We start from the raw sequence: 72,089 nt of genomic DNA, 5'->3' as shown, positions 1-72,089 counted from the left end.
AATTTTACCCCTCAACAACTTTCACGCAAAACAAGAAATTTTTTTATGTAACCAAGTAATCCAAAGTTCTAAACACTATTTTGGGATTACTTTATCTTTTATGATTTGTTTCCTTACTTAGTTAGGAGTCTAGTATTATTATAAATAATAGTATATTTGTCTTCCGCATTTTCCTTCAGTTGAATCTAACTCAAAGACCACATAAGCTCTTCAAACATAAGTTTTTCTATTCGAAAGGTTCTATTCTCTAAGATAGCTACCAAGTCCACAACCCTACCCTTCAAACACCTAAATGACCCACCCGAACCCCTTTATCAGAACATGGGGTATAATGCCTCAGAAAAGAATCCTTCGAATGACCTACTCCAACCCAAAAATCCACCTAAAGCCTAGTATGTCTCTCATCCCCCACTTGTTTTTTAAAACCCCCTGAATGTTCCCCCTATCACCAACTGACCCTCCCATCACCCTCTTCAAATCCCTCCACCAAAGAGACTTTGAAGACCTACCTAAATCATCCTCACTTCAATTTGAAGAAATCTGAACACCATATTTGGAGCCCAAAACTTTAGACCAAAGTGACTCGCTCTCATATAACAACCTCCACCTTCATTTACCAAGGAGGGCAAGATTGAAAGACTCAATATCCTTGATTCCCAGACAATCCCTATCGCAATCCTTAAAAACTGAATCCCATTTGACCAAGGGAATTTTCCTATGAGCACCAACATCGCCCCATACAAATCACTATGAATTTTAATCATCTCCTTTATAACATACTGAGGGGCTCTGTAGAAAGATAGAAGATAGACATGCAACGTATTAAGCACTACATTAATTAGCACCACACAACCACTGAAAGAGAAGAAGCAACCTTCCCACAAAGCTAACCTGTTAGACATGTTGGAAAACATCTCTTTCCATACCTCATTTCTCCTATAATTAGCACCACCAGAATCCCCAAAAATTTTATAGGCCAAGACCCCTTTTTACATTATAATTACTCAACCATACCATCTAAAAAACTTGAATGAATGTTAACACTAGATAAACTACAATTGTTGAAGTTAACCTTAAGACCAAAACAAACTTCAAAAAGTCTTAGAATATACTTCATAGCAATCACATTTTGCACAGAAGAATTCCCAATAATGATCGCATCATTCACATATTGAAGCAGGTTAACCTCAATTTTCTCCCTACCAACCTCATATTCATCTAACTTATGATGCGAAACCGCCTACTTCATAAGCCCAGTAAGGCCCTCTACAACAATCGGGAATAAAAAAGGGATAAGAGGTCACCTTGTCTAATGCCACGCGACATTTTGATTTGCCTCGTAGGACTACCATTATCCATAACTGAGAAATTTTTTGAAGAAACACACTCCGCCATCTATTGTCTCCACTGACTATAGAAGCCCATATTATCCATCATTTATCAAGGAAGCTCCACCTGACTGAATCATATGCCTTAGCGAAGTCTATTTTAAAAATACTACACTTCTTCTTATTTCTCCTTGTGTCATCAACAATCTCGTTAAGGACCAACACTCCATTTAGAATTTGTCTTCGTTTGATGAAATTCGACTAGTTGTCACAGATCACACTATCCATCACCCTCTTAAGGCGATTAGCAAGAACCTTAGAGATAATCTTGTATATGCACCTTATCAAAGAGTTCGGTCTATACTCTTCCAAAAACAAAGGATTCACCTTCTTCAGAATAAGGCACACAAAAGACTTGTTCACACTAGCCACAATTCTACTATTCTTATGAAAGTCCTTGAAAATACCAAGAATGTCTTCTCGCAACAGGTCCCAAAATTCCTTGATAAATGTAAAGTTGTAACCACATAGTCCTGGACTTTTATTATTGCCACAGTCCCAAACAACCTCCTTGACTTCTGCTTCTGAGAAAATCGAGCTAAGAAACTCATTCCCGGATTCGGAAATCCTTTTAAACTAAATCCCACCAATAAAGGTCGTTGTCAACTATCTTTAGAAAAAGAACTCTAATAATGTCATCTAATACCCTCCTTCACCTCTAAAACATCCTCAACCCAAGAACCATTAAGTCATTAAGGGAGTTCATATTCCTCATAGATTTCAAAATACTATGAAAGTATTTAGAATTAGAATCCCCTTCTTGAATCCACTTATATCTAGATTTTTGGAAAGTGGTCATGTCTCTCAAGTGAGCAAATCTCCAAAAACCTAAAAGGTTTTGGACCCCAATCTTGAATGCGACATTCTAGAGTGATAGGACAATGATCAAAAATCGAACGCTGAAGACTCTTTTGAGTAAGGCTCGACCATTTATCTCTCCACTCCTTAGAGAAAAGAAATCTATCCAATCTACTCATTGTATTTCTACCAGGCATATACCAAGTATACCTTCACTCACAAAGAAGAATGTCAACCACTTCCATGTAAGATATGAAGGATTGGAAGTCAAGAATTTCCTTACCCAACCATGGCTGCTTGAACCTTTCCTTTCAACACAACTTATGACTACATTAAAATCACCTACTAGACACAACGTGTTATTCTGAATAGAATTCTTCCAATGCACCAACTTCCGCTAGAGTTGAGACTTGACATTATTATAGCAAGGAGCATAAATGATAACAATATGACAAGGAATCACATCGTTAACCCAAACACCAGATACGCCCAAGAAGCCCGAACCACCAAACGAACTCACAAAAGAAAATTCTTCAGATCTCCAAATACTAATAACCATGTCTGAAATACCCACTGAAGATTGAAAACTCCAATCAAAATCAGAGTCAACCCAAAGGCACTTACACAAATCTCGAGTAACAATCTCCATCTTTAATTATTGAATATACAAAAAGTCGACCTTCTTTTTAATCAAATTCCTAATCTCCTTCTTTTTCACCAACTCCACAATCCTCTCATATTAATCTAGAGAATTTTCCTGATAATGCTTCTGAATTTCTCCTACTAACCTTGCACTTTCTTGCTAACGCTTGTCTAGTTACCAATTCCATACAGGGAAGATGTTTGATAGTGTTGTCAATACCACTGGGAGCCACCACACCAATTTCAGAGCCAAACTTCCAAATTTCATGTGCTTTTCAAGAGATGATTGTCACAATTGATATTAATTTGAAAATCAACAATGTTCCCACCCTTAAAAATATTTTAAGTCTCTCCTTTTCTCAAGCAAATACTTTTTAGTCTCATTTTTTAACCTTTATGTTTCCTACACTTTGTATCTATGCCTCAAGAACCTTAGTCTGTTCGGGCTGGTCACAAACTTCCAATATCTCTTTCTGAACCTCCCCAGCCAATTCACCCACGGACTCCCCACCTAAATTAGAATTACGCACAAAACTAAAAAGTGGTTGAAGCAATGTTATCGAACCCTCCTGCTTTCCCTACCTCTTCCTCGCTTGTGATATTCAATTCTAAAGTTTAAATTCAGTGATGTGATAACAACCCGGTAGAACCATTCGGATTTGAAAACAGCTCTGGTTTGTAATCTTAATTGGATAAGGCGTTTGATCGCTTTGAACCGGAGAAATTTTGGTTCAACTATGTTAAATTCGGTTGAATCGCAATAACCAGATAAGTTAATCGAATGATTCACTTAAAATTTCAATACAATAGAACACTACTCTAATGTTTTGTTTTGTTTTACTCCAAACCAAAAAAGATGAAAATATATTATTTCAATATAATTATTAATTATATAAAAATTTGTATTTATATATAACTATATATTTTATAGATAAAAATGATAAATGATATAATGTCCGACTTGGGTTTTACGAAAGTTTAAACATGTAGATTACATTCTATAGATGAATATTTTTACAAACCTGATGCCATGACCAGGGCCACATATAACTTGGCTAACTTTCAAGAATTGTGTGCCACCCTTGATAGCTATGCAATCGTCACCTGTACATGTCATACAATTATTCATGCAACCCATTGATCAAAATCGTATAATCTAAGTTAGATGGAAATTAAATAAAAGTAATTTTAATGTTTGTGTAAAGTTTACCAGTTGCAATAATAGAGTCATGGATGTTAACCCTAACTGAATTTGAGATGTCAATTCCATCAGTGTTAAGACTGTGTTCAGGTGATTTTATGTTAACATGTGAGATAGTAACATCTTTGCTATGCACTACAAAAATATGTGATCCTGGACCATTTATATGGGTGAGTCCACTTATTTGAAGACCATCACATCTTTCAAATAAAAGTGCCTGCAAATTAAATCCAATGGAGAATATAACATTGTTTATTATTAGGGGAAAGTTGAAAAACATCTATTCCCTAATTTGTATTTTGTACAACTTAATACTTAATTTAAAAAAGTGTATATAGGATATAAACTCTAATTTGGATGTGAAATGGTTCATCTCATAAATTGAGTTTGATGTGTGATTTAGTCCCTAGATTTCAACATTACAATATAGAAAAAAGATCATAGTTTTTGCTTTGAACATGATATTTTAACTCCAAATTTCAACATTTTATACACTGAAGAACCACCTCACATTAGTTCATGTCTTTTTTACACATTTTTTAATTTTAATAAATTAATCCGTATATCATGCAAAATTATATGGACTTTTCTCTTCATTTATCCAAATAAATTCATGCTCCACAATTGTACATGTTATTATCATTTACTTTTATTTTTAATGAGAACTTTTTTTGTAAATGAAAGGGAAAATTTTCTAACCGTTGGTATTCCAGTGCATCCTTGAGTAAGCTGCAAGTTTGAAAATCAAGTAAAGTTAGATGCTTAATCTTACAGATATTTAAGCACAACACCAAGAATTAAATTGCTAATAAAAATGTTTAGGAAATAACTAACAAATATTTCATTATTTGATGTAAGTACAACACATTATGTAAATATTTATGTTATTACATTTTTCCACCAAGCTTTTCCTTCACCATTTATCACTCCAGATCCATCAATTGTCATGCTACTTATGCCTAGGAAATGAAGCCATCGTCTTGAACATACTCTCCACTCATTTCTCTCCGGAGCATGTAGGTTTCCCAAAATCTGCATCCACAAAGCAATTGAAGTTACTCTCGTATCAAAAGTAATTAAGCCTATAATAAAGTGTGTTTGGTTCCATTTTTTTAGTGTAGGGTATTTGTCACACCGTAGATATGGAATTAATTGTTTTCGAGTATTGATTGTCTTTTCTAATAAGTTTGTTTCTATGAACCAAATAATTTATTATTGATTTAATAGATACTTGAGGATTTCGTGTGGAACTTTAATTTATATTATTAGACCAACTATTACTACTATATTTAAAGCTTTTAAAATCATATTAGAAAACTTAAATTTAGTTTGAAAATATTTTTTGACAATTTTATAACAAAATATATTTTAGATTAAAATCTTGCTATGCCCAAAAATGTGATCAAATGTAACTTTTGTATAAGTTTACTTACCAATTTTACAATCAAATTTCTTACAAACTTAATTTTAGAATAGAACTATTTCAATATAAATCATTTCACTTTAAAGTCAAGGCAAATGAATTATGTAAAATTAAGATAATTCAAAATCATGGTTTTCAAACACCACTCCATTGACATAGATGTATCAAGTATGCACCCAAAACATACGAGTATATTTACTTTGAGATAAAATATCTCCATTAATTCATCTTATTAATTGGTCATATGCAAATTGGAGTATTAATATGGATAGGAATGACAATCCGTACCCATCATATCAGGTCGGCTTGGATTTTTGGACTAATGAGTAATTGAGATTAAAGATTTGAAACTCATTGATGAACGGGTTCGGATTTGGGTAATGTGTGCCCAAAAGCATAGATTCATGGAGTCACAATTCCTTCCTAAATTATTATATATATATATATATATATAGTAACATAATTATAGTGGTATCCTAATTATAATGATGTTATATTATTAACTCATAACTTTAATATTTTACTAATTCATAATTGTGATTATAATATTAAACAGTGTTGTTATGTTATTAAAGAATTATTATTAAAAATTGGTTTTTATGTTTGTTTCAATAAGAAGAGTTGTGTTGAATAATGTTTTATATTTTTTTTGTTTTTTATTGTCTATATAATATATAGGGTTATTAGAAAAGACAAATAATTGCATAAGTTATTCACAATTATTTTTAATATTTTCTAAATTTCTAGGTACTAAAGGATTTGTTGGATACTCAAGAACTCACGGAAAACAAACCCAAGAGTATCTATATGGGTTCAGGGCATATCCATGTCTAAAAATGATTAACAATGTAGGTCCAAGTAATCCACTACCTAACCTAGACCCTAAATATGGAGGACCTAATTGTATTCTGGATTTTATTAACATTGGTCCTAGAAATCAAGGATAAGAAGTTAAAATATACATTGGAAACTAAATTCACTTAAATTCCTTGTATTATCAAGTTAACTTTGTAATAATTTCCACAAAAGTTCCAGTACAAGAAAGAGGGTACATAATCAAAAGGTGTCTGGTTCAAAATAAAAATCTCATGAATTTAAATGTTTTAATTTGTACCTGAATATGCACTTGGTTTGATTGGCAGGGACCCTTGAATCTTATTTGACGCACAAAAAATGTATACCCAGCTGGTACCACAAGCTTTGGTATAGTGTCTTTTTGAGTTGCTCCACATAAAGCTTTCCATGCTTTCATAAAAGCCTATTCAAAATATGTAATATTTATGTTAACTTAAGTTTCTTAAACATAATAAAAGATAAATTAGTTGAAAAATTAAACCAAAAAATGGAAAGACAAATAATTGGAGTTTACAAGAGGCCTCATGGTTAAAAAACCAGTCGCAATTGTGCCCAAAAATTAATCTCACAAACAGCAATCTCTACTACACCAGACAAGAGATATAATGAATAGGGAGGCATAAGGGTTTAAGAAATTGAATAAGTTGTGAGTTCGAGTCTCATCATAACAGTTACTAACATACTAAGATTGTCGACAAGAAAAGAGATATATAGAATAAATAGACCTTATATTCTTGTGACCATGTGGCAACCAAATAATGATCAAATAGTTGAAATTACAAATATTGTATTTAAACTACTAAATTCACCTGTAGCCCGAAAGAAAAAATGTTGATTTCAAGAGGATGTTGTTTGAGTAATACAAGATCCTACTAGATTCACATAATGACTAAAATGTTAAAGTTTTGATTCTTAAGAACGACATTTATTAAGATACAATCAAATATCTCGAAATGGATACTTGATTAATGGTGAAGATAGAAGACTTAAGGACTGGAGTGCAGGAGGTTGTGGTGGGTTTGAGTTCCACTATCAACAAAAAATTGGAGTTATAAGGTGGTTTGATGGTTAGGGTGAAGGAGATTGAAGGTGGAGTCTCATCCACAACGAAATACTAACAACTAACATTCTAACAATTGTCGATAAAAAAAGTATTAGTTCTTTATCTTATTGGAAACTATTCGTAATACAAAAAAAAGAAATAAAACAAAACAACGGAGAATTATTGGGCCAGCATAAAAAATAGTAATTTAGATGACAAATTTAATAATTTTGTAAATGAAAAATGAATGAAATAAAGTTAGAAAGAAAGAGGAAAAAAAAAGGAAAAACATATACTTGGGTATCATCAGATTGGTCATCTCCTTTGGCACCATAAGCAAGCACATCAAAACTACTCTCCCCATTTCCAACCCACAAGTTGCATGTGATAGTAGAACATATCAGCAAACCAATTATAAGCAAAATCTACATAATAAAGATACCATAAGTTAATTTAGCTATGAAGATTAAAAAAATAGAAATAAAAAAATTTATTTGCAAACAAAAGAATATTAGCATAGGAGAACTTTGTGAGCAAAAGGTTGGATCTTTGATGGGTGGAAGATAGGGGCGGTCCGCGGTGGTGCAGGCCACATGTGACGGTGGAGTGCACGGTGGGGAGATTCGGAGACAGGAAGCTGGCTGCGGTGGTTCTGAAGCCGTTGGTGGCAGTTTGTGGTAGTTGACTCAGGAGAATGATGGTTGTGTTGTAAGGCTTCTTCTCCTATTTATTTCTCAGTTGATGAAGAAAGGGTGTTAAGATCAAAACTTTATGTCATTACATGTCTCAAGGTGTGAGGATTAGTCCAAAATCTATAATAGTGTAATACATTGATTCCAATTGGACCAATTACCATAGAAAGTGTAAGAAAACATTTTTCGAACAGTAATATATCATATACTATTGTAGGTGCAACAAAAGCAATTATTACCACTACAAGCAATCGAACAAAGTGCTAAGAATAAGTAGAAAATAATAAGGTAATTGAATTTATTAATGGAGTTCAGTCAATTGTATCTATATTTTTAATAACATTGATGAGCAACTATCAATATAGTATTAGAGATTAAGAATATTATAAGCTCAAAGGTATCTATAAGTACAAATATCATGTAGTATTTTTAATTGGTGCATGTTATAACAGGAAACTTGAGTACAATATAAATGACAATAATGTCCTGAAGTTTCTAGACAATATATGTTATATCTATCTTAATATAATCACACAAACTAATTAAATATTACGTAGTGTCACGTTTCAACAGTAACTCCTCTTTCATGCTCAAATTTCATTTACTCGTGCTTTGTCTATTTTACCTATATTCGTTATTAATTTTGACTCTGCAGACAATGTATCTCATGCATCTTGATTCACGAGATTTTGTCTTATATGATTGGTTGCTTATGCATGCATGGCATATTTCAGTTTTGTTTGTTTATTTCTTTTTTCCTTTCATGGATTTTTTATCAAGATTAATGGTTTTGGTCTTTCATCAGTATCTCACATCACATGCATAATCATGGAACTAACTCCCACATCAGAGGTAATAATGTACTCAAATCATGTTAGATGACGAGATTGAGATCTTATGTAAGATTGGAAGGGATAGATAAAAATGTAAAGTATATGATTGTAATACGGATCGTAAAATCCTACTAAATATTAGTTTTTGTAGACATACATATACACAAAATAATAAAAACTTCAGTTTTAAAACTTGAATTTCCAACATCAAAATATATGCATACAAAAGTATTAGGTCTCACATAATTGCAAAACTAACATGTTAACACAATCAACTAAAGTGTTTGATAGCAAACAACAACAACAAGTATGAAAGCCTAATATTATATTACATACATATAATATATAGTATAATATGTATGTAAAAATATCATGCAGCTACACCTTGTTTTATGTGGAAATATCATGTTTTATGTAGGCTACAAGTATATTATAATAGTATGTATATCGAAAGTGGAACAAAAGTAAATTTGAGGGCTGATTGTGACTTGTACAAAACAAAATTTAACAAAAGCATAACACAACAAAGGCACATAAAAAGAAGAGAGAGAACATAACAAAGGCAAACACGGTGAATACCATTTTTCTCGCATTAAACATTATAACATAAAAGAGAGAAAGAACATCAATTTAGAGAGAATAAGGAAAGCAAATATGTTGAAGATGAAGATGATAATAAGGAAACTTGAAAATGAAATCTTGTGAGCTTTTGGTTGTAGTTGTAGCGTCTATTTCTACTTTTATTTTGGTTATGATATGTTTGTTATCTTGCAATTTTGGGTTTAGAAGAATTTTGGGTAGCTCAAATGATTTTGGGTCATGGGTTTCCCCTTCTATATGGGTTTAGAAGATGGAAATTTTGTAATTAAGGATTTTTGGCATAAAAACAGAAAATCACAACAAGACAATAATTTTACAATCCTACGATCTTCCTCAGCGATCTCATCGGCGTTGGTGAGATTGTACTCAGAGTGGGCACGCTACTCGCTACCTCTTGGAAACTCGTAAGATCTACTAATCCTATGAGTTAAATTGCGATCTTAACTACTATCATGTCGACTATCTAGCATAATCAGAAACCTAAACTAGGTCATCTACCTACAACGTCCACGTAGATAACTAGTTAACTTAAAGGAATAAGGATTCTCAATTCAATCACAATTTTATCATCCCATTATAGTGTGTGACTTCACTTCAAAGTTTCTAAAACCTAAGTTGTAAATATGCTTGAATTCACATCATGTTAAACAAGCCTGAAATTCAGAAAAAGAAAGCAAATATTAGACATAGAAAATGCAGAAAAACCAGAAACATAACATTACCTCAGCAAGGTTGGCTCTCACTGAGGTTTTGTGTCTTCTGGAGCACAAATTGCTCATTCTCCACTTTCTTTCTCACTTTCTGCTACATTTCTCATATGGCTATCAATACCTCTTCAAATCAACATATAGAACTAACATAGGATTCATCTTCACATTTCTACGTTTGTCCTTCAAAAGGCCCTACTACCATCATACAAATATTCTAATTGCATTGATAATTGGTAAAATGTTAGTAATTCTCGTTGAAACGAAGTGAGGATACATAACTTGGTAGAGAAGCTATACAAGCAAATTCAAAGCTTGCTTGAGAAGACACACGAGGCAAATCCAGGCCAAGGAAGTTAGTGAAAATTAGTTAGATTGTAGAAAACAGTTAGAGAACTGATATCTACATTTAAGAACATTCATTCAATGAAGAATGAAGTGAATATTCTCTCGAGAAAAATGTTCACTTTCCCTTGTATCTTCAAACCTTGAAGATCATAATAATGTAATTGGAAGTGACACAAATCACAAAGTATGACAGTGAAGACATGCAGTGGAGCATTCTTGGTGTTTATGGTTGAACAACATTTACTAGAACTTGTTTTTTGAAAAGGTTACGCTTATTTAGTAGGAGTTAATGAAAGAGTGGGAATAAATTGAAAATCGTATATAAAAACGAGTGATCGCGCCAGGTAGGGGTCGAACCTACGACTTTCTGCTTAGGAAACAGACGCTCTATCCACTGAGCTACAGGCGCTGCTTGTTATTGTTCCTTAGGTGTATATGATAATTTATTATTATTCTGAATGTGTTATAGATAAAACTAGTGTGAAAAAACATATTTCCATATATTTTACATCTCAAATATATTAATTTAGGAGAAAAAATGTATTCACTGTTGTATGAGTTTTATATACTATCATTATATTATTCATTATTGATATTTAATTAGTATTAGCTCTTCAAAAAAGTAATTTAAATAAATGATAAATGATATAGTGATTGTTTATAAATGTTGACACTCACATATATTACATATTTAATTTCTAATTTTTAGTCATGAAATAGACCTCCTTGATGTAAATCACTTTCTAGTTCTTATTAAAATATGTTGTAACTAAGTTATATGTATCAATAAAAAGTAGTTATTTTTCTTCATATTGGAAAAATTATTATAAGATTACAATTTTACCCTCATTTTATGTTACTTATTCTTATATTGTGATCCACTTATTTCAAGAATAAGTTTAAAAAACTTACTTCATATCTAAGCCATCAATTCTAGAAAAATCTAATGGTTTCGATCTACACATTGCGTTAATACTAACCAATATATGTGTCACACCTTGCATCTCTACTAGTGCATGTGTTACACCTTGCATCCAAGCCAATGCCCGTTTTACACCCTGCATCAAAGTTAGTCAACACCTTTTTACTTTTGTAGATCTGCTAACAATTAATATTATTCACTATGACATTGCAGAAACGTCATTAAGATATTTCACTTCTCATCTCAAATGAGATCATTCTCTTAACATCAAGAGAGATATTGTTAGCGTCTGACTCAAAACCTGTATCTATATCTCTATCTTCGTCTCAATCATGTCATGTTTCATTCTCCTTCTATTCATCTACTTTATCCTTGTGCACTACCTTTGATAGACCTTATCCAACCAACATGTCTTCACCCTCTTAAGCCATAATTTGGCACCTAGGTTAAAATTCATCTATCATTTGGCTCTGATACTAATTGTTAGTATAGCGGAAGCAGTCGTTCTGCATCATTGGCCACAAACAATCAAATAAAATGTATAAAATAAATAGAAAATAAGAAGACAAGAGAATTTGGTAACAGAGTCGACCAATTGTATCTACATCCCCGAAAGTGTTAAGCAATGACCAAGATATTATTAGAAATAAGGATTATAAGCTCTAGCACACTCATGGGCTCAAGTGCACATGAGGTATTTTTATTTGGTACACATTATAATAAATAACTTGAATCCAGTATATAACATTGATTACTCTATCTATTTCTATACTAAGCAATGTAAGATTAATATAATAACATATTTTAAGCATTCACGGATCCAAAATCACTAGTTGCCTTTATTGAAGTGATGTTGCTGAATTTTGTAATTCTAGAATCTGATAAAACTATGACAGCTATAACTAAATATTTATTCAACTAGGTGAGAACGATTATATGGATCGAATGATATCACAAATCCTAGGAAACTATGAAATTTGGAATTTTTGTTGATTTGTTGTCTCCACTTTTAGGAATAAGCTAAGGTAGATTGTACTACTTTTTTTAATCATGTTTTGAAATCTTTGTTTTGACTTTGGCTTAGTTTCTAGGCAAGCATAAGATCTGCTGAACTGGGTTACTTTATGTGGCTTTATTCTTTGTCAATCTTTTATTGGATTCTTTGAAACTTGATGAAAAGGAATTAGAATTTCATTAAAATCACTCAATATAAGTCATGGAATAGACACAAAACTTCGAATGTTCACTAGATGCTCCCATAAAGATTCTCGCACAAGAAAGGTAGGATTTGCATAGACAACACTACTCCTAGAGGCACCAATAACCCACATACTTCTTGGATGGCCACTCGCTTAAACAATGGCATAATCTTCCAAACCGAGATTATTCAAAAAAAAAAAAAACATTTCTGACGAGACCATCCTTATTAAGAATACCTCTAACATTCTATCAGAGAATACTAAAATTCTTGAATTCAATTATTACAAAACACTGGTAAGGTGTTTGTCAAGTAGTGTAAGGCTTCAATAGAGAACAAGTGAACTCTAAATCCACACAAGTCTAAAGATCATATTTGCTTATTCCTTTTAACCACCTTCCATCCTTGTTTCGGCTTCAATAAGAAATACCTCAGAGTGTTGAATAAAATTATTCTGAGGTTCACTTTCTCTCTCATTATCTGAACGTTACTTTGATTTATCTCCTCATCGGGTAACATAGACCAGAAATCATAGAAATTAGTTTTTTAAAGGTAGGAATTAGAGTACCTTTTCATGAACAAATATTAGTTATTTATAAGCTTATCTTCATTTTCTGTTCCAACCAATTAAAAAATGTCATTTAAATAAATAAAAAAAATTAAAAATTAAAACTAATATTTTAAAATTAATTAATCAAATCTCATTCACTAATGATATGATGACATGGTCTTTTATGTTATCGGTTCTGATTGATCATAAAAATAGTTAATTATTAATTTTTAACTTAAATATATTTTGTTAACTAATCACAACTTAATGATACATACAGTCACATAATTTATAGGATGTTCTTTAGCTTTGGAAACCTCAGAAGGTGCTGTTCATGAATCCTTAAAAGTCAAAATTTCTGAAAAATAATTACACATACTTATAGAAGTCCATAGTTTAAATAATAAATAGAAAATATACATACTTACGAACTGGTGGATGAGATGACGGCACGATGGTTATGCAAAATAACGTTGTTATGCTTTGTTTTTATATGTTGATTTGTTAGTATGTCTCTTTCATATATCAAGTTATGTGTTTAGGGAGCACATCTACTATCTTATAATTTATATTGTTTTACAAATTATTAATTGTGGTTAGTTAAAGAAAATATATTTAATTTAAAAATTTATTTTTTAAGCATTCTTTTTTTGCCAATTGCATTTGATGCTACATGAAATAACATAAATTGTGAGATTAAAATATGTTTGTATATGTTTATGAAGGAAAAATCAGATGTGTCACATTATATTAATAGCACCCCTTATCTAAATTGATTCCCTTTGATTTATGGGGTGAAAACTATAACACAAAAAGTGGTTTTATGGCAAAAAAAAACTCTCACTTGTAGGTACTTGTAGGTAAAACCCATATAGGCACGAGTATATTTCACAAACGAGTATCCATGGGTTTACAAATGGATTTCTAAAAATACATGTAGTACATACGGATGAGTATGAGTATTATGATACTCGTGTCTGCGTGTATCCATTATTTATATGATTAATATATTATATTTAATTAAAATAAAAAGTATATTATCCTAACATTCATTACACTATGTACCTATTTTCTTTTTACTTTGTTTACATTTTTTACTTTGTTTACATCTTTTATTGAATTTGTGGTGAAACAACTTACAAATATTATTACATGTGTAAAAATACACATGTTTTGCAAAGAAAATATATATTTTTTGTTAAGGAAATGAGAACAACAAATCACACAAATAGCAAATACCAATAAATTTAGCATTCTTGCCAAATATTCAATCAAAAGATATAAAAATAATTAAATTACATCTCATTTGAAACATAATAGAAGTAGAAAATTAAAAAATTCATTTATAATATAGAAAATTCGTGGCTACCTGTTATACCACAGGCACTCAAAAATACCCACAAATACCTTTATATGAGTATCCACACAGATACGGACGGATATGAGTAATACTCTCCTATTTTAAAACAGATAACGAGCAGTTACTATATGCTCCCACCCGTGCCCGTTGTCATCCCTACTTTATCCTTCCTATTAGATTTTGAGTCGTCATGAGGCCACATAATGGTTCTTACATAGATTTTCGGATAAGGTAAATTATGTAAGGTTCCAAATGTTAAAGCAATTATTTAATTTTTTTTCTCGTAAAATGAAATTACAAGAACACAGACTAGAAATTAATGTTTTGAACTGCGTGATTGGTGAGAGGCATTTTTATGGAAATAAAAGACAAAGGGTGACAAGATAAGGATATGAAAAGGAACCCCTTGTATCTCAAATAGTATTTTGAAATGAAAAATATTCTTAATAGTATGAAAAAAATAGTATTCCGAACTCTGTCTTAAAACAATGAAAATATGTCATATTAATTAAAAAATTAAATATTTGTTATTTTTTTTGTTTTGCTTCAATATGATTGATCCGAGATATGGTTCAGAATATCATTTAGGACAACAGATGTTTGTCGTGCTTCACCTACCTTTAGTGAAAAATTTACGTGGATAGTGTAGTTTGACTATACTATTACACGTTTGGTATATGTTTCAAAATATTTACGAAAGTAATATAGTTTTTAGGAAACTCGTGGATTAGATCCACGAGATTGGGGAACTCATAGACCAGTAAAGTGACTTCCCTATAATCTCGTGCATGTGAGGAATGAAACTCTTACACGTTCTCTCTCCTCCATGGAAGTCGTGATTCCCATGCATGAATTCCACTTTTTTGAGAATTTGTGTTCAATTAATAATAAAAATACTCTCTAACCTAGTGATTCTTAGTTTATATGGTAATCTAAAGGTTTATGATTCAACACTCATGAAAAACAAACAAAAAAAACAATAATGGGGATTGTTACCTCTAGATTACTATATAAACTTTTATTATTAATTTACAATGAAAATCATATTTAAGGAACACAACTTCTAAAAAAATTGAAACTCGTGCATAGGAAGCACGACTTCCATGGAGGAGATAGAACGTGCAAGAGTCTTGTGCCTCAGAAGCACGAGTTCATAGGGAAGTCGGAATGCTGGTCCACGACTTCTTCAAATTCGTGGATCTGATCCACAGGTTACCTAAAAACTACATTACTTCCGTCAATATTTTAAAACATATACCGAATATGTGATAGTGTACTATAGTATTTATAAACAATATAAATGAGTTCTTAGATGCAACTCTTTGTATTGCAAGCTTTTCTTTAACAACAAGCATGTTAGAAAATATAATATTTTTTAACGAAACTTATTTACTAGTCTCTTTGAATATACATAGTCCCTTCTCTCATATTTATCAATCATTTATAAAAATAATAAGAAAAATCACATCTTAATATATATTATGAAACATCACAATACACTGACTTCTCCAAATGCGCTCAATACAAGGAAGGGTAACAAGGAAGCAAATATCATATTCTCCTCATCCAAATACACACATTTATTTAGAGGATTTTCTTAAACTCACCTTTTAGGATTGATGATAAAGAATAAAAGTAGATAATTTTTCTTGAAAAATAAAAACATAAGACCTGTAGTTTTTGAAAATATAATTTTCAAATATACATGTCTATTTAAGATTCTTTATTCCCAATTGGTGAGTTTAAGAATACCTTTATTTATTCCATCGCATAATATTATACTAGTAACTAATCCCATTATTTTTTATTTTTTATAATCTTCTTCACAACTTTTGATGTTATGCCTTGAGAAGATTAGCATCAATATCCCTTGAAAACTTGGTTAGATATTCCGCATAGCCATGTGGAGGTTCAGCAACACTAGCATCTTTTTTTTCATACTCAATAGTAAAATTAACATAAGCACTACCATCCTCCTTTTCAATTACACTAAAGATGAGCTTGAAGTCATTATAATATGGAGTGAAATTATCTCCATCAAAAAGGACGTATCTAATTGTCTTCTTCTCTTCATCATATGACTCAATTTTCTCCTTGCATGTCACAACCTTACCATCTGTTTTGCAAATGCAATTAAGAACAATAAACATAAATTGTTAAGAGAATTCTACCGATATATATATAGGGGCCGACTCAAGAGAGAACAATTCTCATATAAAAACTGTGAAAACAATAAATCTAAATCTTACAACCAATCATGGATTATTATGATTAAAAGTTTGTTATTGGTCACATAATGGTTATGTACATGTATCTTTTAATTTTGTACGTCCCAATAAGATCTAATGATCCACTCCCAATATATATATATGATCCCTTGTCTATTATAACTTAGTTTTCTCTACTTTATTTTCACCTCATTAATAATCTTTCAAATTTTCACTTTTTATTGTTGACATTATTTTAATAAGATGAGAGAGTGCAATTGATGAGTTTTGGATTTAACTGTTCACAATTAATATCACACAGATTCACCAATTGAGCTTATTCATAAGGACGAAATATTAATATGAGTAAGTGTTCTTGAAAAATAAAAGGGGTGGAACAAAATGGTGTCCAAGTTAATATCACTCAAATAAATATTAGTCTTAAATAATTAAGAGCATATAATAATTTACCTATTTCATAAGTCCAGTGCTTAATGGTATCATTGTGGTGCCAATCCTCTCCTTCATGCAACTTGGTTTGATGCACTCTTTCAGCATGATGCTGAACATCATGAAGTTGTTTAGCAAAGAGTTCGAACCATTTGGAAGGAGGTGCTTGAATTGGAATTTCAGTACTGATTTTACCAGTGAGAGCCATTTCTAAGAAAACAAACACAAAATATGAAGTTGGAAATTCAACAAACAATGATGAGAAATGGTGAAGAACATGAACCCTTGTAGATCTTAAATAGAAGGATAACTCCCCACTACTACCACCTACATCTTTCAATAAATTTCTAACGTGCCCAACTAAATTATTGGATCATCACAATAGCCCTTTTCTACACGAGTTTAGCATTATATTAAAATATTAATATTCATACTTTCTAAAAGTTATTTACCTTTTTGAAATGGATTATCATTTTGTACCTGATTTTTAGAAAGAATAATATTTGAAATACTGTAACATCCCATAGTAGCAGAACCTAACCCTACTTGCTCACTTGACATAAACTAAGTTATGATTGAGTCTGAATATAACCCAGTTCAACCCATCCTATGAACACTCATTCATTCATTATGTTTATAGAATTTGTATGTGTGTCTATTCATTTATCTACGTAATAATAACATTAGCCATAAACATAATTGATTCTCTACTTTTTCCTCAATATATACATTACTAACAAAACAAATACATATATGCCAAAATTTCACATGTATAATAACAAGTAATATTTAGAGACTTTATCTAATATGGATATGAATTATGTTTAATCGGGTCTAAGATGAGATTCAGATTCAAAAGTTGAACTCGTCAACATTTAAGATCCAATTAGCTTCAAATCTAAGGTCAATTTTGGGATAAAAAATTAACTCAATCAACATTTAGAATCAGGTAAAAATCCTTAAAAAAAACTATCATTTTCAAGAATAAATCATCATTGAGATCCGTGGAAGATTTAAAGTCCAATCAATTTAAACCTTAAAGTATTATGTCAATTTGTCTCTCTTCTCTCTCCTCTCTTTCCTGCTGGTGAAGGTTTCACTCGTTAAAGTAACCTCAACCGGTTGGATGAGGATCACCTGTTTTAGTGGGTGTTCTATTTAGTGTCCCCATCTAATTAGAAAATTTTATATAATTAAAAATAAAATTTATAATAACATAAATTAATATTTGTACGCTATTCTATGATATTTAATTGACTTAGTATATGGGGATAATATTTTTTTGCAACAGAGGATCCTTGTCCCAACCAGTTACCATGTCCATCAAGTCTCAAGTCTCTTCCTTCATAGTGAATAGGGAAGCTCATAATGATGAGGTTGTGGAAAAAAACCAAAAAAGGCTCCGCCATTTATGGTTGTACCACGTTACAACTATTACTGAATTAACTAAAGGAGCAGAACGAAAGATAAACTTGGAAAATTTGTTGGCCATAAATATTTGAGAGGTTAAATTTGTTGAGTTGATTTAGTTGGTGGAGATTATTTTTCAGAGGTTAAATTTGTTGGTCACAAATTTTTCAGGTACCCAAATGAAATTTCACTATAAATTTAATTGTATATTAATACCAAATATAAGTAAAATGAAACAAATAATTCAATAAGGATAGAATAAACTTTACATATTTTTAAGATAATTTTTCATCGATTTAACCAATTATAAATATACCGTAACATTATTTCCTTTACGCATAATGTTAAAGATATTATTGGTTAAGAGAGAATATATATATATATATATATATATATATATATATATATATATATATATATATATATATATATATATTCTTAATTACTCGGGAAATGTAGAGATCTGTACTTCTTCCCGACAAACCAATAAAATTTAAATCAAGTAGAACTATCATAAATTCCATCAGTTATTTGAGAGAGATTTTCTGTACTAAAAATTGTATTATTTAATATGTTATTATTTGTGATTGATCAAAAAATATTTAATTATTAATTTTTTAATTTAAATATATTTTTTTCAATAAATCATAAGTCTACGGTACATGACGTCGTGGTACATTTGATGGACAAAAAATATGTTGTCTTACCATTACAATTTCAATGATTCCAAGCCAAAACCTCTCATTCAAATTATCCCAAGTCGTATTTAATGTATCATTTATTAAACAACTCATAAGTGTTGGAAAGTAAATTTCATTATATAAAATTTAAATATAAGTTGTATTCATACTCTCATTCATAATATATTATCGAATGCAACTTTTATGTAAAGAGTAAATCAAAGTGTAAAGTATTTGTGCCTATAGTGGCATCAAAGTTACTCTGACTATTTCCAATTCCCAATGAATTGCACCTAAATAGGGTTGGAAAGACGCAAGACAAATTCGGAGGTACTTATTATTTCAAATGTAATATTATCATTCTTCTTTTATAAACAGATCATGTTTTAGCTTTTCAAAAAGTATATTTACCTTAAAAAAACCAGATTTTAGGTTATATAAAAATAAAATATCTATTAAATCTTACAGCCAACCTATTTACGTATATTATATATATATATTAATATTTATATTATATTTTAATAATATAACTAATATTATTATATATGAAATTTTAATATAAATAATATACATAAAATAAAATATAATTTAATTATAGTTTTAGATGGAAGGAACAATCAACAAATAATGTTCCTAATTGTTGTCCTTACACAATTAAAAATATTCACTTTAGTGAGCAATGTTGAATCTTTAAATCATATGTTCAATAACATTCAATAAAATAAGTCATGTTGAATAATATCTAACTATCACATTTAACCATGTTTGTTTTATCGAATGTTGTTGATTTCCTTCCACCTATTATTTAATAGTATCTTACACAAAAACACTATTTAATAAAGCTCGCTCATACACATCCAAAGTGTTAGAAACTTTATGCATATTTAAATATATATGAAATAGTTTAATATTTATTAACTTATAAATATAATTTTTTATATCCTTAATACATTAATTATGTGTTATCATCTTTTTATCACATTTTTCATGGGGCTAATGATATTTTGTTGTCAGAAACAGCGACAAATCAAACCCATCAACCATTCCCCCAATTGAAATTAATATGTTTCCTATTTAATAAATTAAATGTCTGCCCCTTCCACTACGGCAAATTCATCACCTACCTCCTCCAGTGTTATGAACCACTCCAACAATTAGTGTCTTTCCCTTTCCACAAATCAAATACATGCAACAACCACATTATTGAATGGTTCAGTCATATTGTTTCAGCGATTTAACCAATTTTTTACTAATTAATTCACATATAAAAGTTTGGTTCAGTTCAGTTTTAGGTATAATTTAGTGATTAAACCGAACACAAATATATGATTTGGTTCCCCTTAATTAAACACAAATTTTATTATAAAAACTAAATCTAACAAAACCGCTCATAAATGATTTGGTTCGGTTCAGTTCTACAATTTTTATGTTTTTTTTTTTGCATAAACTCAAAGTTCAAATTTATTACAAGATATATTGTTTACCCATAAAAGAAAAAACACTACTATTACTATTATTAGTAAAAAATCGAAACTCAAATTTCTGGTAGTAACATATATAATAATACAATTCATGACTAGTAACATACAAAAAAAAATTAATAATATATATATATATAATATCGATTAATAAATATATAATATTATAATTCACAATTACTAACATATATATATATATATAACATTACATGTATAATAATTTATGATATTTATTAATTTCAAATGCAGTACCATGAAAGTTAGAAGATATATTACAAATCATCATGGCATTAGAAAATTATCATATATATATATATATATATATATATAACAATTTGGTAAGGAGTAATATATATAATAGTAACCTAATAACAATTTAGTAACGAATATAATACTATAATTCACACAAGTTGATAATTTAAGTCATAAAATTGGTTAAAATATTCTCTAGTATTTATTTTTAATATGGGGTTCGGTTCCAATTGTTCCTAAATTTCTAAAACCATGAACCAAACCGAACATAAATAGTTCCTTAAAAAATAACATAATCAAACCGCAAAATCAAATCGAATCGTATTTTTTAGTTTCACCCGGCTCAATTTCATCGATTTCATAGTTTAAATTGTAACCGCTTACACCCCTAACTTACATGTAAGGTAAACCTAGTACAATTTATCTTTCCAAGTTTGAATACATATAAAAAATACTTAAATTTATAGTATATTGAAAAAATCAAAATTTCAGGAAAATAAATAAATATTCTTTAGCAAGTCCATAGTTTAAATTCCTTACTACATCCCTAGAAAAATCAAAAGGTCAATTGTTCGATTCTTGAAAGCGATATTTATTGGGAGATGTAGTTATAAATCTTAAAAAAAATTAGTTGATTGCCTAAAATATAAAAGAATATCCATAATAATACCAAAAAAAATCCACAATTTAAATTATAAAGATATAACACACATATGTAGGAAGATTTGGATGGGATGACAGAGTGATGATGGTAGCCTTCCCGATTGAAGAGAGGACGGAAGATGAGTGTGGGTATAGATTGAAGATGAGGATCAAATTGCATTGTAACACTTTAATCTCTACCGTTTATTTTTATCAACAAATCAGCCTTTATGATTCAATTTTTCTACTTGGTGCATGAGTAGGAGCGTTAAAGAGGTTGCTATGAAGCAAATATTACGTAGTCTTCCTTTTTTGTATATATATTTTTATAAAATATGAACTAATATTTCTTAACTCGTTTCTTTTCACTTATGGTTGGAATTTGAATAATTTTAAATGCATATTGATGTGACCATAAATGAGGACTTTTGGGGGTATGCAATAGAAAAATTCTCAAGTCCTATATTGGATGGAGGAATTAATTTGAAAGGCTGCATAAACCTTAAGTGCCAACCTCGGGGTTAAAGTGTTAAAACAATTATTTAATTTTTTCTCCAAATGGAAATATTTAATTATTCAATATTTTGAAGGTAGTGAGAGGTATTTATATGAAAATAAAAGACATGGAATAGAGAGTAAGTAAATGAATCATTCATTTTAATTTTTATTTACTCTTTAAGAAAAATAATGCAAACGAAAAATAAATAATATATTGAATGTGCATAATTTTTTACATAGATAGTGCATAGATATTACTCTTCTAAATTATTACATCATCAGAGTAGTGTCCTTCACCGACCTTTAGCTAGCTAGTGCTCGTGCACGTGCGTATCACATGAAGAATGGTATTTATAAATAATATAAAGGAGTTCTTTGATGAAACTGTTTTGCAAACTTTTCTTTAACAGCAAGTCTCTTAGAAGAAAAAAAATATTTTTTAATGAAATTTATAAAATTTACTTTTAATGTGTGTGTATATAACTATATATATACATTCCATCCTCTCATATTTATCAATCACCTTTTAGATGTTTTATTTGATTTTTTTGTTCCATATTCTATACTTTCTGATTAATAAAATTTTCCCCTAAGTTGCCCCATTAGGTTTTGCTCGATTAATTTAATGTAATAAAGTGTAGCAGAAATGATATGAGTGAATTGCTGAAATTAATGAGTGATTAATATGTTTAGAAAATTAAAAGGGAGAAAATGCTAATGTTGTTGTATATCAATGAAATACATAAGTTTAAATACATATATTGGTCGGTGTAATTCGGTTAAAACAACTTATAAATAGGGCAAATAAGACTATTTAAAGTAAATATTCACTAATTATCTTTTTGGTATATATATATATTAATATTCTTAATATAATCAATGATAATATTATAAGAAAATCACTTATATATTAATATATAATAAACACGCTTCACAATATATTGACTTCTCCAAGTTCACTCAATACAAATTAAGAAGGGTAGCAAAAACAAAAACACCATATTCTCTTAAACCAAATACACACATTTATTTAGAGGATTTTCTTAAACTCGGCTATCAAAGATAAGGATAAGGAATAAAAAATAGATATTTTTTCTTGAAAAATAAAAACATAAAACTTAAAAGTTTTGAAAACATCTTTTTCAAAAAAACATATCTATTTACGAATCCTTATTCCCAAGACCCTATAGAAGAGTTTAAGAAAGTCTTTATTTATACAATGACTCAAACTTATGGGAGTCCCATTATTTTTTATTTTTTATTTTTTATAACCTTGTTCATAACTTTTGATATTATGCCTTGAGAAGATTTGCATCAATATCCCTTGAACACTTGGTTAGATATTCCAAGTGGCCATAAGGAGGTTCAACACTATCATCATTCTTTTCATATTCAATAGTCCAATTAACAGCAGCACTACCATCATCGTTTTCAATTATGTGAATGATGAACTTGAAGTTCTTATAACTTGGACTGATATCTCCATCAAAAAGGACATATGTGATTCTCTTATTCTCCTCATCATGTGATTCAATTCTCTCCTTGCATGTCACAACCTTACCATCTGTTTTGTAAAAGCAATTAAGGACAAGAAAATTAAATTGTTAAGAGAATTAGACCAAGATATATATAATTGACCCTTGGATGATGCTAACTTAGTTTTCTCTACTACTTCATTTTCAACATCTTTAATAATCTTTCAACTTTTCACTTATTATTGTTAATTATTTTGTGTATAGGTGAATGATGCTAACTTAGTTTTCTCTCGTACTGGGAAATATTAATAAGAGTAAATGCTCTTGAAAAATAATGTGGGATTGGGATGGAACAAATGGTGTTAGTACTCAAATGAATATTAGTCTTAAAACAGGTGATATCATGATGCAACTTGAATATCAAGGAACAATATGTAATAAAGGAATAAACATATTCTCTCCCAAAAAAAAATATAACAACATATGTATCAGTACTTTTGTAATTAATCAAGAAAATATTTAATTATTAAATTTTAAACATAAATACATTTTTTTTAACCAACCGTTAAACATTAAGTAACACAATTTTATGGGACATCATAAGTACTCTATGTAATTAGATGAATAAGTTTTGTGACTTAAATTAATGAAATACAAAGGAATGAATTGTTTGACAACTAAAAGTTAATTACCAAATAAAGAAAGATTAAAAGTACAATAATTAAACCAAATAATTAATTAGGAGAATATAATAATTTACCTATTTCATAAGTCCAATGCTTAATGGTATCATTGTGATGCCAATCCTCTCCTTCGTGCAACTTGGTATGATGCACTCTTTCAGCATGATGCTGAACATCATGAAGTTGTTTGGCAAAGAGTTCGAACCATTTGGAAGGAGGTGCTTGAATTGGAATTTCAGTACTGAGTTTACCAGTGAGAGCCATTTCTAAGAAAATAAACACAAAATATGAAGTTGGAAATTCAACAAACAATGATGAGAAATGGTGAAGAACATGAACCCTTGTAGATCTTAAATAGAAGGATAACTCCCCACTACTACCACCTCATTTTTTAATAATTTTTTTACCTGCCCAATTAAATTATTGGATTATCGCACTAGCCCTCTTCTACACGAGTTTAGCATTGTATTAAAATATCAATATGAATACTTTCAAAAAGTTATTTACCTTTTTGAATAGACTAATGTATGAAATACTCCATCGGTTTGGCTCAATTATGATCAGACCCAAATATGGTAGGACTTAATTGACTATAAGATTGAATTTAAATTTAAAAATTAGACACAATTAATATTTAGAGTTAGTGAGGACATATATAAGCCAACCCGGCCCGATACATGATCACTCATTGATCGTGTTTGTATATATATTTATTCAATTGTCTATATAGTAATAATATATTTTTCTCCCTAAGTATTATTTATTCTCTAAGTTTTCCCCATAAATATATGATAATAAAATATATATATTATATCTCATTTCATATGTCAAATTACATATCTAAAATAATAAGTAATATTGAGATAATTTTATCTAAAATAGACACCCATTATATTTAATTGGGTCTAGGTCAAAATGGGGTTTAGCTTCAAAACCTAAGCGGATTGACATTTGGAGTCCAATTAATTTCAGATGTAGAATCAGATTCAATATAAAAAAGTAATCAAGCAAACATAGCAATATCATACTCATACTCACGCAATTAAGGGAGAAAAATTTGAAGGAAAAAGCTATGAGATCCCTGAAAGATTTGGGGCCAACTAATTTAATCCTTAAAATATTATGTCCAACAATTAATTCCCTAAAAAAGTCAAATTCCTTTAATCTGTTTTAAATCCTTGAATCCCTAATGGAAGAGAATAGTCTCTCTTCTCTCTCATGTCTTTCTTCCTGGTGAAGGTTTCACTTGTCAAAGTAACCTCAACCAATTACCATGTCCATCAACTCTCTTCCTTCATAGTGAATTGGGAAGCTCATAGTGATGTGGTTGTGGAAGAAAACCAAAAAACGCTCAACCATTAGTGAGTTGACTAAAAGAGTAAAACGAAAGATAAACGTGGAAAATTTGTTGCCACAAATATTTGGTAGGTTAAATTTGTTGAGTTGATTTAGTTGGTGGAGATTATTTTTGAGAGGTTTGGTTTGTTGGTCACAAATTTTCATATACCCAAATAAAATTTCACTATAAATTTAATTATATACTAATACCAAATAAAAGTAAAATGAAACAAAAAACTCGATAAAGATAAAATAAAATTTATTTTCATCTTTTTAAGATAATTTTTTATCGATTTATTCAATTATAAATATATCGTAAAACATAATGCGAAAGATATTATTGGTTAACACAGAATAGATATATATATTATCAAGTAATATATTTAATTTACCACAATATTCTTAATTAATCAGGAAATGTAGATAACTATACTCCTTCCCGCAAAGCAATAAAGTTTAAATTAAGTAGACCTTTAATGAATTCCACGAGTTATTTAAGACGATTGCAAATTCAATGATTACAAGCCAAAACCTCCCATTTAAGTAGATTTAATGTATCATTTATTTATCACGAAAATGATAAATCCTACTACTAAATTTTCATATTAATCTTCTTACTTACAAGAAAATAATATATTTCACATAAGATCATATTGTATTTATTAATAATTAATTTCATAAGTTATTTATGTCACTTTCTTATCTTTAAGAAAATTAGTATGATAACATAACATTACTCATTTTACATTTATGAAAATTTAAATATAAGTTGAATTACACCTATAATGAAAGATTAGTAATATATTATCAAATGCAACTTTAGGTAAAGAATAAATCAAAGTGTAAAGTATTTGTGCCTGTAGTACCATCAAAGTTACACAGCTGTGAGTATTTCCAATTTCCAATGTATTACACCTAAATAGAGTTGGAAAGAGGGGAGACCAATTAGCAGGTACCTCCTACTTGACATATAACATATCAAGACTTCTTTTGTAAATAAATCATTCTTTCGCTTTTAAATAAATCAAGACATACTACATTGTACATATATATATATATATATATATATATATATATGTATGTATGTATATATATATGTATGTATGTATATATATATGTATGTATGTATATATATATGTATGTATATATAGTATATATATATATGTGTATATATATATATGTATATATATATATAGTTTAATAATATATACTATTTAATAATATAACTAATATTATTATATATGAAGTTTTATTGTAGAAAATATATAAAAATATAATTTTATTATTAGTTTTAGATATACCTATTTAAAATGTCATGGTTTAAACTATTTAAAGTAGTCATATTGGCCTATTTAAAGTCCTTATAACATAATAGACTTTTATATAACATTAAACACTTAAATAGACTAGACCTAAGCTTTACATTTTTTGAAATGAGTAAAACTGAAATTGATATATGTTATATAGGTTCAACCTATTTAACACAAAACCTTATGTGAATGGGTTTTCTTATCTATTAAGGTGTTTAATATTTTATAATAAAAAGGTCATGTTTGTACGATGTTTTGTATCATTGCAGGCAATACTGACAACTAGGGTTGCCCTACCCACCTTACCTATGATCATGCAATGCTCACTTAAGTTAGAGCGGATAAGGGCATACCCATTTTTAATAGGGCATGAAATATTATGTCATGCTTATTCTAAACATGGGCAGAGCGGGCTTGCGGGCCGCCCTAAATAAAATTGCAAAATACATTTACAAATATATAAATCTATATACAATAGTCATGCAAAATAAATAATATATAGTTTGCATACAAATATATTTATCATAAATAGTCATACAAATGGAATAATATATACAAAATACAAATGTATATATATAATACTTAGTACAAAAGGAACTATACATATATATAATATACAAAATACAAATATATATATATAATAAGAAAATAATGGTACTTTGTTACATTTGATTGACAAATTTATATAACAAACGAAACATACTTTCTCACCTTTGACAATATATATATATACATTTACATATTTGATGTTTATTATTTTCTCCAATAATTCATGTAGTCCATCTGTTCTGCCCATTTGAAATGCCCATTGGCAAATAGGGCATTTGGACGAGCATTTTATGAATGGACACATTTTTCAAACTTTGCCCGCAAAACAAGTACGAGTGGACGGGTCTCATAGATTTTGCCCAAATTGCCAATAATAATTGTAGGTAAAAGAAAAACACATGACATATTCTCTTATGATTTACTAAAGAACCATTTGGATTAATTGATAATATTATTTGATTATTGGATGGTAAAAGATTCCTTTGGAGTAAAAGCTTTCATTAACTCTTGATGTTAGAATTTCTTTATGACTGGGGATTACCAATCCTCTAAGAGTCTTGAATTGCATAATTCTCACATATAATAAAATAAAGATATATACACATACTTGAATCCATGTTCACAAATCTACTCTTTTCGAATGCCCATAAGAGTTTTGGCATGATAATCTTCCTCAACCAAATCTTGAGTTCCTTAAGCGACCTTTTGCTTTCTCTATGATGGAGAGAACATAAAATTGTTTTGTGATTTTGTATGTTGGAGACCATAACCATTCCTAATGTGTTAACATATATCCTTCTCATTACTCCATATGAGCCAATTTGGATATTCACTCATTAAACTTATATCAATTATAAAAGTCATACAGATTATCAACATTAGACCATTTATTTTGTTGATCTCTTAAATAAATAGCAAATATAATTATATTAAATATACGATTTCAAACATTAAATAGAAATTATAAATTTCTAATAATTTCTTACTTAGGCTTTATATTTTCCTGAGACAATTATATCACATGATCGTTAGGCACACATTTGCATGCTATTTGCAATTAGATTTTTCCTTAATACAATCTCATCCATCTTATATATCAATTATGGAACCATCGTGACCTTCATCCCAATCAAGCATGACTGGATCACGCTGATCACCAAATTAATATACTTAATGACATAAATCAATATAGATGAGTGATATGGAAATTTCATTCAATATGATCTCAAACAAGTCTATTTCCAACTTGTCATGCTTTAGTCTTTAGTGAGAGCAATCAATAATCTTTAAATGTAACACAATAGTTACAAACAAAAAATATATAAGTAAAATTCAAAATAGAACAAAAAATCATCAACTTTAATTTATTATGCATACAACTATATAAGACGGAAAAAATAAACTATATAAAATAGTCTCACTCAACTAAGGTATCAGAAGGAAAAACATCCATATGAGCAATGTACTAATGAAAGACCTTAGGTGTCGGACGTGTAGTCAACAGATCAACTAGCATAAAATTTGTCTCTATATGTTATATAAAAATTTATCAATTTTGAACACTTTCTTTAACAACAAAAAACTTGATGTCAATAAATTTTGACTATGTACAACTCCTAATATTGTTGGAGTAAAGAACATTAGATTTATTTCTGCAATAAATTTTCAATGGTTTTTAATGTCATTGACCATATGTAAGCTAGTAGCAAATTCCATAACCATATCTCATGGACCAATGTCTCTAAACATGCCATGAACTTTGTAGGCATGACTGAAGGAGTTGTGAGTGTATGCTTACTAGACTTCCAATAGATATCACCTCTAACCAACATAAAGACATACCCAGTTCTGGAGTGTTTGCTTTTTCAACATCTAACAAAATCGGAGTCATAGTAACCAATGATCTCTAAACTGTCAGATTTCTTAGAAGTGAGAATGTACTCCTTTTTCGAGATGTGTGCAAACATGAGCATGTGTTAAACTTCCTACTACAGTTGCATAAATAATCATTTGCATCTCGTATCTTTCAAGGTAATTTTTTGGGCACTTTTCAGTACTAAACTTGTCTCCCTTAGCTATGTGGGTATATTGTGACTTACTATCTTTCATGTTAAATCTATCTAGGACTTTATCAATATAGTACTCTTATGATAACTTTAGGATACATTGATAGCAATCTCTTAATATATAAATACCTAACACAAAAGAAATTTCTCCAAGATCTTTCATTTCAAAGTTCTTCATCAGAAGTCTCTAGATCTTATGAAATAGTCCAATATCATTGTTGACTGGTAGTATATCGATGACATATAATTCCAAAATATAAATTTTCTTCCATTTAACCTATGTGCATATAATCATCAACTCTATTTGCCTCAAAACCATAAGAGGTAATAACTTAACATAACTTCTGATACCATTTACGAGAAACTTGTTTAAGATCATAGATGAATTTCTATAATTTACATACCATAGACTTTAAGTTAATTGACACAAAGTTTTCTAATTACACCCTATAGATCATTTCTTCAATGTCACTATTTAGAAACGCAACATTAACATTCATCTGATGGAGTTCTAAATCGAAATAAGCTACCAATACATATATTATTCAAAAATAATCATTCGAAGATACTAGAGAGAAAGTTTATTTATAGTGAATACCTTCTTTTTGAGTTAGCCTTTAACAACTATATGAGTTTTATATCTATCAATATTACCCTTTGAGTCATTATTGGTTTTAAATATTCATTTGCAACTAATAGATTTCACACCTTCAGGTAATTCGACAAGATCTCAAACATCATTATCATGTATAGACTTCAACTCATCATTAATGGCGTCAATTCACTTTTGAGAGTTAGAACTTTTTATAGCTTGATAGACGTTGAATGGATAGTCCTATGTTAAATCGGTGTTTTCCTCGTATTTTTGGATAATTACAATATAATCATGAGGGAATGTATTTCTCCTCTCTCTAGTGAATTGCCTTATTGACACTTTCGCTTCTTGAGATTGTTGAATATGCTCTATATGTAATTGAGGGGTAACCTAATGGTTGTCTTGTTCTGGAATATTGTCAAGAATAATATTTTGAATATTATCTTATGTTACTGAAGTTGTTCCTTGAATGGTAATATACACAAAAACTTGTTCATTGTTAGTGACATGTTCTTCCTCAAAGACAACATTTCTTATTTTATTTTCTTTCGCAAACTCAATTTCCTCAAAAAATTTCACATTTCAAAGAAATATCTTGAATTGAGATCATAAAATTTATAGCTCTAATAATTTTCAGTATAACCAACAAAATAATAACTATTTGTTTTTAAATCCATTTTCTTTCATGTGATCTATAAGGTCATGCATCGACTCCATAAAGAGGTACTTTTTATAATAAGAATGTACTTTTATAACTTAGTCTTTTAAATAAAAAATGATAAGGAGTGTACTTAGACCAACAAAAATTAGGTGTTCAAAATGTGATTTCATCACTGGTTATTAAATAAAAGTAATATACATAAAGAATGAATGATAAATTTGAATGTGTAAAATACATTATACGAACAGTATAAAATATTAAGCTTTATACAAAAAAGTTTACTATCTATATACTAACAATGTAAGAGATTTTTATACTTTTAGTCTAGGATCCACCAATGTTATCATTATTAACACTTTTAAATAAAATAAATATGCATAAAATAATAAATTGGTCGTGTTAAGATTTTTACAGTGGTGGTATATGAAATATTAAACAATATATAGAAGAGTTTAATATCTATGTATTAATAATATAATTTTTTATATTACCAATGCATCATCCATTATTCATGTATATTATCATCTTTTTTGTCAAATTTTTCATGGCTATCGAATGATATATCTTTATCAATAAGCAACAACGAATTAAATCCATCAACTAACTCCAGTAATTGAAATTAATATGTTTCCTAATTAATAAATGAAATGTCTGCCCCTTCCACGACATCAAATTAAAAGCAACTACTTTTACTAACACATAAAGGTATAGTTATATTAACATCACCCCTTTGTTTAAATTGAATCCTTTTGATTTATGGTGAAAACTAAAACTCAAAGAGTGGTTTCTTCTTCCCTTTATCCTTCTCCTTTCCATTTTATTTTTATTTAATTCCGTACTCTTTCACTTTAATTTGCTACTCTTAATTTGTGGTACACTTCTATTGTTTTCATGAACTTTAACCATCTTTTTTTATTATACATAATGAATTATATTAGTTCATTTATGTAAATATTTTATAATTAATTAGTGTTATTTTAAATTAGTATATTATTTCAAAATTGTAGTATAATTATACATGTTTCTTTATATTTAATTGTTATTTGATGAAAATTGATTATAAATTTTAATTAAATTTTATTGCATCCTCTTAAATTTTGATTAATATCTGCCATTGTTTCATAGGTTACAGATTTAAGATTGTTCAATAAGTTATGCTCTTTTAAATTGTCAAATATTTTTAATTAACGAGAGTTTCCTATCCATAGTATGAAAATAATTATTTTTGAAGGATAAAGAAAATATTGAAGTGAGCATTTAACTGAAACTATGTACATAGTTGATGCATGTAAACTACTTATAAAAAATGCATGTAAACTAAATATTACCACAATCTTTATGTTAAACATATTTTTTTTCCTAAATACGTCCTAGTTTTTAAGGAGATATAAATACCATATTCTAACCAGCAAAACCTTCCCTCTTCTAATGTGAAGGACAACACATTGGAGGATAACGTAAAAGAGATTTTCAACTTTCAAGTATATATTGCTTAAAGTACCTAAATTAAACTAATGAATAAGATGAAGGAGTGAGAATATTATACTCTACGTATATGATCATATACTTAGACTCTAATGTATAAGATGCACTTCTGAAGAGTTTCTTAAAGGGAAAAAGTATAATAACCGAAGGAAAATTAATAATTGAGATTATATTTATATTTATATTTATTTTAAAATCAGAATAAATTTATTAAACTGAAAATAGTTGAGAATTGAGATGTTGCACCTCTCCATCAAAAGGTCAAGTATACACTCCAAATCAGAATTAGAAGCTGATTAGTGGAGGGTGAAGATTGGTGAAAAGTAATTTATCATATATTACGAATGTCCTAGCTGTTTGAAGTTTCATTTGTTGACATTTTAAGTTTCCAACTTGATTTTTGAATCGTCATGAGAAGAACACCTTAATAGAAGGGTTCTTAAATAGATTTTCAGATTTGGTAAATTTTGTAGGATTTAATATAAAGGTTTTTTACATTGTTAGTAAATTATCAACCATTGATTTGTTAATAATTAATGACTCTCAAACAAAAGTAATACAAATCAACAGTAGATTATGTGTTGACAATGTAAAATATTTTACACTTTCAATGCACAGATTTTAAACTCAATTATGAAAGGTTCTAGATGTTTTTTAAATATTTCTCAAAAAATGAAAGTACAACAGCACAAACTAGAAATTAATGTTTGAACATGGTGAGAGTTATTTATATGGAAATAAAAGATAAGGAGCAGAGGATAAGGATATGAAAGGGACCCATGGATCTAAAATACACTTATTGTGACCTAAATTATTGGATCATCTTAGTAATGTGCTTCACCCACCTTTAGCTGGCTAGCGTGTGTATCCCAATAACATGAAGGGGACACGTTGAAGACTTTTTGGATGAGTTGGCAACATCATAGAAAAACACTAATTCCAAATCAAGTCCTAGGTCTAACGTTAAAACTTCAATCACAAGAAAATTGGTCTCCCATTATTTTTGGTATTTTTTTAGAATATTGTTACATATACAATCAATAATACTCGAGAATTGTTAAACAACAATATTTTAAATTACCATTTAAAAGTGTTTTTAGGTATTATCTATACGAGTATATTAGAATGAAGGTTAGATTCAACAACACTTCAAAAGTGTTATAGAAATAAACATTTAATATTGTTTGGTTGAGCCAGTATTATTAAATGAAGAAATTCAACAATACACATTGAGAGGTGTTTAATTTTCACTTTCTGCTCATGATAATTGTCTTACTACTAAAAAGCATAGATCAACTACCAAAACATATAAAAAAATGAATTTATCCATTAGAGTGACCTATTGATTAGAGGTGATAAAATTATCTACGACTCACAATCCATCCAAATTTATCCATTAGAGTTAATGAATTTAAATGGATGAAATTCAATTGATGATTTTAGTAATGAATGAATTTGAATCCATTCATTATATCTAATAGATATCCATGAATATATCTGTTTAGATGTATATCCAATCCATCCCAAAATTAAAAATGACGTTCTTTGCTTTTCAATTTCATTTAATATTCAAGAAAATTAAATTCAAGCAAATTCATCTATGATTCTCACTCCCAATTTTAATATTTTATTAAATTGATATCAATTATACAACATGTCTATGTAATTAATATTAACACTTTATTCTTAAATATATAATATATATAAGTATGAGTTCTTAAATTCATCTTCTAATTATTCGTGTGTGTCTACTTTCGCCTTGAGAGATATATTCTTCTTTTTCTTCTCTTGCTCTTCATGTTGGTCAAGTTGGCTGAGTTCTAATTCATGTTCCTACAATTTACCAAATAAAGCAGCCAAGAACATTTTTTATAAACTTTTCTTTTCAGAAATGGCTATTACCTTTGGTTGCCACGTTCTAGTGAGTGATCTTAGAACCTTCAAGTTCAAGTCACTATTTGATAGTACCTTACCAAGTGCAATAAGGTGATTTGTGAGGTGAGTAAACCTCTTTTGAAGATCCAGAATTTTCTCTTCAAGTTTCATATGAAACATTTTGTATTCTTGGGAAAGAGTGTTGAGTCTCAACCTTTTTTCCTTCTCATTTCCTTCATGTATAGTCCACATTTCTTTGGCAGATTTGCAGTTTGATACTCTAAAGAACTCGTCAATGCCAAATGCTGAAGTGGGGATGTTTTTTGCTTTGAGATCATATCGCACCTTCTTTTTATCTTCATCATTCCATGAAGATTTGGGATTTACTTCCCTTACACTGTTGACTATGGTGAATGGTTCATATGGTCCTTCTTCAGTTGCATTCCATATGTCCAAGTCTTGAGATTCTATGAAGATTCTCATTCTGATTTTCCAAAAGTCATAGCACTCTCCAACAAAGCTTGGAGGACTATTGATGTTGGAACCTTCTCATATGAATGATCTTGAGGCCATCATCGATATAAGATCATATTAGAGAATAACTTACTCAAAAATAGCTCTGTCCCACTGGGCATTTAAAATTTAATTAGAGTAATCAATTACAACCTTGAGTAATCTATTACTCAACGTTGCTAAAACTGGGTAATCTGTTACTCACATACATCAATTGGTTACCCTGCATAGTTTTTGTTGGGTAATTGGTTTTCTCACTTATGTAACCTGTTACTCAGATACAGTAACCTGTTACACACTATTTTTGAAAATTGTTTTGTTTATACTTGAAGTGTTTCATTTTTCTGAAAAAATAGTTACAACATTACTATTATTGTATATTCGAGAGTATAGGATAAAAGTACATATTTAGACATAGACTAATTTGTCTTGACGCTTTGTCTTCTTTGTTTTCATAAGTATTCTTCCTTTTCTTCTTTTTGGTGATGTTGGTGTCTTCATCAAAACCGTGTCAAGGTTAGGAGCAAAGATCTTCTTCACAATATAGACTCCCACTGAACTAAGGTATCCTAAGGAACAACATCATATGAGCAATGTGCTCATGAAATACTTTAGGTGTCAAACCCTTAGTCAGTGGATCAACTAGCATAAAATTTATCCCCATATGTTATATGGAAATTTGTCTATTTTGAACACTTTATTTAACAACCAGAAACTTGATGTCAATAATTTTTGACTTTGTAGTACTTCTATTATTATTTGAGTAAAGAACCACAAACTTGCTGTCACAATAAATTCGGAATAGTTTTTCAATGCCACCGACCACACATAAGCCAATAACAAAATTATGCAACCATATGTCATGGTTTGATGTCTCAAAACAAGCCATGAACTTCGTAGCCATGGTTGAATGAGCTATGAGCGCCTATTTAGCATACTTTCAAGATATAGCACGTCCAACCAACATAAATGCATATACATATATGGAGTGTTTGTTGTCTTGACATCCAGTAAAATCAGAGTCAGAGTACTCAATGATCTCTAAATTCTCAGACCTTTGATAAGTGAGCATGTACTCTTTTGTTCTCTTTAAGTAATGCATAACATGTTTGACTGCCTTCTAGTGATGTATTCCAGAATTACTCAAATATCTTTCCAAAAATCCCACGACAAACGCTATGTCGGGTCATATACAAACTTGAGCATACATTATACTTCCTCCTGCTGATGCATCAGGAATATTTTGCATCTCATATATTTCAAGGTCATATTTTGGGAACTACTCAGACTAAACTTGTCGCCCTTAGCTATAGAGGTATCCGTTGGTTTACTATCTTTCGTTCCAAATCTATCTAGGACTTTATTAATATAGCTTTCTTGTTGCAACCTTAGGATACTTTGAGAGCAATCTCTTAGTATATGAATACCTAATAAAAAAAAGCTTCTCCAAGATCTTTCATTTTGAAATTCTCCGTTCTGAAATCTTTTGGTCTCTTGCAATAGTCTTATGTCACTAATAACAAGTAGTATATCATCAAAATATAATACTAGGAATATAAATTTACTCCCACTTAACATGTGGTACACAAATCATCAACTTCATTTGCATCAAAACCATTGAGGTAATAACTTGATAGAACTCATGAAATCATTCACGAGAAGCTTGTTTAAGGTCATAGATGAATTTCTTTAATTTGCATACTATAGACTTTGAGTCAATTCATACAAAGTCTTATGGTCGCATCATATAGATCATTTCTTTAATGTCACCATTTAAAAATGCAGTCTTAACATCCATCTGATGTAGCTCCAAATCAAAATGAGCTACTAGTGCCAATATTATTTTAAAATAATCCTTCGAAGATGCTTGAGAGAATGTTTCTCTATAGGCAATGCCTTCTTTTTTAGTGTATCCTTTAGCAACTATGCGCTTTATATATTTCAATATTACCCCTCGAATCCCTCTTGGTTTTAAATATCCATTTGCAACCAAGAGGTTTCACACCTTCAAGTAATTCGACAGGATCCCAAACGCCATTATCATGCATAGACTTCATCTCATATTTCATGGCATCAATCCATTTTTGGGAGTTAGAACTTTTCATGGCTTGACAGAAGTTCAATGGATCATCCTCTGTTAACTCGATGCCTTCCTCACATTCTTAAAGAAATACAATATAATTATCATAAATTGCATTTCTCATCTCTATAGTGGATCTCGTTAATGACACTTATACTTCTTGAGGTTATTGAATTTTCTCTATAGGTATTGTAGGGAGAATCTCATTGTTGTCTTGGTTTGGAATATTGTCAGAAACAATATTCTGAACATTATCTTCTATTACAGAAGTTTTTCCTTGAATGGTAATAGACACAAGAACTTGTTCAACATTAGTGACGGGTTCTTCCTCAAAGACAACATTCATATGTTTTCTTCCTTCCCAATTTCAACTTCGTCAAAAAATCTTGCATTTATAGTCTAAAAAAAGTCTTGCACTAGGATCATAATATTTATAGCCCCGAAAGCATTCCCTATAGCCAACAAAATAACAACTACTGTTCTTGAATCTAGTTTTCTTTCATGTGGCCTATAAGGTCACGCCTGAGTTGGACAACCCCAAATGTGCAAGTTTTTAAGTTTGATCTTTTACTAGTCCAAAGCTCATATGAGGTTTTATTAACTGTTTTACTCGGCACCCTATTAAGGATGTAAGTTGTGGTATTTAAAGCTTCCCCCAAAGAGGCTATAGTAAGGAAGAATGACTAATCATATTTCTCACCATATCCTTAAGAGTTCAGTTCGTGTCGCTCAACAACACCATTAATTCTAGGTTTGCCTAACATAGTGTATTGTGAAACAATTTCATATTCTCTAAGGAAAAGCGCAAATGATCCTGGACGTTGTTCTCCTGATTCATCATATCTGCCATGGTATTTACCACCATGGTAAGATTTGACAGCCTTAATTTTCTTTCCAAGTTGAAGTTCAACTTCAGCCTTGAAAGACTTGAAAACATTAGGACTTGTCATGCTTAAGATATATGTAACCGTACCTAGAGTAATCATCTATGAACGTAATAAAATAATGTTATATGTTCCAAGAAGCCATAGGGAAAGACTATATATTCGTATGTATTGTTAGTTAACAAGGGCTCTATCTTCACCTAGAGGGGGTGAATAAGTGGTACAAATTACAAATAAAGTCGATTCGAAATGCAAAAGGTATTAGCAAAAACTACTGATCTTAATTGATTAAATGAAGAATTAATCAATTAACACAGAGAAAACTGAATCGATTATATGCACAATTAATCGATTAATCAAGTTGTTTTTCTTGAACATATTTTGGTTTTTGATTCTTTTGATGCAACAAGAAAACAAGATTATACAACTCTAATACGCTCTTAAGATGAATGCAAAATGTGATTAACAATGCAGGTTCACTTATACAATGATCACTTAATGAATGACATCAAATAATACGAAAATGCGATAATTGCAAGTAAGTAAAAAAAGAGTAGGATAAGAGAGAAGAGGACACAACCGATTTTATCCTGATTCATTTGCTTGTCCACGTGCAAACTACATTCAGGTCTCCTCTTCTGATCTTAGGAGATTTGCTTCACTATAAGAAATCATTTGTTTGTTACAAAACACTTCTTTACTAAGGCTTCTCTTAGACGTACCTTCTAATGGCTCCTTGTCACTTCTAAGTATCCTAGTGAGATCTCTCTTGTACCTTGACCGGAGCCTAGGATTTATCACAAATTTCTCTCTTTTCTCCTAGGTGATACCTCACACCCTCAAAGTGATAAATTCACAAAATGTCGTAAAAGATGTGTACAGCTTTCCAATGCACCTTCAATGTACTTAAACATACACTAACAATTCAGAATACAACCCTTTGATGAATCTCACATGTAGATAGTGGAAGCATAAAATTTCCAAATTAAAAGTAGAGTTCATATAATATTTGGAAAGACTCTTTATGGAGAATTATAAAATTTAGAACATATGCTCTAATACCACTTGTTGGAAATTCCTTATGATTGATGAACTACCAATTCTAGAATCTTGAATCTCATGATTCTCATACATAATATAAAACAAGAATATAAAGGTATACATGAATCCATCTTTCCTAGATCTATTCCTTTTGTATGTCTTATGAGAGAGTTTTGGTATTATGACATTCCTCAACCAAATCTTGAATTCATTTTGGGACCTTTGTTTTCTCTCTGATTGGGAAGGTGAAAACTATTTTTGATTTGGTATCTTGGTGATCATAATTATTCCTCGTGTATTAACTTATAGAGTTCTCATTGTCCCCTATAAGCCAGCTGTTTAGGTATTCACTCATTAAACACATATTCGTTATCAGTTTTAGAAGTCTTATGGATTGTCAAAAATTAGATCTCTTATTTTATGACCCCAAATAAATAGTCAATATAATGTATTAAATATATGATATCTACCGATTTCTAATAATTTATGAATACAGTTGAGAGTTGACGTAGTGAGATATAAAAAAGCATTTATGGAGAATATTGGATAAGGATCTTTATGCTTAGCAGAATGGTGGGGCATCAATGGCTTGTGATAAGGGCATATAAATGAGAAAAATATATATGTAGTGATAGTAAATTTGTATATAAGTTTTATATATTGTTATTGTATTATCTATTATTTATTTTTATTATCATTGACTTTTGATAAAAATTAATACAAATCAATGATAAATAATATACTAACTATATCTAAATCTTTATACAATATATAAATATTACATTCTTAAAAAATTATGTATCTAATGTGGCTCCAACCTTGCCGTGCATTTAATTCTCTTGGGTAGTAGTTAACAGTTACATTTTATTGGACATAATTTTCAAGACTCTTAAAAAAATTTGAGAAAATATTTTATGTATATGAGTTTTATACACTGTTATTGTATTATTCATTATAATTATTATTGACTCTTCAAAAAAGTAATACAAATGAATAGTAAACGATAACTCTATGTATAAATATTTATACTTACAATATATAGATATTATACTCAATTTTATTTTATCATTATTTGAATAATTAGGACACATAACCTATAAAATTTTAATATAGATTACTAAGATTCTTATATAATTAATATGATATTATAAAAAATAAAATAAAATATATGGAATATAAATTAAATTCGTGTCGTCGGGAGAATTGCTCGAGCTTTAGTATTAAGTTAAGATATTGAGTTAAGATTATGGAAAGATGTAAGACTTATGTTAAGATTCTACGTAAGTCTTTCTTAAAACTAGGAACGAGGATGTCCTAATGTGACGGGGTGTTTTTTACACTCTTTGGCCTCCAATATAAAAAGGAAAACAAATTTAAAATGAAATATCTAAAATAACTCAATATAAAAATAATTATTAGACATGTGAAATAATATATAGGAGGCATAAATTTGTTTATATGGCTGATAAAATTGAGATTAATATAATCTTAATTGAAGTAATAAGATTTAGTCATATACCCTAATATCGTATTAATTTTGATATTTTTAAAGTATTTATTCAAATTTAGATTTGATAATGCATTATTAAAAAATAATATTTCTTCCTACAAAATAAATCTATAAATCATTATATATCACAAGAAAAGTGAATATGTTATAAAGTACTATCTTAAAATATCATGTGTCAAATGTCATTTTTTTTATTATAGTGTAGTATAGAAGGATATATGATAATTCATTTTAAAATTATTAAACTTAGTTGTTTTCCCAAGTGGAATCTTAAATACATGCCCTATTGGTTAATAATGTATAGAAATATAAACAATATGAATTTTTTTAATAGGAAATAGTGTGAATTTGAATATCTAGATAGGTTTTTCAAAAAGTCTGAGTCTGACCTATTCACAAAAAAAAAAATTAGTTTGACCTAGGTTAGATAATAGGTTCTTGATAAACAATCCAACTTGTTTCCACTCCTATTAAAAAGATAGCAGCAAAAAAAGAATCTAAAAATAAATAATGTGAATATTATATTGACAAAGTAATAATCTTTTAAATATAAATAATGTGAATATTATATTGACAAAGTAATAATCTCTTGAATATAAATAATGTGAATATTATATTGGCACCTCAATTGTTGGAGTTGATAAGAGTTATTGTTTTTATTTTTAATGATAATAGTGTTATCTTACCATAAAGAATCATAACATATATTATTTTTGTTCTTTGTTTTTGGCATTTCTCCCAAGGAGAGATACTTACTCCAATAATAACTAATTTTCTACTTATTTTTTGACGTCATTTCTTACATCACATGACACATTCAACATATTAAATACCGGTTCCACCACCTGCTCCTCATATATTTGATTTATAAAGCCCCACTTGGATATCACCAACTACTACTAACTAAAATAAGAGTTGCTATTGATGTATTGCTTTAATAGTGTAATATCATGTTAGATATTTGGGGTAACAAAAAAATCAAATGTTTAATTCCTGGAAACGATATTTATATGGAGATATAGTCATGAATTCGAGAGAAATTAGGTCTTTACCCAAAAAGGTGAAAAAATATTTTTAGTTGTACCAAAAAAAATAAAACTTACTAGATCTCAAGGTTAATATAATATTAAAAATGAGAGACTTAAATTAATAAATATAATAAAGAGGGATCCGTTTATACTCAATTTAAGTTACACTAGTTACACTTAATCTTAGTAACTAATTTTTTAAAAATCTAACGGACCAAATGAATGAGTGAAATAAATGATGAGTGGAAAAAAGGAATATTAAATGACATTTAAGTTTCACTCATTTGGTCCGTTGGTTTTAAAAAAATCAATGGCAGACTGAGTGTAACTTAATTTGGGGGTAAAATATTCCTCCTCAAATATAATATATTTATATATCTTTTAATACAGTATATCTTTTTCTAAGACCTCGGTTTATTGTTCTTTGTAATTTGTATATAAATAAAAAATAGATTTAATGCAATATATAATTCCAAAATTTATCGTTATTTAATCCAATCTTCATGATTTATGTGAGTAATGAAAAAAATAATTATAAGACATACTAAATTACATATTAAAAACACAATAATGTTAATGCCATTGAACACAACTATTTTTATTAAGGAGCATGTAAGCGCAATGATGACCTCATAATAAACAATTCACAACAAAAACTTATCTACTTTAATATAAGGTTAATTTAATTTATTTATATAAAGTTTAATTAAAGAAATTTCTGAATTTTTTAGATTGTAGACGTCTTAGACGCTCAAGATCATATGCTGGAATTTACTTGTCAATCATTTAACATAGAATTTTGGTTTGTCAAAGATGTGAAACGCATTTTACACATTCAGAACACATTATTGATGAATATCAATTTACTTGTCTATCATTTATCATGATTCCGACCCCTCAAGCACTATTTTTATAGAAAGACGTATAAGGTTCACATAAATGAATAGGTTGGACCTGTTTTTCAAATTTAGGGCGTAAGCATGATCTGTTAGCCTAAGACAAATCAAATTTTAAGATTTGACCTAATCAAAATTTAAGATTTGACCTAATCTATTTCAAGATTTGGTCTGATGTACAATAATAATTAAAAGTTTATTATCAATAGAGTGTTTATAAGTAAGCTTTCACATCTAAATAGACTAATAATAGGCATATATCAATAAATAGGTCAGTAGACCTTTTGTATTAGGCCTTCACATGAAAATACAATAATGAATGACATAAGACTTTCAAATTATCTAATAATAACAAATAGACCAAACACAAATATGATCAACATTAAGTTAAAAATAGGAAAAATATTTTTATTTTTAAATTTACAAAATTACATATTTATATATGATATTAAAATTAAGTAGGTGGATATATTAGACTTTGTTAAACTTGCTTGACCTTTTTAAATAGATAAAATTTGAAAGAAGTTTTGGCTTGACCTTTTTATCAAACGATCTATGTCAAACCAAACCTTAAATAAGTCGAACCATAAGCTAGAGTAGGTTGAATTACTATTTTGTTACCCCTTAGTGTAGGTTCAAGTTCCCCCCATTTAATATTTGGGGAGTCACTATGTGTTTGAGAATGTTGATATCCACTTCGAGCTCGAATCTGCCCTGCTACTACTAGTTAATGTTTAAAAAAGATATATTTTTATAGACATCGCACGTACTATTTCCATCATTCACACTTCAATGTTTTTGTAGAATGATAGTTTTTTTAATTATGAACTTCTTTTGATAATATTAGATCTATTGAGTAGGGATGTTTGTGGTCTATTTGGATCGGTTTTTATGCAAAAAATGATCCGATCCAAACATGTGGTTTAGTCTGGTCTGCTTATATTATGATATCCCATCCAATTCGGTCCAAATATTAAATGCGGTTATGGTTCAGTTTGGATCGGTCTTTTTTATAAATATTGAAATTACACCTACATTCAAAACTCATAAAAATGACTAAATATTAAGCATAAAACAACAATAAAAATATTGTTCAACAACATTAAAATGTTTGCAACAATAGTATAAGTAAACAACATCATAAAATAACAATAAACACTAAGACAATAATAATAAAAGCAAAATATGGCAACAACAACAAGACATCAATAATAACAAAACAACAAGATATCAATAATAATAATATGAGCATTTGCAACGTAATTAACACTTAGAGTGTTCCACTGATAATTAATAACAATAATACTTTCACAATAATAAAATTGATAATAAAGCACCTAGTCAAAATCAACACTTGAATCCTCTTCATTTGGTTGTGAGATTGATTTAAGTTCTAAAAAAATGTATCAATTATAATCAATATGGTTTAGAACATAGCAACATATATATGTGTGTATATATATGTGTGTTATAGAATATAACAAATAAATATAAGTACAATTTTGGAGTTGAGACTTAAGATTAAGTTCGGAAGAAAGTATTACGCACTTAAACTTTACATACTAATTTGGTCTGGGTTGGATCGGTCTGGATCCAAGAGGTGAAACCAAAATGACCAATCGGTCTTTAAAAATAAGTCCAACACGATCCAAACACATTCGGTTTGTGCGATTTTGGTATATTTTGGATCGGTTTTCGATTTTACTTTTGGACTAGTCTGGATTTGAACACCCCTACTATTGAGGTTATTGTAACTACGAGTGAGTATGAGAGGAGTTGGATTAGGTAAGTCTTGTCCCTTACTCAACCCTAAATACTAATTGAGTTCATTTTTTAACATATACAATTGTCCTTAGACCTTAAGATTTATCTGACCTTAATTATCGATCACGTTAACTTTTGAATTCGAACTCGACCATATACCCAATTAAATATAATGCATTTTTTCTTTTTTAGTTAGACAAAGTCTTCTCAATATTACTCATTCTTATACATTCATAGTTTGATATATGAAATGATATACACGTAAGTATTTTGCAAAACATTTAATATGTACATATATGGTGAAAATATTAGAGAATCAATGTCATATCAAATTATATAAGTGAGTCTCCTAAATTACTAACAAAAACCATTACAAATATTTTTACAAAAAATTACCTGACATAAATATATAGGTCACTGAAATCAAATGCTTTATCTACTATAGACTAAAGAGATGTGATTACTTTTTATACAATTGAATAAACATATATAAATAAAAAATAGAGGTGAGCAAAAGTTAGCTTGAGATAAGTAAGATTGATCGTCTCAAATTTTTGAACTTGGACACGACTCAAAGCTCGACAAAACTTGTCCATATGTGAGTTCAATTACGACTGAGTCAACAAATAAGGTAGAATCTTGTTTACCACACTCAAATATTACAAATTTCATTTTTAGATTTAGAAAAAGGAGTTTTTTTGCAGAACAAGTTAATTGCGAGTTTCCTTGAACTCTCATATGCGAGTTATGTGCTGGAATAAGCAAAATCCGTACCTACATTTGCTAGTTGTCATTCCTACTTTGTTTCTAAAAAAAAAAACAAATTAAAAAATGCAATCAATTTGTTGATTTCCAAATAAATTTGTTTTACTTTTTCTAATATCTCATTTGTCCCGATAGTTAATAATTACTTTCATTACTTATTAAATTATGAAAGTATTAAAATGAGGTAAATTGATAGTTTTAAACATTTCAATGTGACATATTTTTTTTTTATAAACGTGACAAATAAATAAGAATAGAGGGAGTACTTAATTGAAAATGGAAAAATATTTTTAAGTTATTGTGAAGGTTTCTCCTTGTCCATTGGATGTACGACTAGTTCCTTTCAAAAGATAATGTGATGTTCTTCTCAGTAAAGGTCACTTCTCTAATGGAACTTAATGTATAATCATTTGTAAAAGTTAAGTATTTTAGTTTTACTTTATAATTTAAAATTTTAATTGAGTTGATATATACATGATGTTCATCATTTAAGATGTATTTTATTTTATATTTATACTTTTATAGATTAAAAAATACTTGTAGAAAATTGCTATAAAATAAGTTTTTAGAAGGAGGGGCAATTTTCTTTATATAACTCACATGATGAAGTATCTTTGGAGGACCAATGAATTATTTATTATATTTGAATCATTTACAAAGTGTTCACAACAACACCTATAAGTATTTTGCCTAAGTTAAATCATACGTACAGTTACAAAATTAACTACTAAATGCGTGGAAGAAACCTGTGAAAAGCATTGTATTACAATATTATATATAAAAGCAATGAATTATATCTAAAATAATAAAATAATATATATTTTTTAACATAAGCTGAGTAAGTAGGTTATATATTAGAGTAAATACTCATTTTAGTCATTTATATTTTTCGAGCTTTCCAATTTGGTCCTTAAAAATTGAAAAACACAAAATAGTCTCAATTTTTTTAAATAGTAGTCAAATTAGTCATTTTTAAAATGTTTTACAATACTTGATAGGAATAATTTAAACCTAAAAATGATCAATTTGACCTTTGAAATTTTTTGGGACTATTTGGGGTTTTCAATTTTTGAGGGACAAAAGTGGTAAGGTCAAAAAACATAAAGTACTGAAATGAGTATTTACTCTATATATTATTCAACTCAGTTAGGCAGAAATAGACTTCTCTCATCTTAGGGTTAGTTGGCCCCCTAGCTCTAAGTTAGTTATAATGTTAGATGTGAAAATTACCTTAATTTATAAGGCTAATTTAACACCTTTTAATTTTAAATATTAACTTTATGCATTCATAATTGAATATTTGATGAATTATTGCACCGATCATTTGAATTGAGTTTCGATGACATTTCAAGACATTGAAAGAGAAAAATAAGCAATGATTACTCCTAAATGACAAAAAACAAGCAATACTACAAATTAGCTGACCTGTGCCCAACGCATGAATCACACTCAGCATGAAAGGCGTGCCAAGAACTGCTTGCTTAGGTGAAGTGTTGGGCCAGATGACGAGGCTGCGCTCAGTGCACCACCCCTGCACCCAACACAAACACAAAAACTCAGTTTGTTAAAAGAGGGTTGGAAAAAATAAGGAAGCATTCGATTTATAGTTCCCAACTATTTTTCAGTCAAATTTAAGATGTTTTCGAATTCCTTAGTACATAGGCTAGTATATGCTGGAAATGAGATATAAAGGTGAAGGAGTATGAGAGATGAAGTTGAATATGAATGCTAATAGACGATGTATAACTTCTCCATGAGTTGTAATTTTCTGCATCTTTCTTGTTCTTAGTTTTGTATGAATCTGGTTAGCCAAGTTACTCCCTTGCTAGGATTGATTATACTATTAATTTGATACGACTTTTGGAATTGATTTATGTATAATTTGCAGTATTGATTTCCATGAATTATCTTGTCATGCTTAATGCTTATTGGTGAATGACGATTTGCAAAATATAATTTTGAAAATAAATTAATAAAGAAATATTGGTTCAATAGGCTAAAGCATATAATTCATCATTTTTGTTTAATGTTAGACACAATTTTATGCTTAATTGTCACATGTGTGCTTGTGTTTTTATGATTACTAGACAAAGATTTATATAAGCATCAAATAACTCTAAAATTTGTTAACACATACTACTACACATAGATGTATGTTTAACGATTCACATGGCTTAATCTTGTTAATCTAATTACTAGTCATGAAACTATTTTAATAAGATATTAGTATAGACCAAGACATTGATAGCTAATACAATTAAAATGTTGCATTTAACTCAACTTCACGTGTATAGACTATTAGATATAAATGTATGTTATATGAGTCATAATTCTTAATCTTGTGTGTAAAGTTGCTAGACATAGAGCTTTATTGCATAAGTTGCTAAAATGGCTAAGACATTAACTTTTAGTGGTACTGATTTCCATTATTGTGTAAGAGTCATTCTTGAATTATTTGTTTGATTAGTTCCGAATTCTATAGAAATGATTAGGAGATCAATCCCACATCGAAATTCCAGCATCTTTGTTTTATAGTAATTTTACATTTTACAAACAAAATCATCCGAACCCCTTTGAACGTAACTTAGGATATACAATAATTTGATTGTTAAAAGGCTAGATTTAGCAAGTCTCTGTGGATATAAAACCCCTTTACTCTATACTTATTTTTGACATTGATTAGTAATTTCAATACCAATTTGCCGATGAGCATATAGTAAAAGAGCTTTTATGAGAGATTTTTAAGGAGAAAGACTTATATGGAGACATGTCTATATAAAAACAACTAATAAAGAGTGTAATATTTAATATAATCCACCATGTGTTTGTAATAATATCTTTCAAAAGTCAATAATGATTAAACATGAATGATAGATGATGTAATAAAAGTATATTAAATTCATTCACTATCAGTGCATACATCTATTTCTCCTAATAAAAATTAATAACATATTATTTTTTTTAATTCTAATTAAAATATAATTCTAAATTATGGTACCAAAAAATATAAATACACTCATATTCAAATATGACGTGTTGGATATGTCTTAATATTTTTTTCTCTTTTTCAAGACCATCTTGTAGGACTTTTATTGGTTCATGCGTATAGAATTGGGTTGAGAGGCCTATGCTATTTTCTTAACCATTGCTCCTTAGTGCTTTGTTGGTTAATGGGCCTTGGCTTATGTGTGAACACATGTGGATTCAACATAATAGTCAAGGCATATCATAAATATTTGTGTCTACTATGCAAAGCTCATAACACAGATATGCACAATTTCTACTTCATAATCAGACATGTGGGCATCTATGTATATTTACCTTTTCAAATTATATTTTTTCAACTCCAAACTATAATGGCAGAACAACTTAAGGAAGGAGGGATATCATTAGTTATAACTATTATGTGCCAAAATTAAATTAATTTATAAGGATAATTTTACACATTTTGACTCAATACTTACTTTATGTAAACATAATTGAAATTTTGATGATAAATTGTATTAATACTACTATTCAAGTTTACATCATGTTTCGGGATTGAAGAGGGCAAAATGGACCAAGAATGGGCCGAATGGCACAAAGCATGCAAAAGTCACAAATATGTTGATCTGCGCTCAGCACAGGGTGCACTGAGCATAAATGACGTGCTAAGTGCGGAAGAAGCCAAACAAATGGTCTGATTCGAAAAGAGGTGTGATGAGCGCACTATCACTACGCGCGACACATGAACTAAAATTCAGAAATTGCAAAGGGATATCCAAGACGCCAAAAATGATATATTGAGTCCTATATTCTATACCTAGGAAATTAGAAACTGATTTTGAGTCACTTTTTAGGATGATTTCTTGTCTTCTTACTATTTAGTTTATGAAGTTGGAAATGCGATATAAATAGTACGAAGTAGGAATGGTGAAGTCCTTGTATGTTTATGGAGAACCCGCTATGTGAACTATAAGTTCTGAATTTCTCTTGTATCGAGCTATGTATGAAAATACTTAATTAGATTAATCCCTAGCTGAGATTGGTTTAACTATTAATCTATGTATTTGGAATTCGATTTTGAATGAAATGATTTGATTTTTATGAATTACTTTCGCCATACATATGCTTACTATTGTGAAGAAGATCTTGCTCTTGACATTGGTATGATTTTGATGAAGACACCAAGATCAAAAAAAGAAAAATGAAGAAGACTTTGAAGACAAAGAAGATAAAGTTTCAAGGCAAATACAGTATAAGTCTACAATATGTACTTTTATACTTTAACTCTAAGTATGTTTAGTAAACAATGCTAATAAAGATGTTAAAACTATTTTGAAAGAAATTAGAAAACTCTTAGACAATTCAAAACAATTTTTGAAATGCTAAGTAATGGGTTACTTGACCTGAGTAATAAGTTACTATACTTAGGTAACATGTTACCTAAACTGTGTGACAATGAATAATAGGTTATTGGGACAGCCTAACAGGTTACCTGACTGAGTAAAAAGTTATCCAACAAAAATGATACAATGTAACCGATTATTTTAAAACAGTAACCGATTATTACAAAACATAAAGTTTGGGTAACCAATTACACGAAGTTGTAACCGATTAGATAAAGCTGTAACCGATTACACGTACATAGCTGTTGTTGTTACCATAGCTTGCAGCAATTCTAAATGGCACGAAATAATACTTATTGTCTGAGTCACGACCAGGTCTCTCTCTTTAAGACGTTTTGTGGCACTGCCCAAAATGTGCAAGCAGACTATCAACCACGCCATCCCCAAGATAAAACAGCTCATATCTCTGTTATCGAATTCTTATTGCATTGTAAGAACCGATCTCGAATACACCCACCACAATATGGCTACCCGTGCCAATTCTCTTCCCACAATACTGACTACTAGTGTCAGTTCTCGAAATCCCACAATATGACTACCTGTGCCAATTCTTTACCCGCAATACTGACTACCGGTGTCAGTTCTTGAAATCCCACTTTGGCTGCATGTGCCAATTCTTAAGTGCCACGGAAAGAAAGGGGAAGAAAGTTGCCAGAAATGCGTCAGCGGAGTATTAGGGGGGAGAAAGAAAAGTTGAACGGAAATGCCTTCAACTTGGTGCAAGTTATAATGAGGGGAGAAAGCCTATATTTATAACATGAGATTTTTTCCATGTTCCTCATTTCTCCAATGGGGACTTGGGAGATGTTTCTCTTTAATGGGAGGTTATTATCTTTGTTTTTTTTTATAAGTAAGAGAATTGGATTAAGAGCACAAGGGGTGCTAACCCAAAGAGAACAACCGAACAAGTATAAAACAATTAAATAGTAGCCAAAATACAAAACCACGACTCTATGTACCAATTAGAAAACGAAATGAAGGACAATCCGATTTATTACAATGTCAAATCCAAGAGCGAATCTTAATAGAATTCAGAAGATTTAAAACGCTAAACTCATCACCCTGGAAAATTGTCTCATTCCTCGAAAGTCAAATGGACCAAGCCACCGAGAACCAAAGCATCCTCTACAAATTAAAAGCTTTGTTGTTTCTACAGAGGGACATGTGCACACGAAAGGCGTCTATACTACACAAAATCTAAGCTGAACTTGCAACATTCAACCACCCATCTACATTAAAGCCCATCCAACCATAAAAAGTTGTCCAAATTTTTGCTGTGAAGTTGCAGTTAACGAACAAATGGTTGACGTCCTCCTCCTGGTCCTGCGTAGAAAGATTACACTGCAATCCCGAACCATCAGAATAATATTTCGTCTATGCAGTTGAACTTTAGTTGGTAATCTCCCTCTCAAGAGCTTCCAAATGAAGCAACAAACCTTAGTAGGGCCGCATCTTATCCACACCTTATCCAGTAAAAAATTGACATCATAAGCAACATGATTAAGAGATAATAAATAGGTCAATTTTACCTCATAGTCTCCTATCTTTGCTAGTCTATAGGACCAAGCATTTGAAGTATTCTCCTTACATCTGACCAAGGAAATTGCAGAAAACAGCTCCTTTTCCAACGCCAAAGCAAATTCCAAGTCCAGACGCCATTCACCCAATAGCCACAATCAGAAACTAACACATCTTTATTCAACACCACCGAAAACAACCGAGGAAAACACTTAGCGAGACACTCAAACCTAACCCAAACATCTGTCCAAAATTTTGTACTCAAGCCACCTACTATCTTCTTGACCACGTTCCTATGAAACCAGTTATGAATAATGCTTTCACCCCTATCCACCTTAACAACCTCTTTCCACCAAGAAGACAGATCAGTGGCAGAGACATCAAGACAATCACCATACTTCAAAGTAACAACCCACACCCACAAGAAATCATGATCCACAAAGAACCTCCATTTCCACTTACCTAACAATGCTATATTAAAATGCTCATGATTTTTGAACACCGCACAATACTTTTCGAACACCTCAAGTTCTCGGCAGTTGGTTTACAAACCAATATTGTATCATCCGCATATTGCAAATTTGTCAACTCCACATGATTTCTTCCCACAATATAACCTTGTAAGAGCCTAGCCTGCCTTGCAGAGTGCATTAGACCAAAGAACCCTTCAGCCACCAAGAGGAACAAAAATGGAGCCATTGAGTCACCTTGGGGGTTACCTCTCGCACCTGAAAATTGTTCTGTATGGCTACCATTGACAAGAATAGACATAGAAGTCAAAGAAAGACAAGTCCTAACCTATCTTCTCTAAGACAACAGAAAGCCAAATATTTGAAGCATATAGTCTAGGAAACCTCAATCAACCGAATCATAAGTTTTTTCAAAATCAACCTTCAAAATTAAACAACCATCTGAGCCTCTTTTTACATAATGAATGACTTCATTTAGAACCACAATTGCGTCTAAAATGCTTATGTTTTGAATGAAAGTCGCATGGGACTCTGTAATCAAAGACCCAATTACCAATTTCAGTCTAGAGGCCAGAACTTTTGACAAAACCTTTGAAATCCTTGTGTTTAAGCCAACCATTATTGAATTAAATGGCAAATGACATCTTTTAATGACTTTATACTTAAGCAAAATAGGACAGTGATCTGAGAAGGAACAAGTAAGAGCCCACTGGAAAACACAAGGCCAATGATTAATCCAGTCGTAAGATAGAAGAAATCTGTCCAACCTGCTCGAAGTAGCACCATCTGGTTGAACCCAAGTGAACCTTCTGCCAATAAGAGGTAAGTCCACCAATGCCATACTCATAATCCAGTCATTAAAAAGACGAATCTCCCTGATGTCCAACCTTGACGAGGCACCATTGTGCTCTGAACCATCCCTAACTGCATTAAAATCACCCATGAAACACCATTTAACATTCACCACAGACCGCCATAAAATGAGCAGCTCCTCCCACAAACCCAATTTTTGGGGAAGATGACAAGGCGAATAGATAATTACAAGACAACAAGCAGCATTGTTCAGAATCCAATTGCCAAAAACTGCTAAGAAGCCATTACCACGGACAGTTGAAGAACGGGTAAACTTAGATTCATCCCAAATATTTAGGATCCCTCCCGAATGACCAACCGAAAGAATGAAATCCCAAAGACAGTTTTGGTTTCCCCAAACCGAGAAGCAAACTATGTCCTCCATCACTTCGAACTTAGTTTCTTGGATCGCCAGAAAGTCCACATCATTTTTAAGAACCAACTCCCTCACACCTCTTATCTTAACACCACTCCCTAGACCCCTCACGTTTATGGATGTAGAAATCATTGATCACCTTGCACAACCCTTTCAACTGAAGCCAGAGCTGAAGACCTATCTCTGAATTCTAATTCTTCTAATCTTTTAACCATTTCTGAATCATCCCCTACGAAGGTCACCCCCAACTTCTGACCAATCTCCTATATCCTCTCTGCTACATGATTACCTTCCTTTAGGTGTAATCTATTAACACTTCTCACATGTGAATCATCAATGGAATTACTGATTGAGGAATCAAGAGGATCACAAAACCCCCTTCCTACATGAACCTATTCCACATTATTGATAAAGAGCGTGGAGGCCTGAAGATCCTTCTTATGAACTGGATTAGATTTCAACATCAAAGGAGAATGAAACTTCTTCTTCCTGTGGCCCTGAGATCGCATAATAAGGGGCCAAATAGCAGGACAAGGAGGCTTCAAGATTTTGCTTTGACCTCTTTTCATATTCTCCTGATTGCTCCTAGCAAATTTTATGGAGCAATACTTACTACCTTAGAATCTCGTGGGTTGGCAATTGACTTAGAGGCCGAACCCACTTGAAAGAGAGAATTTCTGAACAACTTATTCTTCAAGCCCTTCTTGCAAGTCATATTTTCTACTAAAGGAACCAAAGAAGGGGCCACCATCTTAGATTTCTTTTTCAAGGGGTCAGAAGGCAAATTACAAATAGGTTTGGGTCGAGGCCCAAAACCCTTTACCGACTCCTTTTCTAAGCTTATCACATCACTAGGCCCAAGACCCGCCTTTGTCTTATGACTGTCCATGTTAAGAAGACTGGGAGATCCAACCAATGGGAAATCTTCCTTTTCTTTATCTCTTTGGTTTCTCACTTTCATGGTATCAAAGCTATCAACTTGGCAAAATACTTCAACAAAGTTTGGTCACTGACATGGTTTCCTTTAAATGATTAAAAAATACTTAAGGCTCAAGATCTATTTAAAAGTTTGGGCCAAACCTTTAAGTTTATTTAAAATTATAATTTTTATTAGGTTTTTAAATTAGTCGACAAACTTGTTAATGAATATTCCAATATATATCACTAAAGATTAAGTTACATAGTTTTTACATTCATATTTACATATAATAAATTCAGTTTTAATACTATACATATATATAATATAATTAATTAGGTTGATTTGTAAATTTGGTAAACGTTTTAGATGACCTAAAATTTAATCTTAGATCATATATGTTTTTAAAAATCTTAGTTTAACCTATTTCTTAAAAAGGATTAGTCTGATTTATTATCGGATAGATAATAGATCACTCACATATAACCTACTTAATTTCTCGCATAATTATATCATATGATATTTGTGTCGAGTCTACTTATTTGACACTTAACTTCACGTTAGCTATAAAACAATTATTACTTTTATCATGTATTTTTTCTTCCTAGTTTGTGTAATTGCTGGTAAAATCTCAAACATTATTCTATTCACACAGAAAAAAACATAGTTCTATGACATTACCAATTGGGAGCACATCTTTTGTCGTATATTGTGTATCACTTCATATGTTATATAAAAGAATATTTAAGTTAAAATTTTAATTATTAAGTATTTTTCTGATCAATCACAGTTCATAGCATATGGAGTAATATAATATTGTAGGACAAAAGATGTAGTACCTTACCCATTCTAATTGATGACCATTTTTTACTACCGAAATTAGAATTAAATTCAAGTATAGAGAGAACTTATTATGATGATCTCTATATACAGAAAAGGTTATTATAGTCTATAGCAATCGGGTGATGTACACCCTTTATCTTGAAAACAATTAGAAATTAAACTTCCAATCACACAAACTATACATATTATCTGAGACAGTTAAATGATCCTATAATATGGTACTATAATTTAGGTAAAACGTTCAAATATTGATCTCAAAAACAAAGCTTGGTCAAGTTTTGAATAGATACACCTTCCTTATTGCATGTGGTTAATTGTTACTTGGTCATTGCCATGATCTATGACTTATAATCCTGACTCTCCTTCCTTTGAAAATGTTTATTTATTGGAATTTGCTCAAGAAGATTAATTCATGTGTTGAATTTCAACAAATGAAAGGAAGAGTCTATTAAATACTTTAACTAGATGTTGTACCTTTCCATTGTGCAGCATGAATAAAGTTTGTTCGCCTTATTTTGATCCTGACTTTGATACTCTCCTTGAAAGAATATATGGGCCCCCGTAAGTAATTCTTCAGATTAATTTTCAATTTGTTTGAACTCCATCTATCTCATTATTTAATATTATGGTTACAATTGTGGTTTCGGATCGTTACAATGTGTTACAAATTGCGGTCATTGCAATTGCAATATGAAACTGTGTTTAAAATTTTATTTTATTCTAATAATGTTGTTCGATGTAACTTGAAATGTAATTGCTAAGTGGTTCAATATGATTATCTAATTGTTATTAAGAATTACATTGCAATTGGGTAGAAACTCAGTTGCCTCTGTAACCGCAATATTTAGTTCAAACTAGATGATGCCTTCCTGGAATTTGAAGGTTCATCTCAGAAATGGGTTTCTCCGCCATTGATTTGATAATTAGCTACATCTTTTATTTTTCTATCCCACAGTTGCCGAGTCACCATTGACAATGAAAGCATGGAAGGATGCACGGTTGTGAAGGTATGATTTGGATAGATTATTATTCTATGGTATACATCTATTTTCATCTTTAGTAATACATTAACAAAAGTTATAAGAGTTTTATGAAATGTTAATTCCAATTTTAAGGATGTGTAATAAAATATAAAGTAGATTGAATAATATAATAAACAAATATTCTAATAATAAATTAATAACATTATGATTCTGCTAACAATTCTAATTAACAAGAGCATATAGTAAAAACATGTCATGTACCATATTTCATTTCAGGTAGATAGTATTAACAAGCAAGGACTCCTTATGGAAGTGGTGCAAGTTTTGACAGATATGAATCTTCAAATATGCAAAAGCTATATTTCGTCTGATGTTGGAAGTTGGTTTATGGATGGTGGGCATTATAATCTCTTCAATTTACATTTTCAAGTTTATAAGTTTATACTGATTGTCGTGCCCCAATTTTTGGTCGAACACCGGTCACACGACTGATTTGGAGTCGCCACCACGTTTTTGCGGTCAAAACGTAGAAAACCTGTGAATATTTTTAATTGTGACTCAGTCCCTTAACTTCCTTAAAATTTAAAAAATACCCCGGATGAAATTGGGTATTCACACTGATTTAAAAATTCATTTATTTTTGTTTCCATATATAAATTGCAGTGTTTCATGTTAGAGATGAGCATGGTAATAAACTTACCGATCAGAAAGTCATTAACTATATCGAGCAGGTACTGCCATTTCCACTCTACTGAAACAAAATTATTAGTCCATGCACACACTACAATCTGAAATGCATACATGCATGCAGGCCATAGGAAAATCAAAAGGGTCATCATCATCATCAAATAATAACAACACTTCAACAATGAGCAAGTCATCATATTCTAATAATAATATGGTTATCCCATACGTTGAGCAACACACAGCCATTGAAATGATCGGAGCAGATCGCCCCGGCCTCTTCTCTGAGATCTCCGCCGCCTTAGTCGATCTTCATTGCAACATTGTTGAAGCTCATGCATGGAGCCACAACGCTAGGTTAGTAACAAAAATTACTTATTTTTGTCTCACTCAACTTTTCTCATGTCATATTTTGACTTATTTTAGTAGCATTAGTCCATCTAGGGGTAAGCATGGGTCAGGTTGAGACAATTTAAGGCTTGTCCTTACCCGACCCTAAATGTTGGCCAGTCATTTTTTTGAATCAGAACTTGCCCCTAGATTTGAAGCTAACCTGACCCTAAATATTAATTGGGTCAACCTTTAAACCTGAACTCGACTTTAGACCCGATTAAATATAATGGATATTCATTTTAGATAAAATTTTCTCAATATTATTTAATATTATGAATATGTAATTTGACATATAAAATGATATATGTATATATTATTAATCATGTATATATGATGCAAAAATTAGAGAATCAATGACATTTTCATCCAAAAATGTGTCATTACTCTGTATTCGTTTGAATAGTGATACATACAAAAAACATGATGAGTTGATACATACAAAAAACATGATGAGTTGATACATACAAAAAACATGATGAGTTGATACATACAAAAAACATGATGAGTTGATACATACAAAAAACATGATGAGTTGATACATACAAAAAACATGATGAGTGAGTGATCATATGCCGGGTTAGAGTGGAGTAATGTTTGATCCCTACCCGACCCTAAATATTGACTGAGTCAAATTTTTGAACCTAACCCTAAACCAAATAAGACCCGACCATATTCCAGTCCGATCATGATCGGACCATACCTGGTGAACTGGTAGAGTCGGGTCATGCTCACTCCTAAAGCCATCCATCAAGATTTCGACCACAAATTAATAGATGGTTGGGTGTTAAATTGGTTGTTTCTGGGAGCACATCTGTTGTCCCATAATGTGTCACTCTATGTGCTAGTGATTATGATTGATTGAAAAAATATATTTAAATTAAAAATTTAGTAATTAATTATTTTTCTGATCAATTACAATCAACGACACATTGACACATGCAGTAATACATTGCTGGGATAGCATATTTCTACTCGTTGTTTCTCATATAGGCCCCTATTTTTAGTTTTTGGAAGCCTCGATGGACGGACTAATGTTATTTAACCAAGATAATTTGAGAATCCAAATCGCGGAAGGAAAAAAATGAGGGTCACATACATAAGCAAATAAATACAATATGTGTCATTCAATATATTATAAGTTAAAATTAATCATAAAAATAATTAATAATTATATTTTTTAATTTAAATATAACTTTTTCTATCAATCCTAACTCATAACACATGAAATGAAATATATTGTAAGATAGAATATGTAATTAAAAGTTATTTCATTCCTCCGTATAAATGGCTTTGCATCATAACATAGTGTGATGTTTCAAACAATGCTAGGTTAGCATGTGTTGCTTACATTTCAGACCAATCCACACTCTCCCCCATTGATGACCCTTGCCGCCTTGCCTCGATCGAAGATCACTTAACCACCGTGCTTCGGGCCACCAAAAACCCTAATGAAGGTGGCGGTACCAACCACCCTGACGTGAAGACTTCGGAGTTTCTTGGAGGAGAAGGAACCATGACCACCGTGGAAAGACGGTTGCACCAGCTGATGCTTTCGGTGAGGGATTTCGAGGATCCATCAATGGAGATGGGAAGGAAAAGAATGGTGACAATTGATATTTGTGAAGAAAAGGGGTATTCAATAGTGGGCATTGAGTGTAAGGACCGACCAAGACTCATGTTTGATACTGTGTGTACCTTAACAGATATGCAATATGTGGTTTTTCATGCTTCCATCAGTTCCCATGCAGGTTATGCATTTCAGGTATATATGCCCTAAGTTCTTTTAAAAATATTGAACCTTGATGTACAAAGTTGAAATACAAGTCAAGAATCATTCATCTTCTCAAATATTTCGAAATAGAATTCTTCTATGTCTACTAATATGTACACTCCCTTCTCCATTAAGAAAATAAGTTAATTGTCATTACAAAACAAGTTATCAAATGTTTCTTATTAGTGACAAAGGAAGTGATACTAATTAATGAGTTAAGAAGATTTCTTGTCATTTAATTTTCTTTGACTTTGTTAAGGTGTTTTAGCACAAACTCCATATAATTTATAAACACTTTAGATGTTGCATTCAAAATGGTCCAATATAATTGCTCATTCATCAAATAGTTGTGATAATGGATTTTCAGGAGTATTTTATCAGGCACATAGACGGATATGCTTTGGATACAGCAGGCGAGAAGGAAAGAGTAATAAAATGTTTAGAGGCAGCTATAGAACGCAGGGTTTGTGAGGTAAAGCACCATTATTATTAATATCAAGCTTTTAAATTGGAATGCAGATCAATTCTCTCAATCTTGTCCTCAACTAAAAAAATTTGAATAGCGGAAAATATACATATTAATTTTTATTAAGTGTGAAAATTTTATTAGAATGAGAGAAAATTAAGGACATAATTTTGAAACAAATAAGTTTCATTCTTTGAGTTATAGAGTTTGTGGTGGGATTATGTTGCATTTACTCTCATTACATGCAAAAGAAGAAATTATTACGATTATTGTGACTACAATATGTTACCTAAACTAATAAAATCATAATGTTACAACCTCAAATGCACATAGATTTAAAACCTTGACTATTATTAGGTTTTAAATTTGGGTTTACTGAATATTATTAATAGCGGTTAAAACTAATCAGTATACTATATAGTGGTATAACGGTTCAACTAGTTATTCACTAACTTAATCGTATACCGGCGAAGTTAGATATACATATATACTATATTAACATTTATGATAAAAAATCAATAAAAATTTTATTTTCATTAAAAAATTAATTTTAAATAAAAATTGGTCAGTATAACCTGTACCGTTCAATTGAAAACCGGTCAGTATACTGACCGGTTTTAGCTGGTTTTGATAGGTATGGTTGCATGACCGATATGATTATTATACCGTACGAGTATTGGAATTGGTTTACCATTTGAACCAGCTGACACGAACCAATTTTTACAAAAGTGTTTACATCCATAATTAAATCACAGCGTTATGCTTTTGTAAGCCTCATGAAACTCTAATTGTATTAGCCATAATTTTTCATAAAAATATCCACAAACCCCAACACAAAGTGAACATAGATGAATGCATGAATGCAGGGAGTTAGGCTAGAATTGTGTGCAGACAACAGAGTTGGATTACTATCAGACATAACAAGAGTACTCCGAGAAAATGGTCTTGCTGTAGTGAGAGCAGATGTTGAAACACATGGACAGAAATCAGTGAATGCATTCTATGTCAGAGACATATCAGGAAATGATGTTGACATTGAATATTTCAGCAAATCAATGAAGAGAGAAATGGGTTCAATCGTAACACTCCATGTTAAGAATGAGAGCACAACTAGTAGTAGTAGCAGGAGAATTAAGACAACCTCATCAAATCAAACTTCACATCTTTCATTTGGAAGAAAACTAAGATCTGGGATTGAACGTCTTTCTCATGGCTTCATGCCATGAAATTATTCAACTTTAGATGAATTCAATTATATGCCATATTTGAGATGTAGGTAGTTCAGTTCAAGTATAACCTAGCTAGGTTGTATTCAGAAGTTCTGAATATATGTCTATCACTAGGGGCTGTAAATAAATTGAAGGGTTTCTATTTTTTTTTGTTTTGCATGTGCACACTTTTTTTAAGGATTAAAAGTTTAGATGAGTTAAGTTGTTGAAGTTAAGTATATTTAGGCTAATCTCATGATTTAGATAATACTTACATACCAAATAGTTATAAATTTTAATCGATCACTTTTTGTCTCAATAATGATGAGATATCATTTCAAATTAATTCCTCTTTCCAAAATTTGTTTTCTTTTATAAACCATAAAAATAATAAATACTTAATTGGCTTAATAATAGAGGGATATCATCTCAACTTAATTTTTCCTCCCAATTTTTATTTTGTTTTAAAATAATTTTTTAAAAAGGCTTTATGGACTCTTAATTAGCTCAATAGTGAGATATCATCTCAAATTAAAATTTTCCCAAATCAATGTTTTTTTAAATAAAAAAACATTTCATTCAATTTAATGTCATTAGTAGACCACCATTAATGGAGATATATCATTTTGAAATAAAATGTGTTAAATATTTAAATTCAATCAAGTCATTACAAACTCATTAATAAGGATTCCCTCAACAAAAAAAAGTGTCTAATGTTCCGATATAAATAGAAGGAGAAACAACACGTTAAAAAAGAGAAACACATAAGCATAAGCACAAGATAGAAATTTGTGTTGCTCATAAATGTCAAATGTAGGTATGTAGTTCCTTTGCATCTTCTCATTTTATTTATCTATTTTGATTACGTTCGAATAAAAATTATTATTATTATTATTATTATATAATAAAATAATGACTAAAAAGTTGGAGTTTTAATACCTTCCTTGTTCTATAATTGACACGTGAATCTAGATTTCTAATTTAAAGACCAATGCATTCAAAAGTTGACATAAAGAGGTTTTTTTATATTTTGACTAAAAAATGTAGTGGCGACTCCAAAAATTCATGTAATCAGTGTTCGGCCGATAATCAGGGTATGACACAAGCCAGACATTAGTCAAGTGGTGTAAGACCTCATTAGATCTCCATGTATCGGAAAATTATCCTCTCTAGTACATGACTATCTAGTAAAAGTCTCATATCATGTTGTTTTTTATTTCCCTGACTCTCTTGTTTGTACTAGAGAAGATCCTAGCTTCCATGTATCATACTAGGCCAAAGATTAAATGTTTGATTCTTGTAAGTGACATTTGTTATGAGGAACAATTACACATTTAAAAGAGATTAATTTATTACACATAAGATAGAGGAATATCCTTAATTATACGAGATAATACTTATATAAATATTTATTAATTACCTACTAACAAGATTATCGGATTAAGTATTAGAATTCCATCTTTTATGAAATATGATATAATTCTTACTCATTGGACCAACTTTTTTATTCGGTGTTAATTAAAATGTTGACTTGGTTATATTACAAACAAATTCCCATGACATGGATACGTATACATTATCCAAAATTGAAGGGAAAAAGTAGATATGAGTAGAGCTAGAAATGAGTCGAACCAAGTCGAATTAGAGTTAGTTCGGTTCAATTCGATATAAGTTATTTTTTAACTCGAGTTCAACTCGACTAAAATTTTCGAACTGTTCAGTTCAGTTCGAATTGGTTCATTTCTACAACCCATATAATTAATTCATTTTAAAAAATACAACAAAGGTTATATATATATATATATATATATATATATATATATATATATATATATATATATATATATATATATATATATATATATATATATAATAAATATAACCTAACAACATTTTCTGTAATAGTGAATCAGTACCTCTTATACTTAAATATATATATATAGTATATCGTTCTATCTTGATATATGAGATATCTTAATACTTAATTACACTGATATTAATATATAATAACTGTACTAGGTTTCCAACCTAGGTAATCGTATACAAGTAGATATTCTTAGAAAAAGTTTATCTCACTGGTATATTTAATCTTCTAAGCCATATAGAGTGTAGAATCATGTGAAACACGTCAAATCTCTTAACTGGCTGATTCAGTGTAAAATGTCTTCTCACAATCTTTACACCCTCCTTGAGCCTTAAATATTCATCCTCTGGAATTGCACTAAGAATCTCTCTTAGCCTTGGAATATCTGAAACATCCACCTTAAGAGAAAATGCCTCCCATTGTAACACATCACTAAAGGGCAACACATAATTGTTTGATAATATCACAGGAACACATTCAGCATAAATTGACTCCACTATTCTAGGGCTAGCTACTTCATACCCACTTGGACAAAGGCAGAACTTGGAGTTGAGCATGAAGGAATAGTAGTCTAGATCTTTCGGGAGATATTCATAAACACGAATATCATTATCATTATCATTATCGTCGTCATCACGGTTTTTCCAGTATTGGAAGAGTTTGGGCCTAATTGGGCCATGTGGGCCTCCGGCGAAAAAAGCAAGGTGTCGACGAGGGGTATTGTTGTCCTTTTGGGGTGAAAGGAGTTTAGGAGATACTTCACCTCCTAAAAGATGGATTTCTGGTAAGGATACATCTTTTTCAGGTTTGAAGCCCTCTGAAGTGTTGGCATTGCACAAGACACGGATGGAGGTGTTGTAGAGAAAAGGGTTTCCCTTTGATGTACTAGGACCCTACAAAAAGAAAAAATCATCCATAGTGTTAGAGTGATATTATTTCTGAAAAAACATCACATTTAACATAATATAGTATATGTTTGATATGATTATTTTTATAATCAAAATGTGAAAATTAAAATTATGATTATTTTCGTAATTTATTTTAATTTTTAGTAGCTTTATATTGTAATGAGGTGTGGTGGATGAGAGAAAGAGAATCCAAAACAAACACAATAAATTACTAAAAAATTTAGTGTTTTGATATTAATCAAACATGAATTTATAGCTTCTGATTTCAAAAAAAAAATCTATAAAGAGTAAATTACTTATTAGGGTTCTTAATCTGTTTTCTGTGTTGGTTCTAACTTCTAAGCTTATTGTGCGGTGTTTACTTTTTTGTGTGGTCCATCCAACTTGAGAGGGGTTTTTATTTTGTTCATATCTTTATCTCAATAAATTTTAGTGTACTTTTTTAGAAAATATAATTTTACGTAATCTAAACCTTAAGTATGTCATCGAAAAATCTAAACCTTAAGTATGATGTAGAAATGTTTTTCTTGAAGGAGGCAATAATAATTGTATTTTAATTTCTTTATCTACATTTATTTTTAATAACCTATTATTGAAAGAAAGAGAGTTTAAAAACAATCTTCTCTACAAGGCAGATAAAAATCACCAGAAATAAAGAGATACAAAAAACAAAATAAAAAATTGTCCGTCTACATTTATTTTTAATATTCTATTATAATTGCAATTTTATTTTAAATTTTTTTTCATTCCTAGTTACTAAGAGGTGCAAATAAGTAACTAGAAGTGTCAATCATGTCATCTTTTTTGTATACACTAAGCATTTACAATCAAGCGCTTATCTGTGTGTAAAGCATTTCTTTACTAGTAATTAAAAGTATGTTCTTAACATAATCATATAACTTAATACACACGAACTATTCTTACTTAAGAATTCCTCTATCATGAATTGAACATGAGTATTTGACATGATAAAGAGAAAACGTGTAGAAACAAAAGTAAAAGCAGCAATAATATAATGGAGTTGGTAAAGAAAAAATAAAGAAGGGAAAATGAACTAACCCAATCATGACAAGCAAGCATGAAGTGGTCAGCACCATGAGTTCTATTCCAAAAAGGGTACTTAGTAGATATCACTCTCACATAATCAGAAACAAATTGTCTTAAAGGAGAGTGGTCATAAGAGAGTGGTGTATAGAGATATTTCACCATCCAAGCCACACTTAAAGGTAAGAAGAAAACATGAGCAAGATTAGGGTCATTGGTCCTAAACCTTCCATGACCATGTTCTATTTCATGGAGGAACCTTCCTTCAATTGAGTATATGTCTTTGCATGGCCCATCATGAACTATTGGATGATCCCCATCTGGATATACATATACCTTCAATATTTTCTCCATCTCCAAGTAACTCCTATAGTATATTAAAATTATTACTATATTTTAGTTCAAATATATTACATTTTGTGTATCATTTCATCATTTTTAATGATGTGCATAATCTTAATTATTAAAACAATAGGGGGTGGTGGGGTAATTAAATGAATATGGAATTGGACAAAATTATATATCATACAAAAATTGTATAAATTTAAAACGTGAGGAATTTGAAAGGGTGGGTTAATATAACGGAAATTGACCACAAGAAATTAACTAGTATTTCCTTTCTCCAAGAACACTGAAATGTGTGTTTTAGTGTAAAAATAATATCATTATTTAGGGTATGCTATATGTATAGTTAAAACATAACCATGTAGTATATGATTAGATGTAACAAAATATATAGGAGATCAAAATCAAAGTCAACTAAAGTTTTCCTATTTATTTGGTTACTGATTATCATACTACATACTACCCAAACCACATATTTTTCACTAAGGGCACACTTTCATATATATGATTAGTAACAAGCTAATTACCACCGCCATATCTAAACCAAAAATTAATCTTCACTAGTTTAAAAAATTCGTGTATATATTCTTGTATATAGCTAAGGTTCTACTAGGATACGTTCCTTTAGGTCTGAGGATGTTCCCTTTTTAGATAAATGTTGATAGAATCTTGTTCTATATTTTTCATTTTTGGAGGTTTATTAATATGAAATATACGTATCAATATTTTACTATTTTTTACTTCATATAGCATAATACACAAAAAAAAAATTATTAAGTTATATAGAAATTGGTGCACTGTTATTATTTTCGTTCTATCCTTTGTTTTTTATCACTGGCCGATAGTTAAAGGTGGCACTGATAACAGATGAAGATTTCTTGTCACACACTAATTAAGTTGTATCATTTAATTGAGAAAAAGTTATAAAAAAATAAATTAATATTTTATATTATTTTATGAAATACTATTAGATATGAACATTGAGACAGAATCATAATCAATCGTCAATTAGAATGAATTCGGAATAATGATGATAATAACAGAAATTTATGATGCACTCGTGAATAGTTATGAGTCGCACGGATTGTCAATTAGAATGAATTCGGAATAATGATGATAACAAAAGAAATTATATACTGTTTGCACTGTTTTTAAGTAAATTAAAGACATGTTATTTTGTACTGTTTTTAAATACCCATATAAAGGTCCATTGAGTATAAATTATATGCACTCTTTAATATTTTAATATTTCACTCTACCATTTAGAAGTATTATTTTCATTTAAAGAGTTTAATATTTATACACGTTAACGTAATCATAATTCATATATTTACTATAATTGACTCTTACCGATATAAATAAACAATAAATACTATATTGAGTGTTTGAAAACTCACATTCATGACTCGAGGATATTAAGCTATGAAGGTAAGAGTAACTGATTAACACATGATAATCAAGAAAAAACAATATATGGATTGTATAAGTTTTATATACAACCACTATATTATTTATTATTCATATTTAATTATTATATACTTTTATAAAAAATAATTTAAATGAGTGATAAATGATAACTCTGTATAAATATTTACACTAATAACATATAAATATTACATAAGCTCATAATGTAAAAACTTATAGTGTAAGCATTATTTTGTTAATTAAAATATTGTGGAACGATAATTCATGACATGATCGTCCGTTAAAGGTATATTATTGATCACTTAATTGAAATTAATGAGTATCAAATATGGAAGAGCAAACATAAAGGCATGGCCGTTAAACTTTATTTATCGGTCACTTTAATTACAATGCCGATTTGTTTGGACCAGTTTAAGTAACAAACACTTTACAATACCCATCTTTTGAATGAGTAGTGATATGAATCATGGAAACGGGGGTTACAATTTACCACTATAGCACTATTGAATTTTAGCAATCATTAACAACAAAAAAGTTCATACATATAAAGGGACTTTTTGAAGAAATGAAATCATATGGATGAGTATGGAGGGAATGAATGAAGGAATAAATGTGAGTGCACTCGACACCCCTTATCGTATATGACACGAATAATTATGGGTTTATACGTGTCACTAAAATGTTGTGATATTGAAGTCTAAGGTTGTATAGATAATGTGTCACGATGTTTAATTTTGAGTAGACTTAGGATTAGAGTATTTCCCTATTTCATTGATTCCTGTCGATGTAAGAAAGAATTATTTACTTCATTCAATAAAATCATAATATGTGTTCTATTTAATTATTTTCTGGCCGGAGTAGATAATTTGTTTTCTGTTTTAAAGAAGTATTTTATTCTCTATAATAAATTATTACTTTGGTTGTCTTAATTACTTAAGTCAAGTCGCTCAAGACTTGGGACATACACCATGTATTTGTTTTGTGTCTTTGATAGAGTCTTTCTCTGCCTTATTTGGGGGAGTTTAATCTCTCCACTATTATAGTTGTATGTGTTTTTCCATGGAATTGAAAAGTATAAGAATTTTAACTCAAATTGTTATTTGAGAAAAATGTAAGAATTGTCAAGGTAAGAATTCAATTTATTGACACTATATTATCTATTGTTCACTCTGTGCTATAATTTGTGATTTTGAATCCTTCTTTCAAATTTTATTCCTTTCCTACTTCTGATTAAAAGCTTATGTGAATGAAAAGGAGAGGGAAAAAAAGCTATTAGATATTTTTCATAAAGGAAGTTTTATGGTGAACGAAATATGTGACAAAATCGTAAGAAAAAGAGTCAGCTTACGTAATTTAGTGAGTTGAATATTTTAAAATGAATTAAAGTAATTAGTAAAAATAATATATAAATTATATTATTTACATAATAAAAAGATAAATTATCTACATTTCTGTATATTAGTGCTTAAAATTTTAGAATCCAAGATGATAAATGTCTTGACATGAAATCAAAGGATCAAATGAAAAAAAAAACACAGGACTTTTTTTTAACCCGAAATAGACTTTCATTTTTTTGACCCAATTTTGAAAGAACTAAAAAAGAAAGTTGAAGGTCTGGGCTTTAGTAAACTCATAAGAGAATTTCTCATTTTATCCCAGAAAATGATAAAAAAATGTAACAAAACATTGTGTTAAATTAAAATCACAATAAAAGTCACTTTATTTCTGATATTCTAATACATTTATAACTAACTAGGGTGTCGGCACTCCGTGTCGGTCGACCCGCATTCTTCTTTTTTTATATAAGTGTATAAGTATAAAAAATGAAAAATATAAATTCAAAATGTAAAATTAAGAATATAAGATATTATAATTGATATGATATACACAAAACTTTTATAAATTTCTCTTGCATTTAATAATCATTATTGAGTTGTTATATATTTTTTCATGTGCTAGTGTTTTATTTTTTGGTTGAGAAAGAGAGAAAATAAAAAAGAATGTGTGATAAAAAATGAAAGCAAAATGTGAAAGTTTTCATTATTTAAGGAGAGAGGTTAAAAATGATAAAAATGGAATTTAAAAATTATTACTTATTTTGTCTTTATTAATAGTATATAGTTAGAATAAATTTGTCACTTTTAACAACAAAAAAACATTTTTTTAGAGCGGTGAATTTGATAGTATAAAAGTTTTCTCCACTTTCAACGTATCATTTACTAATGGTGGAAAAATTAGAATAGATTGAATTATTAAAGAAAACATTAAAATATATTGAATACTTATATTTTGATTTTTGAAACTTTTATGATGTGTATGGGAAATAGTTAATATATGTTAAATAAGTTTTATCATATTGTTGTAACTGGCATGTGAAGAATGTGGACGGAGTTACCTGTAAAATAAGCGCGGATTACGATACACAGCTCCGGCAGGAACATAGCCCTCATCGCCGCCTCCATGTGCGGTGGTTCCCAAACTCCGATTGCTTCTGATTGAAGCTCTTGCTCCCGCTAGTTCTTCTTCAACTTTCCCTACTTCCCTCTGTTCATCACCAATTCCACTCACATTTAAAATATCACACACCAATAATCTGTTTACGAGTTTAATTTTAGATGATGAAAGTTAAATGAAGGCTCGAGAGTCATCAAACTTTCATTTTCTCTTCTTTTTACTTTTAAACTAACTCGGAAACAGAGAAGTTTTTTTCATTAACAAAATATATACGAAATAAACACCTATATTACCATTGGTATTCGGTTTCTTGATTTGTTCCGGTGAATGGCGGTGGAATCTTCATTAACGGCGAGGAGTTGTGGATTGTGGGTGGAAAACTTAGTTCTGATTGGATGAAGATGAACGGAGTAATCAGCATTGTTGGAAGTAGCGAGTGTGATGAATTCAGATAAAGGAGTTGGATGGAAGATAAAGAGAATGAAAGAAAGAAGAAGGAAAGAGAAAAGTGCAGAGAAGAAGAATGTAGGAGACTCCATTATTTGGTTGCTGAGAAATTCATTTGTTTAATGAAATGAAGATGGAAATGGTTAATGATTATATTGAGAGAGTGAGAGTGAAGTCGTAGTATACAAGGAAATTGAAGGAGGTACCCATAGATGGAAGACCTACGTTTATATATTTGAAGGAGATACCATAAGGAACTTGGAGCATATTTTTGAGTTAGACTTATAGAAAATGTATTAAAAAATTAAAAAACAATAACATTTATGATCTCTAAATTTTAGTTTTTATTCAAGTTATAATTTTTTGTCTCAAACATTTTATCACTTTATATATATATTTTTTTAATTTATATTTTACTATTCTAACTAATGAAAAATAAGATATATGAAAATGGTAGAATGTTTGCTAATAGAATCAATGGCTGCACTTATTTATTAGCATCTTCAACCAACCACATTCCTTATTTATCTTCTTTTTTTTGTACTATCAATGTTGTTTATTTATTTTGTTTGATAAAGAACTATTTTCTCTTGAGATATGTTGATGTTTTTCCCAACACTTTTTTGGTATACTACTTTTCTTCTATGTTTTAACCTTTACTCTTTAGAACTACTACCTTATAAGCTTCCATTATGAGCTTATAAAGTACTTGGAATGCTAAGGGCCGATAATGTAACAGATGAAACAGAACTATTGGCAAGATTTTTTTATTGGTATTACTAAATATATTCTCTTATTTTTTGATGAGGAATTAATCTTTTTTTTTATGTGTGAATGTCTTTCTCCAGATAAATGTTGTTCTCGGGAATTAAATTATTAATTTTTTGATCATCAGAGAGATCTAATAAAACTTTACACCATTTAGTAACACCTTGTTGATAATATTGGCATAATTGATAAGCTAGTTGTAAAGGATAAAATAAAACAAACCACTAAATTGCAAGTTATAAGTTATTCTGATATAGCTTGTAACTTATAAGTCATCAATAACTTATAAATAAGTTACTTTGCCATAAACAATCAACTAGGTTATTTTTAATCAAATAAGTTATTTCAGGAACTTAAAAGTCACCTCATAACCTTACCAAATACACATTATCTTAAATCAAGCCAAAACAAAATTGCAAATCAAACAAAAAATGCGATTAATATTTTTTATTAAATATGTTTTCAAAGTTTGCATTTATGGGTCCCTTTGATTTTAGTTCCTATATTTTTGTTTAAATCTGTTGTTCGTTTTTGTTTAAACCAATGCCAATGTAGTATATTAGATTCATGCAAAGAATAATGACATGGAGTGCAACATCAGGTAGACAAACAAATTCAGATTTTATTAGGGAAAGTTCGTGCATATATTTTTACGGGGAAAATGCATAAAGTCTCCCTAAACTTTATACATTTTGCAAGTAGGTACTATAAACTATTTTTTCTTTCTAATTATCCCTTAAACTTTATCATTTAGTGAAATTAATCTATATATAAATATATTATTAAATTACTCATAAATAATAAAGAAATTTGTGCAATATACTAATTTTTTAAATGGATGAGGATGAGAGTAACAAACATTAGCTTTGATAACATGTCGCATTGCACCAACCGATGAAACATCATTGAAATTTTACAGAGGTTATCACAAGTTTATTACTAAAATTGCATTATTTAACCAACATTACTACTAGATTTGTTATCCTCCAAATTAGGTGGATAACAGAAGTTCCTATGATTCATATTTAGTTTTACTTATCAAAGTTGCAACTGCCATATAATTTGTTTCAAAAGTTGATGGTTTTTAAAGTTAATACATTCATATATCACAACATAATAACTTGAAAAATGAAATATAATTACATGTGTAGTTCACATCCAAACCACATATGCAAACACTTTTTATATTAGATTAAGACATGAATAGAACTCATGTCCAAAGATGGAAATGGTCATTTAACAGTATCAATACAACAAATAAAAACAGTCCAGAGAAATAAAAGAGTTGTGCACAATAAACATATGGAAATTACGATTGTATAGATCCAACAGACGGAAACAAATAGCTTGATGCTTTGGGGGATCTATAATGTATTGCATGAATTTCCTCGTTATCTATATCCAATTTAATAATATATTTATACAGAAACCAATTTTATAAAATGATAAAGTTTAAGGAGTAATAAGGGGGAAAAAGTTCATAATACCTACTTACAAAAGACATAAAATTTATGAGGGTTTTATATATTTTCCCTATTTTTAGTCCCAATGTTTATTCCTATGTCCAATTTTAGTCCTTGCATTTGTTGTTCACTTTTCTTTGAGTGGCAATCCTTCTCTTTCTTCCCTATGATATCAATCCTTCTTCTCCAACCCTAACTCGTTAGACATAGAATTATCGTTTAACAACATATATTCAACTTATTAACTTAATTGATTTAGTTCGTTGAATACTAATTATTTATTTAATATATATAAATTCAAATAATTTCTACATGTATACATTTATTAGTTATGAGAACGTGTCACTAATTGAATATTGAATTTTTTATTGAATTATTTAAACATATTGTTTTGTGCATTTTTTTTAATAAGATAAATTCATTTGGCCAAATATTTTATCTATTTTCTAAGATTATTTAACCCATTTTACTTTTAAAACTTTTAATATATACTCTACTCGAAACAAATTCAATTTTTATATATTATATTTTTTTTGTTTATGATAAGGTTTAATTTAAGGTGAGATATGAGGTTAATTAATGTATTTGTGGTAGTTGCTTAGGATTATATAGTTTTTTTGTAAAAATTAAATAATGTTAAGGACAATATATGAAATGAAAATTACACCATGATGGAAGTTATTTCAAGTTTTGGCTTTATATATAGTGTAGATAATTTTCATTGAACATTATATACATTGTCATTCTGATCATTGTGCTATTATTTCAAATTCTGCAACTTACCCTGACCCTTGACTTAAGTGCATGAAGCAATCTCTTTCTTTATCATTGCAGGCAGCCAAGGACAAAACTGTTCGTGATCAAGACAAGGCAACTAGTACTTATGAAGTGCAACACAAGAGGCCATGCTACATACACCTAACTGCAACTGGCCAGGGTGTTTGGCCTGCCTGGCCCATCTATTTTCCATCAAGGCCACAACCATCTCTTGATCTATTTAGCCCAACTTTGTGAATGGTTTAGTGGCAGAGCCCTCTTAGTATTTTAGCACATGTTGAATGTGTTAAATATATTTGTTATTGGTTACTTTTTTTAGTTAGTTAAGAGCTGTTATTTTCATTTGCTTCTTTTCCAAGAAAGCTCAATTTAGCAAGTTATATATATATATATATATAGATTAGTAACAAGCTAATTACCACCGCCATATCTAAACCAAAAATTAATCTTCACTAGTTTAAAAAATTCGTGTATATATTCTTGTATATAGCTAAGGTTCTACTAGGATACGTTCCTTTAGGTCTGAGGATGTTCCCTTTTTAGATAAATGTTGATAGAATCTTGTTCTATATTTTTCATTTTTGGAGGTTTATTAATATGAAATATACGTATCAATATTTTACTATTTTTTACTTCATATAGCATAATACACAAAAAAAAAATTATTAAGTTATATAGAAATTGGTGCACTGTTATTATTTTCGTTCTATCCTTTGTTTTTTATCACTGGCCGATAGTTAAAGGTGGCACTGATAACAGATGAAGATTTCTTGTCACACACTAATTAAGTTGTATCATTTAATTGAGAAAAAGTTATAAAAAAATAAATTAATATTTTATATTATTTTATGAAATACTATTAGATATGAACATTGAGACAGAATCATAATCAATCGTCAATTAGAATGAATTCGGAATAATGATGATAATAACAGAAATTTATGATGCACTCGTGAATAGTTATGAGTCGCACGGATTGTCAATTAGAATGAATTCGGAATAATGATGATAATAACAGAAATTTATGATGCA

At 29.8% G+C, this 72,089-nt stretch overlaps 5 protein-coding genes, 1 long non-coding RNA gene and 1 other non-coding gene across 9 annotated transcripts in view; 2 read left to right on the top strand and 5 right to left on the bottom strand.

Annotated features, from left to right (window-relative positions):
• Positions 1 to 8,212, bottom strand: part of LOC109357857 (probable polygalacturonase At3g15720) — a 10,181-nt gene extending 1,969 nt beyond the window's left edge. For 2 of the 3 annotated variants that reach the window (XR_002108893.1, XM_019601913.1), the window contains exons 1-7: positions 7,876 to 8,212; positions 7,646 to 7,774; positions 6,567 to 6,710; positions 4,921 to 5,061; positions 4,729 to 4,758; positions 4,039 to 4,246; positions 3,851 to 3,932 (exon numbers count right to left, since the gene is read on the bottom strand). Coding sequence is in view for 2 of the 3 variants with exons in the window: in XM_019601913.1 (XP_019457458.1) it covers positions 3,851 to 3,932; positions 4,039 to 4,246; positions 4,729 to 4,758; positions 4,921 to 5,061; positions 6,567 to 6,710; positions 7,646 to 7,774; positions 7,876 to 7,944 (803 nt within the window). In the remaining variant the exon portion in view is untranslated. The remainder of the gene's footprint in view (positions 1 to 3,850; positions 3,933 to 4,038; positions 4,247 to 4,728; positions 4,759 to 4,920; positions 5,062 to 6,566; positions 6,711 to 7,645; positions 7,775 to 7,875) is intronic. The other variant, XM_019601914.1, reaches the window with a different exon arrangement.
• TRNAR-CCU lies at positions 10,866 to 10,938 on the bottom strand. Its single transcript has one exon. It is a non-coding gene; the product is annotated as a tRNA-Arg (tRNA).
• Positions 16,357 to 23,748, top strand: LOC109358793. Its single transcript, XR_002109005.1, has 2 exons — positions 16,357 to 16,468; positions 23,540 to 23,748. It is a non-coding gene; the product is annotated as an uncharacterized LOC109358793 (long non-coding RNA).
• Positions 16,365 to 17,505, bottom strand: LOC109358791 (kirola-like). Its single transcript, XM_019603234.1, has 2 exons — positions 17,238 to 17,505; positions 16,365 to 16,675 (listed from the first exon to the last, which is right to left on the bottom strand). The coding sequence occupies exons 1-2, from the start codon at positions 17,422 to 17,424 to the stop codon at positions 16,398 to 16,400; spliced, it is 465 nt and encodes a 154-aa protein (XP_019458779.1). The 5' UTR covers positions 17,425 to 17,505; the 3' UTR covers positions 16,365 to 16,397.
• LOC109358792 (MLP-like protein 31) lies at positions 23,446 to 24,672 on the bottom strand. The gene is made up of 2 exons (XM_019603235.1): positions 24,412 to 24,672; positions 23,446 to 23,740 (listed from the first exon to the last, which is right to left on the bottom strand). The coding sequence occupies exons 1-2, from the start codon at positions 24,596 to 24,598 to the stop codon at positions 23,469 to 23,471; spliced, it is 459 nt and encodes a 152-aa protein (XP_019458780.1). The 5' UTR covers positions 24,599 to 24,672; the 3' UTR covers positions 23,446 to 23,468.
• On the top strand, positions 54,396 to 59,793 carry LOC109357846 (ACT domain-containing protein ACR2). The gene is made up of 9 exons (XM_019601900.1): positions 54,396 to 54,618; positions 55,013 to 55,064; positions 55,317 to 55,434; positions 55,704 to 55,771; positions 55,852 to 56,081; positions 57,447 to 57,879; positions 58,256 to 58,360; positions 59,221 to 59,464; positions 59,495 to 59,793. The coding sequence occupies exons 1-9, from the start codon at positions 54,548 to 54,550 to the stop codon at positions 59,578 to 59,580; spliced, it is 1,407 nt and encodes a 468-aa protein (XP_019457445.1). The 5' UTR covers positions 54,396 to 54,547; the 3' UTR covers positions 59,581 to 59,793.
• LOC109357817 (probable glycosyltransferase At5g25310) lies at positions 61,458 to 68,237 on the bottom strand. Its single transcript, XM_019601875.1, has 4 exons — positions 67,896 to 68,237; positions 67,544 to 67,692; positions 63,394 to 63,745; positions 61,458 to 62,319 (listed from the first exon to the last, which is right to left on the bottom strand). The coding sequence occupies exons 1-4, from the start codon at positions 68,139 to 68,141 to the stop codon at positions 61,630 to 61,632; spliced, it is 1,437 nt and encodes a 478-aa protein (XP_019457420.1). The 5' UTR covers positions 68,142 to 68,237; the 3' UTR covers positions 61,458 to 61,629.

The sequence above is a fragment of the Lupinus angustifolius genome, chromosome LG10, assembly GCF_001865875.1.
Source record: "Lupinus angustifolius cultivar Tanjil chromosome LG10, LupAngTanjil_v1.0, whole genome shotgun sequence".
In the NCBI taxonomy this organism is placed as follows: domain Eukaryota; kingdom Viridiplantae; phylum Streptophyta; class Magnoliopsida; order Fabales; family Fabaceae; genus Lupinus; species Lupinus angustifolius.
The sequence above is the reverse complement of the archived record's forward strand: the minus strand, read 5'-3'. Positions and strand labels throughout refer to the sequence as shown.

Coding starts and splice junctions, on each gene's coding strand:
- LOC109358791 (XM_019603234.1), bottom strand. CDS start 17,424: ATGGCTCTCACTGGTAAAATCAGTACTGAAATTCCAATTCAAGCACCT. Junction 16,676..17,237: donor GCACTGGACTTATGAAATAG/GTAAATTATTAT, acceptor TTTGCAAAACAG/ATGGTAAGGTTGTGACATGC.
- LOC109358792 (XM_019603235.1), bottom strand. CDS start 24,598: ATGGCTCTCACTGGTAAACTCAGTACTGAAATTCCAATTCAAGCACCT. Junction 23,741..24,411: donor GCATTGGACTTATGAAATAG/GTAAATTATTAT, acceptor TTTACAAAACAG/ATGGTAAGGTTGTGACATGC.
- LOC109357846 (XM_019601900.1), top strand. CDS start 54,548: ATGAATAAAGTTTGTTCGCCTTATTTTGATCCTGACTTTGATACTCTC. Junction 54,619..55,012: donor GAAAGAATATATGGGCCCCC/GTAAGTAATTCT, acceptor TCTATCCCACAG/TTGCCGAGTCACCATTGACA. Junction 55,435..55,703: donor TGGAAGTTGGTTTATGGATG/GTGGGCATTATA, acceptor TATAAATTGCAG/TGTTTCATGTTAGAGATGAG.
- LOC109357817 (XM_019601875.1), bottom strand. CDS start 68,141: ATGGAGTCTCCTACATTCTTCTTCTCTGCACTTTTCTCTTTCCTTCTT. Junction 67,693..67,895: donor CAAGAAACCGAATACCAATG/GTAATATAGGTG, acceptor GGTGATGAACAG/AGGGAAGTAGGGAAAGTTGA. Junction 62,320..63,393: donor TGCTTGCTTGTCATGATTGG/GTTAGTTCATTT, acceptor TTCTTTTTGTAG/GGTCCTAGTACATCAAAGGG.